Consider the following 72,089-nt stretch of genomic DNA (forward strand, 5'->3'; position numbering starts at 1 on the left):
TTGTACATCGTATGTAATATGTCATCAAAATAAAATTCCTTCAGATACAAACTACATAATATATATTACATATATGTATTTACAACTATTAAAAAACAAAAATAAAATTACAACTGAAAATGTCAATTTGACACAAATTAATTTCAATTGTAAAATAATATCATTGTGAATAATAATACATCTGTGGTGAAGAGATGAAGAAGGCCATAAAATCCTGTATTTATTAGGGGATTTTATTGTTATTACCATTGACATCAGGGGGGAGTTGCAATTGTGAATTATAATAAACAGGTAAAAAGATGAGAGCTGTTCTCTCAGCTCAATGTATCTTCATTATTCGTCATTATTTTATCAGAATAATACTTAATGATAAATGTACTATTATTTAAGATGGGAGTGTTTTTATGATATCGAGCTACTCCCTTATAGAGAAACAGTTTTACCCTCAACATCAACAACAAAATAACTCAGTGTTTTATTGTCAGCTGTCGATACTTCTGGTTTTTATTCACCCCTAATCAGTGTTTTGTAGGTTGATTTGTTGCTAGTGTAGCATGGGTCATTTTTTGAACTCAAAACCCCAGTCCCGTCTAGTTCAGCCTCGGTCCGGTCCAGTCCTTGATGACGTCACTCAACTTTATTTACTTTATTTTTTATCAGTTCTATTAGTGAGTCTTAAAGACTGACGATCTTAAGTACTGGTACTGAGACTGGACTAAACTAGACCAAATCTAAAGGGGGACCGAGAGTCACCGTCCAGCTCCGTCCAGTCCCATTTGTCAGTCCTTAAAGAAGATAAAATCGATCCCTTATGACGTAATTGAAGGGGTTTCCTTTTAGGACAAAAGAAGAAGAAACATTGATTGCTGAAAATCAAATACACTGTATATTTTTGTGTTGGCAAGGTAATTCCGTGGTACAAGAGCAGATATGTTCACAGGGGTGGGCTGAAGGGTTGTAACCTCCCCCCCCAAATATCCAAATTTCCAAAAAAAAATTCTACAGAACAAATTCCAAAAAATTCTATACTTTATATATAGCATTGAATTATTGAAATTTTTTTCCAAAAAATTAAACTGTTTGTGAACATCTGGGGATTTCGTAACTTTTTTCCAAAAATTCAATTTTTTGTGAATAGCTGTCGATTTTTGGAATTTTTTTCCACAATATTAATTTTTGAAATGTAAAATATAAAAATTTTATATTTCAATGTTTTTGCCAAAAAGTTCAATTTTTTGTGAATAACAATGGATTTTTGAAATTTGTTTCCAATAACTTGAATAATTGAAATTTAATCCTTTGATTATTTTTTTTTTTCCCAAAGTATTTAATATTTGAAACTTAATTATGAAATTTAAAAAAAAATTCAAAAAACCCTCTAAAATATTTTCCTGTGGACGCACCTGAACAGTGAAATACAACTCTTTTCGACAAACACGTGACTCAAAAATTGAGGATATTTTCATATCAAAATTATTTTTATATTTATTTGTAGAAAAAATCTTCTTTTTGTCTTGTTCTTTTTTGACAACCTCTATCCTATTCTCCTTCCCCCCCACTCAACCAGATCAGAATATGTACTCAACAATAGCTTTTATGAGGACACAAAAATGAGAAAAGGAAATAAACAACTCAATTAAGACCTTTTAAGAAGATATTTCTTCGTTCGATGTATATTTACAAATATTTTGTGTCTTGTTATTTAACACAAATGACTTACATATTATAAGACGAGATGAGGAACGATAATGTGATGTTGTATTTTTTTATGGTGATAAATATTATGATGCACATAAATGTCTCAAGAATGCATCTCGTCACTTCATTTTGAGATGAGTATAACTATGAAACTAAGTCATCCTTGTTAAATAAATAGATTGATATATAATTTTTGATAGGATCTATGAAATAGTCAATCATTTATATTTTTATTTTATATTAATTTGTCAATTTACTTTTTACGTACTTACTTATGTTGAATTTCGGTCTATAGCCACGGCCAATGAGTTCTACTCCAATCACGCAACCTTTTGTGGTCATAAACATCAATTTTTATGACAAATTCCTGTTGGTAAGCTCATTTGATCTTTGCCCAACTAGGTATAAAGAGTAATAGTTTGTCGTTGATGTAGTTTTTAACAGCATCACGTGGTATTTTATTTAACTCTTACATTTTCGGTTAACATTTTAAAATCCCCAAAAAAAATTTTGAGGCGAAAATGATGGACTCATTTCACGTTCACAGCTCAAAATGAAAGTAAATAATTTTTTAAATGTTGTTTAAAGTAAATCGTCTAAAAATAATTGAACTAATTATTCAAGCGGATAAATTTGCACTTCAAAAATAAAGTATCAACTTCAGTTCGTGTTTGTACAAGATTATTATATTTATTTAATATATATTAATCTTGTAATAATAAAATAATTCATTCATTATAGTAAACATGTGTGTTTATGTTGGGTGTCGAACTGGAGCCAAAAGGACATTTATGGCGTCGGACTACATCGATTTCCCAAATTTTAAATTGATAAAATAAAATAATTTGAAGTAATATATAATACATGAAGAAATAACCGAGCTTGGGAAGTTACCTATGAGTGAGTAGATATTTACACACAGGGTCGAATGGGTTTGGAATCACATAATACAAATGTTTGATTCAGACCCAGGATTACTAAGTAATATTTATAATTAAGAATAATTAAATTGTTATACGTTTGTAGTACAAATGAAATAGTTATTGTGAATATTTTTTATGGATTTATAACTTAAATTTGATTTCAAGATTGAAAATTTTTTTCGCATAGAAATGTTGATTTGAAGTTAGTCTCATATTTTTTTTGTATTTTTGGCTCCACAACCCAGATAATAATTATTTTTTCATATTTGTTTTTCACAATCTAATATAAAAAATAATGACAAAATTTAATAATATAAATCAATTTATTGTTTATAGATACATAAGTTTAATTCTGATAGTTTAACGAAATTTATTCATTATTAAAGTGGCCTTTTTACACCCGAATGTAAATTACTATTTTTAATTTATGAATAATTCTTCATACAGATATTAAATATTTTAAATGCTAACAAATGCTTTAACAAACTGTTTTAATAATTTTGTGCAATTTTACAAATGAATTTTTATTACTAGATTCAACTTTGAAATATGTCGATTCCCACATCTGATCTGATATATCATGGTTTTATAAACGAATTATAAGTTATTCTATACTTTTGCTCCGTTTCTAAAAGGACAAAAATACAATTTCATGTTGATCCCTTGTCGTATATATAATATATATTGGCTATTTTATTATTTAAATGAAGAAATTTGGTAATATTTTAATAGCTTATCGAATAAAATACTATTTAAGATTTTAAATTACGAAATATATACATATGAAATTTTTTTTTTAAATGGTATGACAAAGATAGTCTAGAAGTATATAAGAGATCCATAACAGTTGGTGTGACTGACTTATTTTTGCTAAATACCAGAGAATTTATGTTCAATTTTTCTGCTTCTTTTTGGGTGAAAGGTTGTGTGATACAATAAAGGTAACGAGGTGAAACAGTTATGGTTTTAAGGGAATGGAACTAATTCGACCTTTTAAAAAAGTTCTATCTGAACCGTTCTCAACGAAAAATTCGGTCTGAATCTGTCTCATTTAAAATTCAGTTTGGACCAATTCTATAAATGAATAATAGTTGATGTAAATTAAAGGATAAATTTTTTTAAGGCTTTAATTTGAAAAGAAATGATGCCTATGATTTATAACTATTCTAGCGCCAAAGTAGTTTCTTTTAAGAGTACATAATACAGTTTTATTAAAAAAAAAGAGAGTTTACTTCTTAGAAGTATTGCCCAGCTGCAATATAGATTTGTTTTCATTTTTTTTACCAAAGAAAAAATCAATGATAATTTAGAAAAAGTATATTTCTACCTATTTCTATTTGGACATATGTATATTATCCCTTCTTAATACAATAGAAATTACTATCTCGGAACATTAAAGATTCTAACACTAAACCTCGAATGTTTTTCGTTTTAAAAAAACAATTAAAATCAAATCAATATTTCTACTAAACTACACTTCTTAGAATCAAATACTCTTTTTCAAATTAAAGTTAATTAAGTATGTTTCAAATAACCTCTTTGTGTGTGTAAAAAAATAATAATAAAAAAATCGAAAAACGGATGCATTATTCTTTTTCAAAGAAGACCCTTCAAAAATTGAGATTTTTTAACATTGAAATTGAATTTCTACAGGATTGGACGAATGCTAGTGATGTAAATCGTGTATATGTTTTAGCTGGCAAGTTTTTTTGGAATTGTTTCTCTGAAGAATTAATTTTCTTTCCTTAAATATTGTCATTTTTATTTAACTCCTGAGTAATGAACTTCCTTTACTAATAAATACATTCAATTATATTCAAAACCTGATTAAATATTCGCGTGTGCTGATAAATGACAGAGAGTAACCTGGAGGATTTGTTGCGGAGGTACAATTGTAAGTCTTTGTTGGACTCCCAGTAGAATTGAAGATGGATTTCGGAGTATTTCTTGCCAATGTCCTTAATTATTTCTTTCTCCACCTACCCCTTGTCACAATTGCTTGCAGCAGACCTAATAAACCATGTTATGATAGCCTCTCTCCCACAAAATATTCTTTAAATTGTCAAGGTTACCATGTTGATTTTCAGTTGCTTTTTTTAACATGCCCAAAACACAGTTTTTATCCTGAATGATCGCATATATAATCATTGATATTAACACAAAATTTTGCAATGAATAAATTAAATTTTATTTGGAATATTTTATTTTTTTTCGTACTCAAAAATTGACTCAACCTATATAAAGGGTAAAACCATTCCAAAAATTTGAACAAAAACTCTCAAAAATCATGTTTGATTCGAAAAAAAAAAGTTACAGATTTGCAATCAGTGTGCCAAGTAATTTTAGGATTTAATATGTAAGATACAATATATTTTATTTGTTGCCTTGTGATATCTATATGAACAAGTCCTCACTCATACATTTCTTCATTTCTTAAAATCTAATTAAATCCTCCATTGTAATAATTAATAGCCTTTTAATTACCTTAATATCTGAAAAAGAAGCACCAAAAGAACAGCCTTAATGGTTTTATATGTATACTTTTCCTCTATTTGTATGATTAAGTTAATAAGTATTAAGTACATGTAAAGTATTGCAATGAATAGTAATTAGTCTTGAATTCTAGTACTTGGTGCGGAAGGAAAAATTTCCGCTCAGATAAAAAAACTTTTTGTTTATAAAAACTTAAAACTTTAAGAACTAATTTGAAAAAATAGTTACAAAAATGTCGGCAAATCCCAAGTGGCTGCATCATATTCGATATGTCCTATATTAGAAGCAATGTCAGCCTCAATACGGTGCCTGGTAGAGGCATCGTATAATTTTGTCTTCTGGTTAGTTGGCCCAGACCAGGGGGATGGACATCGACATTTCGGTGTGGATTTGCATTTGTGATTCCCTCGATGGCACCCCATCAAAAATTATCAAGAAGATTCCATTTGGGGGATTACGAAGGTCACATGTCATAGGGCCAGAAATCAGCAAAGTTTTGGGCGCATATCTCTATTTCCTGGAACTCTGTACGTCCCTTTGCCAACGTTCTTGGCATGTTGTATATGGCAGACGGTCCTCACATTGATCTTAACGATGGTAACTATGTTTTTTGGGCATTATTTGCCTAAAATAATGGGATACTTGAAGTCTGTTCATTCATTTAATAGCCGATTCAATACAAAAGCTACATCAAAACAAAGTTTATTTATGACACAATTATATGCTTAAAAAAGTTATGCAACTTCTTGCTTTAAAAAATTCATTAAAATGCGATTAAATCGACCGGAAAATTTTTCCCAAGCACCCTTTAGTACTCGACGTGAAAAAACCTCGTTTACACTACATTGACAATTTTTTCAAAATTACTTTTATAAACCACAAAAATACAATTTGCAACAGTTGACTAAATTCGATCTCTTAGGGTACAAACCCAAAATATTGTGTATACATATTAATATCATCAAAAAATCATTTTGGACATTTAAAAAAAATCGATATCCAAATGACTTTGACAATTTGAAGAAGGTTTGGCAGATGAGTAACTTAGCTTCCAGAACATTTTTATTAGATGGCGTACAACCTACTATAAGCAAAGGAAAATAAACGCAAGTTCCACTCTTTATCAAGTAAAAGCATAGGCGGAAAGAAACATTGAGTCCAAGAAGGACTTATAACTCCCCAAACAGCTACTCAATGTTACTCTCTGTCATGCAAGAGCAGTGAGGGCATGCACTTAATACTTTGTTGTTCCCTCCTAAAGAATTAAAGCAAAATAAAATAAAAACACTGTTCAAAGTTGCCAACAACAACAACATTAAAATTCACACGCAAAAAATACTTAGGGTCTACAACTCTATTAACACCTATACATAGTGAGGACACAGAACTTGCAGTAGCTTGACTAAATTAAGAAAAAAGGGTTAATTCTATTAAATCAAGAAAATACAACTCAAAATTAACTTGTAATATGCTTAAATACTATATTCAGCTATTTTTTTTTTTTTTTGGTGACATATTCTACTTAACCAAGACTGAATATTCAACTACTCGAACTCGATAGCCAGACTTCCACCTTAGCTAATAATACGTATATTACAATTAACACACATACTAAGGTTTGTATTAATGTCATAATCATAAACTATTTAATGTTTTGACTTCTAAAAAAAGCAAACTTATTCTTTTTTTGTTCCTTGCTGTCATCAAAAATGCAATTTTTTGGCAATTACTAAGATTTAATGACCAGTGCATGAGTAGTATTAATGTGTGCGTGGACACTTTGCCGGAAAAATAGTAAATATTTTTATGATAATTTTATAATTTTTATGATTCTCATTTATGTTACTTCCATTTTAAACTCCATTTTTTCCTTAACATTTTTTATCTTCCTAATATATTTCTTTTTTGCTCGGTTGTCATGATTTTTGTTTCAACGGTCCTAATAGTGATTCGAGCAAACATTTGATCTATCTTTATAATGAAAGTGCCCGTTTTCCCATTGGGACAAGTTCCTTTTAGCCAAAAAGACTTTCGGCAAAGTGTTTTAGGTCCGTTATAACGCACAGGCTATAATGTGTCTCAGCATTATTGCAGTAGGGAAAATCTACTCTCATTTCAGGATAACACTAGTCAACAAAATATCAACCTTTTTCTGCTGTTGTTTGAGATGCTATGTTTCGGACTGATACTAACTTGAGAATCATGCTAACCCCACATTTCTACTTGTTTGACCTACAGATATTTATTGACACATATAAATGATTAGTGGTATTTTTCGACATGAAGATTCGAATAAATATTAAGTATAGTTGTCATGTTTCCCAGATTCTGAAACTATTTTAATTATATGTGTATCTCTTTTTAAATTGGAGAAAATATCTTGAAGTTCCAAAAAAAAAAAAAAGAATAACCTTTTCTTCGATAGTCTAATAAATTTCCAATTTTTGAGCACTAAGAGGAAAATCATAGTTTGTCGTAATGTAAAGACTTTCAACTGTATAATACAAAAAAGTACCTCTTAATATTTTAATAGTTATTTAAGATTTGTTGCTTGCAGAATATTTTCGTATATTTATTAAACTATAAAAGTTTATTGATAAAATATGAAATGTTGCTCTTTGGTTATAAAAGTCGTTTTAAAACTTCTTTTTTTTCGAGGCAATATCAAGTAGAAACTTCTTAGCACAATCCAAACACAAAAATTGGTTGACTAGTGCAATTTATGAACATAACCTTAGTTAATGAAGAAGATACTTCATTTCTTCCTTAGAAATTAGAGACAATTTATGATTACACACAAAAAAATTGGAGCACTTTTTTCTTAGAAAATACTTAATAAACTATGTTGATAAAACAAGTAAATGGACAAGTAAAATAATTCATTTGTAGGTATACATAGGTCCTAAAAACAATGTTTAATGCATATTAGTGATAAGTGAGGTAATGTTGTGTGAACTGTAATAATGATCAAATCGGTTCGACTCGACTGAGTCAGTCATTTTTCACTCGTCTCAAATGTTGAGTCGATTTTCAAATTCGAAACAACTTTTTTTAATCGGCTTAAGTGATTTTTTATCACTAAACCTCATTCAATGTTTTGAGTTTTGTAGAGCTGTTATTTTAGGCTTTGTAATCAAATAACCAGATACTCAATAACCTTAGATAGTCGAGAACATTTATTTGATTAAGAGACTTATATACATCTCAATATGGACAAGAAAAAAAAATTAATAATATGTAATAGCATTTAACTTTTTACGCCTGAGTACTAATTGGTAAGTATATGTGGCATTTAGAGGGAGAGTTTTTATTATCTAACCACAAATTTGTACAGAAAAGTTCCATATCAATAAAAAGTGTATGAATTTGAAGCAATTTAATGCTACTAACATATTTAAAAAAAATTAAAATATGCCAAAAAATAATTTGGTTAATACAAAAACACTCTAATTGAGTGTAATCCGATACGAATGTCACTCTACTACGTCAATGTCTAATTATCCTTCCTTATACCAACATACCCCATCTTCTTTTAATCAGGAACAAAAACGTTGTGCACTTTTGCGTATTTTGTGCAATTTAAATGGTAAAATATACAATGTGTTTTTGGCTAAAGCGGTCGGGTGCACTACTCGCTTTGTCCAAAAATTCAGAAAACGTGTTGAATAGGAAAGTGAGGGATGATTTTCCGGAACTCTTGTGACCTGGAAGTAGCCAAAATCGTCCGATGTTCTGTTTTGTGAACAAAAAATAAAATTAGAAGACTCTAGGCCAATCAATTAATGCAATTACCGACAGCATCAACGAAACATCCTGTTTAACTGTACATCGTGTCATCAATAAAGACTTATGGTGCCACAGCTATGCACATTGCAAGGAGAAGCTTCTAACCCCGTCAAACAGGGAGAAAAAGGTCGTCGTAAACAAGGCATTGATCAAACTAAAACAGAAGCCTTCCGTGAAAGATCCTGCCTGTTTCTTCTCAGATGCTAACCATTTCTTTCAAATAGAGTTATAATTTATTTTTAGAAATTGACGATAATTCGCCAAAGAATACAAATGTAATCCACACTCCGTTTTTATAGAAATTGTTCTAGCTTGTTCTTGTGTTGACGGGTCACATATATATTATTGAGTATATGCCTTATTGATTGAATTGTTTGCATATGCTACACTGATCATTTTCACCTTTAGAACACTATTATTAATACAAGGTAATGTTCTCATTTTATTAGTAATTGGTTTGTAATCAAACACTTCACAGTCTTTCGCAAATATTTACTTAATGTTGGTTAAGTTGGAAGGGACGTTCAGCAAGTAGCGAACTCGAAGGCCTAAAAAAAATATTGACCTTAATTGATTTCATAGAGCTTATTCTGACATTAAACACACCATTTGTTTGGATTGGTAGAGGAAAGATGAATGATTTCGACTCTTTAAGTAAGTAACTATTCCTTAGACTTAGATTCCGTCTTTTTACATATTGCCCGGAGTGCAAAAGTCTTTTTGATAAAAAATTTATGGTTTTATGTGGGCTAATAATTTAAAGAACTCTAATAAATATTTAAGTAAAAATAAAAAATAAGATTTAAAAGTTTGTTTGCTTTTGCAAAAAGGAAACTAGAATCAAAATCAGTTCATACTTCATTCTTAAAATTATGAACTTCATTATATTATTACCCCAAAGACTGATTAGTGTCCTCGTTTTTCCTCGTGTTCTTTTTTTGTATAGATGAATTACATTACGATTGATTTGAAATGGTGAACATGGAGACAAACAGATTAAAAGAAAGTAAATCCGATTTATTGATATGCGTGCGCCTCAAAAAAATACCTATGAACATATTTCGGAGGGTTAGTCCTAGTTTTTCCTTATGGGCAAAATCGTTCCCCAAGTATCAACCAAGTAAATAAATAATAGGAGAAGATTCCGTGTTCATTAGTGAGAGTTTTTTTTTTTTTTTTTTTTTTTTTTTTTTGTGGTAGACCGGAAAGGCAAGTTCATCCTACGGAAAATACGTTCCTAGTCATTCCATATAATGTTCAAGTTCAAGCCCATTTTAAAAAGTTCATCTCATATTAATTAATCAATAAAGGATTTAGAACGAGGGAGATTACTACGTGAACTATGAAATTGAAGAAAATAGTTTATTTGTTTTTCGCAAATATGGAGGACTCCTCGTTGGGCTAATCCTTCATATGTTAACCGCATTGGTAAATATCCTTTAATTAATTACTCAATTGAATATTAATTGTCATCTCATTCTCATATGACGTGAGTTGAATTGATTTGACAATGGATTTGTCCGTTGGAAACTTGGAGGAAGATTATGTTGAAGAGGGTCTTCTTCCAAGATATCACTTGGAATGAATACTCTATGCAACTCAAAGTTTAGAACTAAAGTCAAAATGAATTCATAAAATGCTAGATGCAGAAATTCCAATAAATTTACAATATTACGATAAAATGAACCATTATCTAAATGGTTCTATAATAGTTGTTTATAGTTTTTCTGAAATTTTAACGATTGGAAAATTATGAATTAATAATAATAGTATGATTTATACAAATCATAAATTCGTTTACATAGTAAAAAACATCAAACATAACCCTTTAAAATAAAATTAAGTAAAAGTGCATAAAATTCATGCATATTGCATATAAAAAAACATCATAATAGAATAGTAATTACACAGTTATAAGAATATTATTAATCAAGAATGATAGATTTTACAATAAATGTATGTATTTTATGATGTAAAATCCATTTAATAATTATAAGGTGAATACTTTATTTAATCAATATTATTTATCAATTTATGTTATTATTTCATAATCATAATATAACTATATTATTTAATGAAATATATTTTATTACAAAATAAAAGAAATGATGATTACTATAAATAACAGCTTTCATATTATAATTTAAATCATATAAGTGGAATTGTTGTAATTTTTAGATGTTGATTAAATAAATCCAGTTTGAACTAAATCTTCTATCTTCTATATCCATTCACTTTACAACATTTTTAATCTAAATATCCTTTTATATAAAAATATATTTAATAAGTAACGAACATGACTATGGAGATAAATAGATGTAACATATGTCAAAAGTTATACAAATAAAATCTAGAAGAAAATATTAGCCTGTTCCGAAATGATTGAGACAGATTCGTTAGAAGGGAAAGGAAAAGAGTTAGTTAAAAAATTCAACCAGTATCAATTTTCTCATGAATTTTTCTGTTTGAAAAACATTCCATAGTTATTCAGAAAGCAAATACCAAATGCCTACATATCATATTTGTACATGTTTCTCACTTCGTCACTAAACATGGAGACACATAATTTTAGCTCTTACTTTTTGATAACCTACAAACTGGCCAAAACAGTGTCTGAGATCCACAGCAATCTCACTATTGTTTACCCTGAATCCTTTCCTTGTTGTGCAACCATCTTTCGGTGGGCTGGTGAGATCCAGGATGGTACTTTTAAGCACAAGAAAGGTGTCTCATCCGTACGTCCTTAAGAAACAAGGATACCCATCAACATCCCCCAAGTAAAGAATCATGATAAGGAACAAACCTTATTGGAGCTTTCTAAAGGTCTCAGTGGAGCTTTCTCTAGCAACCATAGCGGTTTTTAGAATCCTGCCTAATTAACACCGCTTCAAAAAACTTATCAATGTGCCGGTACCCCATTCTCTCTCTCAGGCCAACAAGGATGGGAGAGTGAAGTGCTGTAGGGCCCTGATTAAGCTCTTCCACATAGGCGATATATCAAATTTTTAATGAGTAATTTGGATCTATAAAGATCAATAATTTGGTGTATAGTTACCCAGTCCTTCTTTTGTTATTTTATAAAATAAAAAAATTGGTTGATTAGTCAAAAAATGATTCATTTTATTACATTTGGACGAAATTAAATGTGAGTATGCACCTTCTCTTCTCAAAAACCCTCCCTCTAAGTAGCAGTGCCAAGGGACAACTTTATTGATAAATCAAGCTTAGTAATTGAAGGGGTGGAAAACTAACCATGGAGGTATAACTATAAGTAATGTTTCTCCAAGCATAAAAAAAAAATAAAGGATATTAGAACTTTCTCTTGTAAACATACAAGTATACATATTTACATTTGAATAGAGTGTGCAAACATCAACCACTAGAAGACGTTTGCAGCTTTTCCTTCTTTGTAATGGACGTATATTATTGCTGTACATAGTGGTTTCAATAGTAAGTCTTGAGAGGTGAGTAAGAGGAGCCAAGAGACATGTCAGAGGATATAAATTCCGAGGAAATAATCAATAAACAAAGAGCAGGTATTCTTACACATCTTGATTAATTATATTTATGTTGAAGCTTTAAAAGTTGAATTAAAGTTATTTTTTGTAGTGTTGTGTAGGTTTTTATTGAGGACTGAAGACCGCTGTCCCGTCTAGTTCAGTTTATGTCTGGTCCAGTTATTCCTGAATAGCAATCACTATACTTATAAAATTCGATCCTCAATGACTCCATTCAATTTTTTTTATCACTTCCAGTACTGACAGTACCTTACTTTTTTTTCAATTCCGTCTTAAGTAATTTTTTCTAGACCAATTTGAACTGACATGTTTCGGTCCGCTCTCACTTGTTATTCAAAACAATGAATTGCCCCCGCTCAAGAATTTTGAGCTGCACTCGGAGCGCTGATCACTAAGGCTTTGATTCTAAAAAGCAAATTTTGGCTCAGAACTTCCAAAAATTGTTGACATATTTGTCGAGTAAATGGATTCTGGATCTTGAAGTATGTCAATAATGGCTATTTGTTTTAAATAATCATAAAGAATTGAGTCAATAAATATTTTTTTTAAATTCATAATTAATCATTGATATTATTGTTATTATTCAGAAAGTTTCAAAATTCAACTTACATTTAAGTTCCGAATGTTTTTTTTATATTGTCTGCAACATAGAAATATAACATATAATAATCTAATAACATATTTTTAATACATATTATTGTCAGATATATAACAAAAATAAGCAATAGAGGGGTATACAATGTATGTCTATAATTTTACCGTGAACATTTTTGCCGCCGGTAATTTTTCCGCGTACACTTTCGAAATTGGTAATTTCGCCTCTTTAAGATTTTGCCGTATTACATATTCGCTGCCTTTTTATTATTTATATATCAAATACGAATATCTGTGGTTGTGGGTATTTTTGGCCGGGAATTACGCCCAAACTAATATATAGATTTTGCTTGAAATTTTTCACGAAGCTTTTTAAAGCTCCCAAAATAGTTCTGGTAACTATTTTTTGGCTTTCAGCCTTTAAGTAGCACTTTTCACTTGTAGTCTCTTTTGTTTCATTACAAAACGGGCAAATACTCCTCTGTTCTTGCTGTATGTCACACTGTATCTTTGCACACTATTTTTTAAAGGAGATTATAAGATTAAGAGAAAAAGAAGAAGAGGAGTGAATAAGACATTAATATACAAAATACAGGAATGATGGTTCAACTTGAATATTTTTTCTTCTATAAACTTTATAATCTCCTTTTTAAAAAAGCAAATGGTGTCAGAATTAATTTTAATTTTTTTATAATGTCCGGGCAACACACGGTAAACCAACTCTATCTTCTTCTTTTTTTTTTTTAACGTTGCCAAACCAAAATATAGGTAGAATAATTTTTAAGATATTATAGTCTTTATTTTTTGTTTTATATACAGCAGTTCAGTTCTTAATTAATTTTAATTTCTTAATGTCCCGGGCAATGCCCTGTAAACCTACTCCAGTTTATACTATAGGTTCAAACTTTACCCCTAGTGTTTACTATTGTAATCAGTCGAGATATAAATCTGAAGAGGAAGAAAAATGCAATATAGTAAGAAAATAAAGAAGGAATAGTCTTTTTATAAGGACGAAGGAGTCAGAAATCCAAGATCATGAGTCTATTTCGAAAGGACTAGTTGACTATTGGTACCTTACTTGTAGTCATGATCTTATTTGATGCTTGAAAAAATGCCCGAAACTTCATGGATGGAAAGAAAGGAATGCTTCAACATTAAAGACTAAATGTGAAGTACGAACCTATAATATAAAAACATTTTAAGACGTCGAATATGTAATGTAGAAAAATCTTCAAGAGTCAAAATAACAAAACAAGGCAAAAATGTACGTAGCAAAATTACCTAGAACCATATTATTTATAGACACAGAGGTCAATGTACTTTCTATTTGTTGGTTCAACTTTGACATGTAATAGTTCACATTTTCCTTTGTTATGAATAAAACAAAGGGTTGTTATGGTTATAAGATTTGGTTGGTTAGGTCCTCCAAACGGCTTACATTAACAACAATAGGGATGGGACGATACGCTAAGCCAACGGTTCGGTACTAAATACGGTACGCGTTTTGGTACGCAACTTTGTAAAATGTTTTTTTTTGTATAGAATTAATGTAATTTTTCAATTTTTTCTTTAATAATTTATTTTCTGTACAAATAAACTTAACTTCGTTAAAAACAAACAAAGCTTTACATAAAGCATATTTCATGCGACAAATGCAATATACCCATGGTTGAATTATGTGAAAAAATATTCCAAAATGGCATATATGCAGTTAAACTTAGACTGCCGAAAATTATTTTAAAATCCCCCAACCAGTTAATGAGATATGGCACTTTTTAAAATCTTAAGCACTGGGTAACACTCACATATGAAAAAAAATTTAATCGCTGATTTTAGAGGTCATACTTATGATAGAAGTATCTTTTTTTTTTTTTAATTTGAAATTAGATGTCTTTCCGTGTAAAGAGCTATAATTATAAATAGGTATAATTAGTGTAAAACTAAGGGAAAACAATAATTTTCAATGTTTTAATGTTTCGAGAGGCGAATCTTTGGGGCACATTTTGAGGATGAAGGATTTAATGAAATTTAAAAAAAAAAAATATTTTTGATTTCTTCAAGAGTTTTTATTTTTTTTTTTGTTTATGTTAGTAACTTCCTTCAACTTTAATAAGACCATGCAAATTTAATGTAATTTTGGGTTTATAATTATTCATGAATTTATATTTTTTACAAAAAGATGAGCTTGTCTACATTTTCCGATAATAAAAAGAACGATTAGCAGTCGAATATTGCCAACTGTCAAAAAGATTATTTCGCTTGATACTGATGTATTTATAGTTGTGAGGTATCGACAAGCCTATTTGGAAACATTAAAAAAATTATTTAAATTATCCCTTCACCTGACAACTGGGTTTTTGTCAACTGGGATGTATTTTATTTAGTTTGTACGTCATTATCTCTTTTTTTATTAACAAGTACATAAATAATTATTCCTTATATAAAAAGATGCTTATGGATTAAAATCTTACCTCAGAATCTAAATCTATTAATTAAAAAAAAAGAAAATAATCAAATTTTTATCGTCAAAATATTTAATATGTGATTATATATATGTACGGTCGTACTGCAAGGAAGGTAAAAACGTACCGAACTGAACCACGGTACAATCCTGTACTGTACCAGTCCTAAACATCACTGACGTCAAAGAAAAGGCTCTATTGATAAATTTTTCAATTGAGGTATTTTATAACAAAGCTTTTCCATGGTATTCATTTTTATCGAATAATCACATTAGATATAGTTGATTTGATAGTTTTCTAATTTTTATTTTATATTTGTGATGGGACGATTAATCAGAACCGGGAATCGAAGAACTGTTTTTTTTTCTGGAATCGGCATCGAGAGAATAATGTTTCATTTGCTATTCCGATTCTTATTTATTTCTGATATTTCACTATTTATTACCTTTCTAAGTTATTAAAAAATATAGAACCCCCACGCAAAATTAAGGAATTTTTAGAAAAAAATTTTGAAAAATTTATTTTTTGAGAACAACTGCAGATTTTTGATATTTTCCAAAAAATTTAATATTGATATTTTTTGTGAGTGTGAACGCTGTAGATTTTTGAACTTTTATGAACAAAAAAATCAATTTTTTTTTGAGAAAAGTGTATCTGTATGCCGGGTTTTGAATTTTTTTATAAAAAATCTAATTTTTTATAAATAGATGGGATTTTTTTTTTTTTAAATTTAATATCAAATTGTAAATTAGAATTTTTTTTTTAAGTTTAATATTCAAAATTTTATTTGTCAAATTTCAAAAAAAAACTGTAATATCAGTAATTTAATTTTCAATTTTTTTTTTCACAAAATCTAAACGCCCCCCTTAAATATAATCCTGTGCACTTCCCTGATAGCCAAATTGTACTTTTCACAATTATTTAAATATTAAAGAATCCGAATCAGCATCGGGAATAGAGACAAGAATCGCATAGGCATTGGGATTTTTGTTTTTGAATTGTCCCATCGCTAATGTATATATTTGTTAGTATGATCATGCCCTATTAACATAACTATTCGTCATTTTATGTATGTATAGAAATCGAACGTCTTGGAACACCCCTCATAACAACAACCCAAGAATGGCATTATCTTACAGGACAATCAAATCCCGATACAAAAGTAAAGAGATTTGGCTGTCAGCGAGTCAATCTTCGTCCCTTGAAAGACAATCAAGTACTTTTAGCGGATATCTATGTCTCCTGGTATGGTCCTTGCACAGCAATCGAAGCGCATTTGAAGAGATTACGGATGTCTTCCATCGAGAAGCCAGAGGCATTGTATTTAGCTAAAGTTTGCTGTGATGACATACAAGACTTGCGTGTTTTTAAAGACGATCCAAGGCCCACTTTTCTATTTTGGGCTAGAGGTAAACCTGTTGCAATGCTTCGAGGAATAAATCGGCCTTTACTTACTAAATTAGTTCTGCAAGTATGACGTGTAGAGGGATCACTATTTTTGAAGGAAAATAGTATGCAGGTTCGAGCCCATTTACCACTCTGTTAGTGAACATTCTTTTTCTGACGTAGTTAACTTAAATATTAAGCGAATTTTATTTTTTGATACACATATGAAGTTGACTCAAAATTATGCTTATTAATCATGTCAACATTCGATTTGGGTATCAACAAGATATAATTTCTGATTATTATAGTTGTAAAATTATTATTTCAATTTCAATAAAAACCCCTATGTAATATTAATTACTTTTAACAAACTTTTGGTACTAAAAATATACTCATTAACTTTGATGTGATTGTTTGTGATATATGGGATAGCAGCTGATATTATATTTGTTGCTATGTGGATGCCTTAAATGGAAAAAAAGGAAATAGAAATAGCAAAAGAACGAATTAAAAGTGAATAAATTAATCAAATTCACTAAACCTTGATTAAAACTTTCAAAATATGCGAATAGTTGAATATATATTCTGAAAGATGTTTCGTGAGCATATTAATACTGTTTCCAGCATTAAAATCTTTTACTAACAGATTAAAAGTAATTTTATCCAAATTAGAGTGTAGAAAATATTAATTCACTAACGAAGGATTAAGGTTTGGATGGGGGTAGGTCTAAGAATTAAAGATATAGTTTTGGCTTCTCCCTAAGTCTTTTTCAAAACTCGCCACGGCCATTTTAATGTTTTGTCTAATTATCGTATGAGGTTGCGAGGATATACCTAAAGATTTTAGGTGTACCCCAAACAAATTTTCTTTACAGAACAACAATAAAAAGTTAACAAGACAAATTGATGATTCCAACATTATAAAAAATTCAATAATCAACTTTCAAGATATCTCAGGAAAAAAGCATTTTGTTTAGTTCAGATAAAAATATATTAAGATTTGCAAGCAAAACTTTCAGAAATCATTGATTATTTTGTAATTTATTCAATTATTTTGCTTAAGTTGCCTTTTGACATCAACATAGTAAAATATAATTCGTAGCACATCTAAAACCAATAGGTATATCCGTTTTGTAACCTCATACTAAAATGAGTATTAATCTTTTAAGACCATGACACGTTTTGAAAAGACTTCGAGTAAACCCAAAAATATATATTGTTCTAATTCTTGTACATTTATTACTCCATTAAATAGGTACCATGCATGACACTATTTCATTCCAAAAATAGTGATCACTTTTATGATGTGCCCTATAATTATTAAATTTGTTGTTGCATTTGAATCATCGTATTGCTTTATTATCGATAGGAAGTTGATATGGAAATTAAAGGATTGATTCGAGATTCTGACCATATAATAGACTATTCATCAGAATCGGCAATTCAGTGTCAAAGTAGTTTAGCAGAAATGGCCCAAGATGAATTTACTCATAGTATTGGTTGTGGAAAAACAGACAAACTCTCCACATTGTTTCAAGATGGATTGATCGAAATTCCAGACGAGAAGGGTAAGATTGTTTATTATATCGTATGTTTACACCTAAAGAACTTATTTTTTGGGAATTAAAACCTAAGAACACTGCATCATATATTGTTCTTCAAGCCTCCACAATTTTCTTTATAAAAAAATAAAGAGGATTGATGATTTAATAATCTTGGTAGAAGAAAATGCCACGCAGAGATAAATTTATAATTACATAAGCAATTTGAAATAAAGAAGCGAATATTTATATTCAATTATAAATATTTGTAAATAGTAAACATTCCATGATAATGTCCCATCAACAACAAAAGAGTTAATTGTAAAGGTATACGGTAAAATGATTGTAGTAAAAAGGTTGGGGAAAGAAAATCGTGGTGTGCATTATGATTGTGAGACAAAACTATTGTGGCTAATGTCATTGTGAAGAAATCATTGTAAGGCTTGATTGTGAGTAATTTCATTGCAAGACAATATTATGGTGAATAATTTGATTGCAATTACATATATTATTTTCGGATAATTAAATTGTGGAATGATGAAAAAATCCATGTACGCCGCTTCTCTGACCGGCATGGACCCCTTCTGCTATCCAAAAATACACCTTGTCCTCAGGTTGTACAGGCGAAGTGCTGAGCCCCAACCCAGTTAAAACTTAATTGCCACAATGTTTCTAAGCCTTTAGGAATCATTATCAAATGGTATGATACAACCTGGCCTGCGGGTTGTGCAGGTGAAGTACTGGGCTCCAAGGGAGGTTAAATTTATCAAGGGACACTTCTAATATACCAAAATACAGTTCGGATCACAGTTAGCGCAAGTGAACTGATGGGCTCTAAACCAGGTTAAATTTTTCCAATGCTGCTTTTCTGAGCCTCAAGAACCCCTTGTAATATATCATAATCAGAGTTGAGTAGTTTGTAATGAAAAAACTAGATCTAAAAATTAGAAAAATAAAAAAAAGGTGGATGCGTGTGCTCTTTCTCCTTTTTCGCTCAATATTTAATAGGTCGTTTGGGTGTTAGCATCTCCCTCTGAGAGAAGAATTATCGCCTATGTTTGGTGTAAATTGATTTAAAAATCAAAAATAAAGTAGTTTTATATGAATTTAAATGTAATTACAATATTTTCTCTGGACTAACGTTACTCTAAATGTAGAAAGTTCTCCTTTTCATAGAAGTAATTCCTTTTTTCCACCCAGAATCATATAATAGGCAGCTGATATTAAAAAAGGTCTTAATTCAGTAGTACCAATTGTCTCACTCCCCCCTTCTCCGCGCATTTTTACATATAATCAACCCAGGTTCACGTGTTGTGCAGGTGAACTGTAGTGCCCCTATGCAAGCTAACTTTCTCATGCACTGCTTCCATGAGCATCAAGAACCCTTCTAACTATCCAAAATACAGTTCAGTCAACGGATAGTCAAGGTGAAATTCTTCCAGCGCCACTTTTCTAAGCCTCAATGACCCCTTTTAATATCCTATAATACACTCCGGCTCAGATAATTTACATACACATCTGTGGATTGGAATGTATTTTAAGATATTACAAGGCGTCATTGATTGCTCAAGGAAGTGGCCGTAGAGAAATTTACCCTCCCTTGAGGCCCCCTAGTTCAACTGCAGAACTTTTCGATCCGGAAGGGGGGATGTTGTGGTATATTAAATTGGGTCTTTATCATACAATAGTTTTATCGGTCGAGTATAATATAAACTGCAAGGAAATTGCACACGATAATGAATTTACTCACAATCATATTCCTTACAAGGATCTTGCTTCACGATGATATTACCCTCAACAATTTTGATTTACATTGATAATGTACAGAACGATTTTTACCCCACAGCCATAAATCCCCAAAGATTTTGTCCACAACCTTTTTACCACTATCCTTTTATAGTGAAAAAATCGTAAAATCGAGAAACGAAAAACCTAAAGTCAACTAAAAAGTTAGTGTTGAAAAATTAATAACGCATTTTTTTCATTTTTCAAAGCACTTTAAAAAAAAAACGAAGATCTCATAATATACATAAAGGACAAAAATGCTTTATTTTTCATTTTTTTCATGTTAAATAATCATCTGAGGGGATAATCAAAATAAAACTATCAAAAGATTGTTAACTCTTATCAAATTGTTGTTACTTATAATTTACTTTATTTTGACTATAATTGATATTTTTCAAGAAAAAAGTGGTAACTATAGACATTTTAAGGGCTATTTGTAGCCTCTTAACTATCATCAATATAGCTTAAACCTTATATGTATTCATTTTTGGATAACATTTTGAGAAGACAAAAAATAAGAATAACTGTAGATTGGCACAAGGGAGCCAAATTACTTTTGTTAACATGATCAGAATATAATAAACGTATTAGATCGGGGAGCGATGGGAAAACTCCTAAACTCTGCCCATACTCTTGTGTATACGTTAAAGATAGGATGGATCCACATTTTTGGAGATCCAGGTCGGTTCAGATCTTTTGACGTACATATTTCAATAAATTTTGGGTACACGAACATTCAGATAGAGATCCGAAATAAAAATTAGTCTGATTCTTGTCCTGAATTTTATGAACATTTTACCCAAAGTTTGGACCTAAATAGAATAGGATCTGAATGAAGGTTACATTTGTACTGATGCCGAAACAATGAACAACTCCAAGTTAATATTATTTGAACATAATCATTGGTTAATATAGGAATCATTGTTTTAATACTATTGAACACGTCTTTACTTTATTGTATCTCGCAACCTATCCTTCATTAAGAAGGAGAAAAAAAAGGCCCAAAATCAGTTGGTCGTAAGCCAATTCTACTAACTTTAAAATTATTATTGTTCACAGCTTAATAAGAACTCAATCAAATCTAACCAATTAAAATTAAGAACACTGATTAGAGGATAAAGAAGAATAAATATTTTATTTTTGTCCTAATGAGTTAACGCCGTGTGGAATAACATCACGATTAGTATTGGATCGCACTAGAAAACTAGAAGGATTCCAGTCCTATCAGTCCGGTCCTAACAAAATTTGTCAGTTCTAGGACCTGTCTTTATCGTTCTTTCGTAGAAACTACAACAGCTGAAATGACATAGTTACAACTAACTACGTCATTTGAGTCGCTGTAGTTACACCATAATTCATAACCGCTTTATAAGAGACTAGAACCTGTAGGAGATGTCTGACTAGAACGTATCATTTTATGTTCTGACTAGCATTCATTATTTTCTTATTTCTTATATACTTCAATCCAAGTGAAGAAAACAAATAGATAGCTAGGACCGTAGGACTGAAAGACCGATGTATCAGTCCTTAGGACCATTGAATGGTAATAAAGATCGGACTAGAAAAAAGACTGAAGGGGGAGGGAGAGAGACTGATCCAGCACGATGCAATTGGTCATGTAGATGTGACTCTAAGCAATAATTAAAATAAATAGAGATGCTACATTCGATGAATATAATATCTTATTTTTTATAACTCTAATTAAATTATTTCGTAATACCTAAAGCTTTTTAAGATCTGGATCCTTAAATCTTTTTTTATGATCCGTAAAAGTTCGAGTACCGAATACCGGTTTGGATCTGGGATTCCGAATCTTTTCCGAAAAATTCAACTTTGCTAATACCGTACCTGTGCACTTCGAATCCTGATCCAAAACTCATCCCATCTCTAGTACATGTACGATAGATGTTGGAATATACCTTTATCTCCTTTGAGTTCTAATTTATTGTCAATTACTAACTTTAATTAATTAATGTATCTTTTCAGATAACTCTTTGAACAAAAAAATAGAATATACACCAGAGGTTGAAGAGGAACAAATGGATCCTAATAGAGAAAGTAAGCCGCATCAAGAGGACTCTATTGAAGGATGTGATAAACTTTCAGAAGACGAGGACGAGAGGATAGTTATAAATGAGAATGATGACCAAATTAAGAAGGAACAGGACGACACCCAAGATAGAGAAAATGAAGATGAGTCACTTGAGTCCAATAACAACAATATATCTACAAATGAGGACATAGAGAATGTGAAAAAAATGATGAATCTGAAGAAAAGCAAATTTAAAAATAAAGTTCGGAAGAAAATTCTTAGAAACAAAAATGGATCTAATAAGTTCTTCTCCGGACTTGAGTCAGATATCATTGAGGAGGAGGGCGAAGAAGAAGAAGAGAACGAAGACTTATCTAAAAATAAAGATGGGACACTGGATATTCAATCAGAGCATGGGTTTCAAAAAGTTCGCAAGAAAAAAAAGAAAATGGAGACTGCGCTTTTAAAAGAGATCCTTGATACCAAAGTCCTAAACAAAAGACATTAACTATTCATGACTATAATGTGTGTGTATATAAAACAAGTTTAGCTAATAAATAGATCCATAAAACATAAATTCCACATAAAGAATCAAACTTTAATATTTAAATAATAACCATTTTGTTCTTCATCTTTAAATATGTTGACGGAAGATTTATAAAATTTGTAGCACCAAACCTTTCATTAAACGCTTCAAAATTGGATTTTTTTTTCTTTTTAAAAATCATATAAAATTGCAATCTTACTATTGGGTCTTTATCAAAATAAATCAAGTTTTTAAAAGCTAGTTTAGGTCAAAAATTAAATCGATCATTTGTGCATCATTGACAATTTTTTTTTCTTTCTTTAATTACTATGTTACATAATATAATAAATCATAAAACTAAGTAACAGAATAATATATTCGTATTATAATGAAAATAAGAAAATATACTGCAAGGTCAGTACATTAATCTTAATACATATTTCATATGCCTTATTTGGCTTATTAAACGATCAACATAGTTAGGAAAATTCCAATGAATGACAGATAAAAACCGGTTCCAAGGATCGACAGCCTTAAGAGCCGGTCCTAAGTACTTATAGAGCCGTTTCTAAGACTGGACCGGTCCGAACAAAAAAGAACCCACACAACAGTAATAAAATACAAAGCAATACGTGCAGACTAAAAAAATAACAAACAAATAACTAAACAGTCTACTAACACAAAAACATACAGCGGATTTTGTAGTCAGCCGTCAATTAATCATCTTTTTCCCCAAATGAGTGTTCTGAACGTTGATTGGTTGAATTCGAATTAGCTATGAACCATTTAATGGTTGAGGAGAATGTAGGTTTTTTTTTTTTTTTTTATATAACGTTAAGGAAACGGGAGGAGATACAATGAAGGTTAATGAACAAAAACAACTCATGTTCAGGTGGGGTTCCACTAGTTATCCTCTACCAGGATCTCAGCATTTCTCCGTGGCTTGAGCGCACAAAATATATATATTATCTACAAGGTGGTGTGAGTTTCTATACCCTGGGATAATATAAGTATAGATTGCCAGAGGGTGGAGGTGTCTCCTCTGTGTTAACATCATAACCATCATTCAGGAAGCTGTATTATTGGGTTACAAGACGGTGCCACTCTCTGTCGTCTTATTTATAAACAACCATTAGTACATAACGGCCTTTTTGACGCTACGTTAGCTTTATTGTATCTCTCAGCCTTTCCTCTAAAAAGAACGAGAAAAAGTGGCACATTTTCGGCAGATTTACTTGAAAATTTGGCTTAAATTGTCCATATGAATGTAGAAAAAGCACTTATTTGATATATCTGCCTTGATTGTGTCCCAAAAGGAGGATCAGTCATTGACGAGGTAGCTCCTTGACATGCTGGTCATTGTCTCGGATGAAGACAATAAGAGAGTCATAGAGAGAGAGATGATGTGTTCGATTTGTTTTAGATTCAACGTAGCCTCAGACAAAATTATCAATCGGATTAATATGCTGCGGGCCAATATTTTCTTCCCAATGAAGTTATAGCAACAAAAGTTGGTTGATATAACAATGTAACTGTTGACCAAAAAATAAAAAAAAATAGACGCCATAAGACAGATGCATCATAACAAAACACAAGAACACAAGCGTCGATTGGATCATCTTAACTCCAAATTTAGTCTCTTTATATATAAATATATATGACAAGCGTGCTTGATTGAATTGTTATATCTTAGATCAAGTATATATACTCAAAAATAACTTATACATAGCATAGGTCCAGATATAAATACAGGAAAACTTTGTTTTATTGATATGTATATGTTATATATCAGGGTGCACTATATACAGCAAACCCTTAATACACGTTTCATACAAAACACCTTCAAGATTTTATTAATATAACTACAATGTTATTTTTTCGATCAAAAATGACTTTGTCCAGACAAAGTCATTCATACAGACAGAAAAATAAAGTTTGATCTATTATTAAAGATTTCTAAAGTCTGTATCGGTCTCTGTTTTTAAAAATAATACGTTTTTATCATTGTTTGTCTAAGCGGGACGAATATCAAACAAACACGTAAATTATTTTAATACTATGTAGGATTATCATTCAGAAAACTGTATTATTTTGCTATTCTCGTATGTTTTATAAAAAAAAATTACTATAAGTAAACAAATTCTTAAAAAACAATTATTTTTTTTGTACTGAGCATACCCTTGACACGGTGTTACGTCGCCAACACAAAAATTCCATATGTTTTTTCTTGTCAGCTGATGATTATGTCATATGACGTCATTGCTATTTTATAAATTATTATTTTTGATAAATAAACGAAGTAATAAGTTATTCCACACTTAGGCTCCGTTTCCAAAAGGACAGGAATACAATTTCTTGTTGATCCCCACTCCTATATATATATTGGCCATTTAATTATTTCTATGAATAAGTATTGGCTATCATGTCGACATATAAATATATAGCTACGATTATAATAAAATATTACTTAACAATGTTATTATATAATATTGAATAAAATAATATGTTGGATTTTAATATCATGAAATACTAGAACGTACCCGTATTGTTTATTTAATAACAAGTTATGATGCACATACAAAGAGTACTAAGACCAACTTGCTAATCCTCTTCTTTCCCCTCTATTACGAATTATTTTATTATGCACATACTAAGACAAACTTACTAATCTGCAGACGGACAGACACGCACTGTAATATTACATTATACATTATGGGAGTCTAGGATATACCCTTATTGTAGATTTTATTTGGAATTATCTTATTAATAGATACTAAGACCTACTCGCGTATCCCTTTCCTAATTCCGTTTTTCTATTCATATTCAAAATATAAGTTCTTTCTTTTTCTGCTTGTACAATAATTTAGTTTCTTGGATTTCTATTTTTTTTTTTTTTTTTGTGCATTTGGAATCTACAAATCATACCTTAAAAAATGTTTGAGACACGGGAAATAAATCTTGTTAACAAATCAACTTATTAGCGAAAAAAAAACTTGCCAGGGATCTGTTCTGGCCAGAATAAAACATACTAACGTAACTTAGAATTCTGAACAATTTTTATTTTATATCTAAGGGTTGGATGTATCTCCGTATGTGAAATAAATACCCTGATTATTATATGTTTTTATGAGCGGACAGACAGATATCTACTCTAATTTTATGTTATTGTAGATATATACATATATAACTCATCTTCAAATTGTTGATAAATAATACAGAATGATAGTCTGGTACAACTTAAGATAGGAATGGTAATTGGTATGATTGACTTTTTTTACAACCAGATAATTTTGGGCATTTTTTTCTGTTTATGTCTGGACGAAAGGTAGTTTGACACACTAACAGTAACGATATAATGCCAAAGGGAAAACATAAATTCTAAATTTCACAGAGAAAGGAAGTCATTGTAGGAAGATTTACAATATATAATGGGATCGAAGAAGAGAAATAGAGGATCCCAAGTTTTGACGAGTTCCAAGTTTTTGAGGGGTTACGAGCTTTTGACGAGTTCCAAGTAACACTTGGCTTTATATGCCTACTATCCGAGTTTTTTTGTACCGTTTTTTATTTACTTCATAAAACTCGAATAGTAATTTACGAGTTTTGGTCATAGTACATCACTAATAAGAATAAATATGTCACTCATCAAATAGATAATCCTCCTTCCAAGTTCGAAACCCGATCTACATACACAAACTCCACCACAAAAAGATAAGTACAGTAAAATTTCTGTACCAACTTTGTTTTTGTAATTGTATTTAACTGAAATTAATCATCATAATTGTTCTACTCAATATTCTTGTAGAATAATTTTTCTGTTAGTATTGAAATGTTTTGATAATAATTGGGAAAAAGTCAATGTGGTTTGATACTTCTCAAAATTGGAAAATAATTACTTTTTCTCAAATAATTATTTTACTAATAAATTAATATCCTTGATCCTTCCCATGTTCATATGAATTGATATAATGCTTCTTAATAGGTCATTTTAATTTGATAAGCATTCACTATTTACCAAAGGTCGAAAAAAGTCCTTATACTGCAAGTCCACGTCAAAGCACAGAATTCTAAATCATTGAATATTTTCATCTTTAACAGAAATAAAAAATACTTTGAAAAGTACTTAATATTCCCTAAAAAAAATTGAAATGACTTACAAGCTGAGTCACGAGTCTTTGTTGTTAGATCTAGTCCATTTACAAGTCCTTACCTTTCTAATGACAAAGCTATTATGGTAAGTTTCCTGGCCTTATCTTTCTGGTGGAGTTTACATATTATATAGCTGATAATTAGATTAATTACACATGAACATGCAGTTTGTAAAATAATTATTATTCCGTAGTCATTAATTATGTAAGACTCGCATTAATTTATTTCACGTATGTAATTACTTATAAAAGTGTATTTTAATTGCTCATAAAATTCATTATTTCAAATCAAATTGATTATTGAGCCTGTTTTTTTTTTTTTTTAAATCTAAATATGATATTTCCTTTGTATAATGACATAATGAATAAATAAGAGTCAATAAAAATGAATTGCTATTTTTTATGAAACTGCATGAACCCCTCTTGAAAGTGGATTTCATGCACATTTAAAAAATAGCATGAATGAATTTGAACATGATAGTAAATGATAAAATAAAATAAATTAAGATTTCTTTAAAAATCCCGCACAAGATTTTCTTTGGGTACACAGAATATGCTCAAAGTACAGCATCCATCCTTATCCTTGATTGTTTTACAGGTTTGTCCCTCGGGGACATTAAATTTTTTTGAGAGGCAAGCTCGCTCGGAGCAAGGTTTGACGATATCATTACAATCATATCCAATTTGACAGCATCCATCCTCATCAAATTTGGGAGTACATCCTTCAGTGTTGACGGGTGTGATGATCAATGGGCACTTTTGAGTGCTACAGCTCAAATTTGGAGGTGATGAGCAAGTGCAAGATGTACAAGAGTCCTCGTTCAATTTGAGACTATCTCCTAGATTGAATGTTTGGTTTCCAAAATGACAAAATTCTCCTTCATGGATCTTGGCATCAACTTTGTGCTTGAGGTCAGTTTGAGAATGAACGAGATTTGGGAGACAGGTGTCATAGCACTCTTCCTCTGACAAAAAGTTATTTTCATTTCCTAAACATCCTCCATAAATGAATTTTTCGCATAGTCCAGATGCAGCATTGAAATGATGACGGATCTTAGATCCACGGCAAACACCCACATCGACTGGGCTGAAGCAATTTGGTGAAAAGGCCACTTCATCACCTTCTTCTGTTGTTATTGTCTTGGGGGGTTCATTACTCGTTACTGGAACTTGTATGTGTCTAGAGCAAACTTGTTTGCAAATATCTTCGGATGGAAAGTTGTTTCCGTTACCATTGCAACCTATCAAAGGATTTTAGATGAATAAAGTTGTATAATTATGTCAGCTACTAGGATAAAAAAGGGAAAGGGAATTCAATACCTCCATATTTGAAAAGTTTACATTCTTTGGATTCTTTGTCAAAATAAAATTTATTAAGAGCTGCACGGCAGTCTCCAATTGTTTTGTCCAATAAGCAGGGATCTACCATTCCAGTGCTCAAAATGGAGTCGTCTATAACTGGATTTGGAATGTTCTAGAAAATATAGGGAATGAAGGATTACGTGTGTGATGAAATACATGAAATACTATGATGTACCTTATCTTTAATTCTTCCCTGTGGAATGTCAAAGTCTGACGAGCAGGTCAATTCACACTCTTGCTTACTATCAAACTTGTTGCCGTTTCCAGCACATCCTCCATAGAAAAATAATTTACAGTCATTTTCTTTTGGATCATAATACCACTTTCTTATGATTGCAAAGCATGGTCCTGGCTCTGGGGCCTTCTTGCAATAATTGCCCTCTGATTGTTTCTCAATCGTCACTTCACAAGTGAGTGAGCACTCCTTAAGTGTAAAGAATCTATTGGCATTTCCCATGCAGCCACCATAAAGGAAAAAACTTACAAACACCTTCATCCTTGTCAAAGTAATATGATGGTTTCATTGCCTTGCAGAGTCCAGAGTTCTTGGGTTGATCACAAGGATTTTTGATCTCTTCAACTATTTCGTTTGGTTCGGTTGCAACCTGGAATGAGGATCGGACTTCTGTGCTTGGCACACAAGCTTTTTCACACTTTTCAGCCGTTAAGAAGTTGTTTTCATTTCCTTGACATCCAGTATAATAGAAGAATCTGCATCCTCCGTGAGCTGGGCTATAAAAGTAACGCTTGATGCGACTTCTACAGTTTCCGGGTATAACGTTTAAATTACATTTTGGTAAAAGCCCAGGAATATTGTCCTTGGTGAGATCAATTCTTGGTGGAGATTGAACACATTTAAGCTCACATTCCTGTTGTGTTGAAAAGCGGTTGGGGCCTGGCTTACAAAGCCCTGTAGTGTAAGGTTCACATCGATCCTTGCTTAAATCATATCTATAACGGCGGGCTAAGGGCAAGCATAATTGACCAGAAGTTATTCCATGATGAAGAGGTGTGACACACTCTGAATCAACTTGCTGTTGTTGTAATACTGGTTTTGGTGTTTCCTTAGTTGGCAAGAGTCTTTCACAAACCTTTTCACATTCCCCTTTTGATTTGAAAACATTAAAACCTTGAGCATCCTCATCAAATCCTCCATACTTAAATGCGGTACATTTTCTGTTATCAATGTTGAAGAAAAATTTGTCTCTAAAGCCCTTGCATGGTCCAACCGCAGGTGGAAGTAGGCAATCATCATGAGACTTTCCCTGAGCACCAACAGAAACTGGTGAATGTTTTTGAAATGAGGAACTAAAAGGTAATGAAATTGAAGATAAAGTCTCTGGAGAAACAACTAAGGGGTTTGAAACATAGGATGGCTCAATTTCTACTCCAGGGGGGCATTTTTCATCATGTTTTGTAGGTACTTGGGAATTCTCATTTGAACCCCCGAAAAGAAATGGAGGATCTATTTGAATTTGACTTGGATCATTTGGGCCAAGAGGAGTTATTAGAATATGAGGATTAATAGTTGGTTGAACTGTGGGACAAATCCAATCAATGGGACAACAAGAGTCTGGTCTATGAACTGGTAAGCAGTTTTTGATCAATTTGTCACTCTCCGTCAAATATCTGCACTTGATCTCTGTGCAAAATTCTTCCAAGTGTGCTTCATTAAAGTTTGAAGTACACAGACAGGTAAGGCAGGGATTGTGTTCAGAATACATCTTCTCTCCATCGTGATATTTTTTTCCTATGATATAAAGACAAATTATAATTAACCAACAGAAATGAGGACCATGTTTTACCTTCAAATGAACATGTTTGTAGTCTATGCTTGTCAGCCCCACATGCGTGTCGCTCGGAACAGCATTGATGAGTAGAGTTGTACTGTTGAATGCAGTCTTCGGTAGGAGAAAATTGGGGTCTTCCGCACATTCCAACTGACACAGTCGGTAATGCACTCCCATCCTCTTCTCTGGCACAATAGCTACCTCCAAAGCAATGCCCTTCTCCTAAATCCTTGATTTGTTCTCCAATTTGATAAAATTTCCCATGAGGATAATTGGGACTGACATGAAAACATTCATCCAGACGCTTAAGTCTTTCATTTTCCCAAAAGGAGCAGTCCCAGCCAGATGGACAACATTCTCCTTTCTTAGTAAGAGGAATGCATGCCTTGGCAGTGTGAAAATCAATGTCATTTTTGTCGCATTTAATTTTAGAGCAAAATGCATTTTGCTCTGGCTCTGCTCCTCCACATGTGTCAAAACATTCCTCTACGCTATCAAATCGATTCCCATTTCCCTCGCAACCTTTAATGTAATGTGCACAATAAAAATTGATTAATTATTATAAAGAAAGTGACCCAAGTGTATTTTTGTGTGTATGGTAAATTGAATTAGCCCTTCGTTAGTGAACTGGGATTTTCTGCACCCATGCTAGAAACAGCATTAAAATGCTCCTGAGACATCTTTAAGAAAAAATAAAGCTTCTGGTTATTGCAAAATATACTTTCGTGGAACTATTTATAAACTTTGAAATCAAGGTTTGGTAAATTTGATTAATTTGTTAACTTTTAAGTCGTACATTTTTTTTTTTTTTTAAATTTAATGTATACGCATTGCTACAAATGTAATAACAGCTGTTATCCTATCTATCACACTCAGTCTCATCAAAGTTAATGACTAGGTTGTTAGTACCAAAGGGTCATTAAAAGTAATTAATATTTTACAGGAGTTTTTATCGAAAATGAAATTATATATTTCAACTATAATAATCAGAAATTATATATATATGATACCCAATTCTAATGTTGTTTTGATTAATACGCGTAATTTTGAGTCAATCTCAACTGTAATACAATTGTCTTAATATTTGGGTTAATGCTTAACCCAAGTTAACAAACTATATCAAAAAAAAAGGAAAAAGAATGTTCACTAGTGGAGAGTTCATTTGTTTGAGCTTGAAAATGCCCTGTTTGTTGTTATTTTTGCAGAAAAAAGTTATCCTATTTATAGGACAAAGTCAAAAGTCAAATTTATTTGCAGTTTCAATAGATCTCAAAACATGTTTATACTGTAATTATCTCAATAAAAATTAACTGGGGTGAGTATCTATGTACTCGTAGATTCATAGAAAAAAGACCAGATGACAATGATATCATCTATAGACATCTGTCAAATGAAACATTATTTATAAAAACATTTAAAAAATACATACCAGTATAGAAAAACTTTTCACATCTTTGAGTTTCATGATTGAATGTATATTTTGGTTTTCTAGCTCTGCATTTCCCGGCCTCAGTTGGTAAAGTACAAACATCAATGAATTTTTGAGATCCATTTCCTTCTCCTTCACATGCAGATTTGCATTTCTGCAAGGAACTAAAATAGTTAGCTGTGGCTCCACAACCTCCATACACTATTTGTTCACAAGATCCCTTGGCACCATTGAATGTGTAGCCATAGCTAAGAGCTAAACACTGAATTCCACCCTCGTTATCGATAGCTGGAAGCGAGCAAAAATCTGGGCGAATGAATTGAGGAGGTTTTGTAGATCTAGAAGGCCTAGGATAATATCAGAATGAAACTTTGAGTTTGTCTATTTTTAAAGAGAGAAATATACTTACGTCTTGGGACATGAGTTTTCACAGTCAGCCTTGCTAGCAAAATTATTCTTTGTACCAAAACAACCTCCATGAATGAATTGCACACACTTCCCTCTTTTTTTGTCATAGGTCCATTTTTCAATATAAGCTGCACACATGATTGGGCCTTTATGTACAGGAGGTAAATCACAAATGTCCTCCTCTTCTTTCCATTGAGGAAATATGATGGCGTCCTTGTCTTGTCGTGATTCCACAGGAGCTGCTCCGGTGGGAAGAGATCTAAAAAAACTGACTGGTATGGTTTTTTCCGTAACAGATGCACCAACTTGCCCATGGACACAAGAGCTCATACATTCCTGTAGAGTATCATATAAATTGGCAGTAGCTCCACAGCCTCCATAGACATAAGGCTCACACGTCAATGTATCATAGTTGAAAGTAAATTTGTGAAAATACCCAGCACAGAATATCTGACCAGCAACAGGCTCAGATTGACAATGTTCAGACTTCACAGATGGATTCAGCTCTGAGGAGGAAGGATTATAGGTAGAGGAATGGCATTCCTTTTGACAGTCTGCCAGGGACTTGAAGTTATTGTCATTTCCACGACAGCCTCCAAAATAAAAGCTTTCGCAGCGATCAGTATTTGTGTTGTAATAAAAGGAAATGAAACTCATACGACATGGCCCTGTTTCCTTTGGTTGAGAACATTTGTTTCCAGGTCGTGCAGTCACAACATTAAAACAAAGAAGGATTTGTAGTAATGCGCAGAAGCGCATGCTCAGAGAATATAACTTGTTCATGGATCACTTTTCAAGTATGAATTGATTTAACTTATTCCTTTGCCAATTGAATTTATAATGTATTATTTCACGAGTGAATTTTTTTGCCTTTGCGTCATAAATAAATGTGCGCGCCCATATGTGTTTTTGAATCTCTCTTCCGTTTTCCCCAAAAACACAAATTGTAATTTTTATATACATAATAACAAAAAAAAATACGAGGGTCAAATTACTAGTAATGCGAAATTCCCAGACAGAAAGAAAATAACTCTTTAATGATTTTTTTTTTACTTTTTTCTTCAAAACTACTATTGATGAACATTTTTTTTTTAACTTTGGACTTATAATAAAGATTGTAAAATAAAATAGAACCTTGTTGTGAAAAAAATAGTTAATTACCTAAATAAACATTCAAATAATTAATATGATGATTCATCATCATTTTTTTTTAAAGCTCTGTTTCCTTCAACTTCAATTCGAGAAACTCTCAAACTTATAAGACCTCTATTACTTCCTTTAAAAAGATTTGAAGTCAAGTAATTGTGTTTATAGTTATACGGATCAGTTAAAGAAAAGAACTAAGAAATAGATGGGGGAAGACTAAAAAGGAAAGAGGAGTCAAGATGGTTGAAATCAAAAGTACACAAAAAAACTATATTTTTGAATAGTGTTCAGGACTCACAGAACCTCATCAAAAATCATTTTTTAGAGCATAATTATGACTCAAATACTATGACCTATCGTTTAAATTAATAGTTTATGTTTCTGGTTTATTCTAAAGAAAAATACATAAACCTGTCCGAAACGTTGACTTGTATTAAATTGCATTAGATGAATCTTGGTCAAAAAACGTTATAACAATTAAATATGCAAGAGATGAAAATAGAATGTATAAACGGAATATTCAACAAATCAGAATTAGAGATAAGAAAAAACAATATTGATTCATATATATGACACCTCTTTCCATTATATTCCCTTTAAGAGAGACTAGAGATTTTATCAACGCAGTACGGTTGCAACAGTCCTTTTTTCTCAAACATCAAAAAATTTATAAGACAGTAAAAAAATATACATAGTGTAGATATTTGTGGGAAAAATGTATAATCTTTTTTTTTTTTTTGAGATAATATTGATTAGGTTAACAACTGTCTTTGGGAAATAAAAGTAATTATTTCAGGAACATTAGTCCTGAAATAATGAAGTTATTTTTACAATTTTTTCTTTGCAACGGATATCGTTAGAGTTATTGAATATTTTGCTATCAATTGATATAATCTTATCGAAATTCAAAACTCTCTCAGAGCCGAGATATTTGAGACATTTGAATGCTCAGTCGAAAGGGTTCAGTTGCAAAAAGTGCAACAATTTTTTGTTGAGGTAATTCCTTTATACATCTTACAAATAAGGAAACTGTATCGTTCATAAAGATAGTATCGGAATTGGCTTAAATTTCGGTATTGGTACATCTCTAGTCAAAACTGAAACGGTATTGCACGTTTTTTTATAATATAAAAAGTTAAATCATGAGGCTCACCCTAAACACCTCACCCTCGAGTCACATTTTATGAGTCAAGATGCAAGACTTTTAGATCACTTTGAGTCTAAAGTTATAGTTAAATGGGGCTTCAGAGCATTTGAACTGGACTGAAATAAGATAAAATCGTCTTCAAGAATTGGTAGTCTATTAAATTCAAAAATAAAAAATCATTATGGATTAATGTAACAATTCTGTAATATGTTATTTATAATTGACTATTTTATGACCATTTGATATAAACAACGTATTAAAGTGTAGATTTATTTGTCAAAAAAATATTTGGATATTTTTAGAAGGATCAGAAGTGATACCTTACTATGTAATTCTGTATCTAATGAGGTGCTATAAAAAAGGTTATAAATTGTGGATTTATTACTTTTCTTGGAAGTTAAGATTATTTTCTTTATATATATATTGTATTTTTTGCAAACTTTATTCGTCATGATAATACCCCATAATTAAATGATTTTTAAATTAAAATAAGCAAATAGTCTTAAGCTAACATTGCAATTGTTGACACAATCATAAAAATTCCCTGGATGAGATGTCATGTGCAATTTTAAATACAAATATTCAATTAAGACTGTAATTACAAAATATAACTCAACGCACTAAAATACGAGTATATACAAGGGTAGTCAGAAAAGTTTTTGAGCTCAGATTGAAGATGGCGGTATTCCTAACTAAAAGCTAATCACGTCTATCTAGCATCTGTTGAAAGTTACTCACGAAAGTTTCATCCCCATTGGATGCGCAATTGTTATGTAACAGTCGTTTAAGTATGCGGGTATGACTGCTTTTGTGGAAATGGACAAAATCGAGTATCGAGCCGTCATTATTATTATAATTTTTTAAGTGTAACCTTTAAATAGATCCAAACAATCGAAAAATTGTTTCGGCTTGTTGTGTTAAAACTTGACAACTTTAAGTCAATCCAACAAAAAAAAAAGCGTGTCTTGCACAATTATTTTGTAGATAAAAACGTAGAGTACTATTTGGAAGGGCAACAAAGATGGGAACATCACTGGGAGAAGGGTTTTTAATTACAAGCAGACAATGTTAAAAATAAAATAAAATATTCAGAAAAAAGGTTGTGTATCTTTTTTAGATAGGAAACTTTTGTCACCACCATTGTAGAATTAAAGTACATTGGACCTTAGGAGACACAATATTTTTTAGTTGCTAGTTGCAACCTGAACATTGTTATTTACATAAGCTATTATCAATATTATTTCATCCTTGAGGAGGGAATATCTAAGAATAAAGTGAAGGGTGAGTGACGAAGAGCGATACGAACCCCTTGTTATTTGTTATTTGCTGGACTCGGAATAGGAATGAGGATTGACATCAGGATAAATCCTACTTATACATATTGGGATTTGCAGCTAATTTAATACAGCATCATGACAGCTAAACTTATCTCTTCCCAAACATTCTTCAAATTGTCAGGGTTACCATGTGGATTTTCACTTTTATAAGGTTTATAGAAACTCGTGGCCGGTTATTTCATTCCTAGTAAATTCATTCCTTGTCTTTTCGTTCATGGTGATTTAATTCCTAGTAAATTCATTCTCTTTAGAATTCATCCCGGGATATTCCAACTTTCCAACTTTAAAGAGGCATATTTAGTGACGTCATACGGGTTATGTTACAAAAGGGTTGTAGAGGGAGACCTGAGGAGTCGGCACTGGAGATGAGTGATGACTAGTGATAGATAGAAAATGGATATGAATGATATATGTTGTTGATGGATTAGAAATGATATCATGATAAATCTGAATAGAGAGTAGTTATGGAATCCTGAACCATATATACTACTAGTGACTACTATTGATGACACACCATTCATCTCCAGTGCCGACTGTCCAGGCCTCCCTTTACAATCATACACAAAAACTACTAAGTAGTTTAGAAACATAAACCGTATGACCTCCCTAAATATCCTCTTAAAAGTGGGAATGAAATTACCAGGAATGACAAGACAGGGAATGAATTTACATAGCACCATAGACACTGTATCAGTTAGTAATTTTCCACAAATTACATATGAATACTCCTTGTCAAATGTTGCAACTGTCCCTATGACCATGGACGGACGTAGCTCAATGGACAAGGTGCTCTAGAACTCAATTTGTGTGAGTTCTAGAGAAGGACATATATACGAAGTTAGGCATCAACATTTGTTATGGTCGATTATGCATGTTTTAAGTTCTTTGTTGCCTTAATCTTCGGCCATGACCTCTGAAAATTGTATTGCCTCTTACTGTGACCATATATATTCATTGAAAATCAAGTTGTAATCCTGGTGACGAACAAACAAACAGAGGGAAAAACGTCATCTCCGTTCAACTTTGTAAAAATTGAATTTGAGTTAGAGATTCAGAAAATTATAGTAAATAACATTTTTAAGGAATAAATGACATTTTTTTAGGTAATTATTATTTTACTCCTGAGTAGTGAACTTCCTTTCCTGCTACATTCAATTATATTCAAAACCTGATTGAGTATTTGTGTGTGCTCATAAAAGACAGAGAGATACCTTGAGAATTTGTTGCAAAGTTATACTTGGAAGTCCTTTTTAGACTCAGGCTAGAATTGGACATCGACATTGGAGTAATTTCTTGCCAATATCTTTTTTTATTTCCTTCTCCCCTTCCTCCCTCGTCACAGCTGATTGTAGCTGATTCAATTAAACATTGTGATAACTAAGCTGCTCTCCTTCAAAATATATATTTCAATGTTGAATTTTGGCATGTTTTTTCTTCACATGCCCAAAATATACACGATTTTCATCACTATACATATTATATAGTTCGTCATTGTTAGAGAACGGAATAAAACTTGATTGACTCTTGGAAACTCCACTCTTAAGGGACTATAAAGATATGTGTATTTGCAAGAAAAAAAACATTGAAACCTGATACTTGAGAAAATTCAAAAACGTTCTCTGGTGATGCATCGTGTAGAGTTTGTTCGCCTTGAACCCTTATCATTTTACTCAGAAACAAAAAATCCCTTGTTATATAAAATCGTAATAAAATAACTTGCTTTTTTTAGAGGTTTTTCTTTAAAAAAATGAAATCTATTTTCCTTTCAATTCGATATGGGTATATAATATCAGTAATAAAAAGTCGGGTATAATAAATTGTAATTTGTGCAATTCACTTTTCTTTTCTTTTTTTGCAGAAGGAGGGGGGGAAACTTTTATTTATATTTGAATGTTTTTTGTGGGTTTTTTTTTTTGCTAAAGCTTTGACGTGGTAATTATTTCATTATTTGTATATAGTAAATGAATTATGACAGGAAATTATATTTACAAAGTTTTAAATGAGGGCAGTAAAGCATACACTACTCTGAGTTTCATTATTTTATTAATTAGTAAATGATTTGCATGTTGTATTGTGGTATATTAGGGAATTTTGTGTGCGTTGCATATTCTTCTTTGTTCAGCCAAAAATATGCAAGAAACATATTCTATGATGGAAACGGGGGAAGAGTTATAAAGCTTATTTGAAGGGTATGTCAGTAGAAGTGGGGACATGTACTCAAGACTTGCGACTCAACTTGATTAACTAATGAAAGATTCTTTACTTGACTTGGACTCGATAGCTAAGATTCACAATCAGGGCTGAGGACTCCCAGAAAGTTCAAAGCGAATCCTAGACCACTTGAACTTCAAGACCGAGACTAAAATCCGACTAAAAATTTAATATCAAGTCTTGAGTCTAACGGGAACTTCAAGTCCAAGTCCCGAATCCGACAAAAACTCCCTTGTTATTTAAAAACGTAATAAAATAACTTGCTTTTTTTTTTTACTTTGAGAGGTTTTTCTTTATAAAATGAGACCTGTTTCCCTATCAATTAGATATGGGTACATAATATCTGTAATAAAAAGTCGGGTATAATAAATCAATATTTGTTAAAGTACTTCTTTTTTTTTTTGCATAAGCAGGAAGGAAAACTTTTATTATTATTCAAATGCTTCTTCTTTTGTTTTTCGCAAAAGTTTTGACGTCGCAATTATTTTATTATTTGTATATAGTAAATGGAGCATAATAGGAAATTATATTCACAAAGTTTTGATAGAGGAGAGTAAAGCAAATGCTACTCTGAGTTTCATTAATTATTTAATTTTTTGCATGTTGTATTTCCTCCTTTCTACAGCCAAAAATATGCAAGCAAAATGGAGTATAAAAGTAACACTATGATGGTTGGGAAAAAAGTTATAAAACTTATTTGATTGGTATATGAGTAGAAGTGGGGACTTGTACTCAAGACTTGATCAACCAATCCCTGACTCAAGACTAGACTTGGGCTCGAAAGCTAACAATTACGAACAAGGCTGTGGACTTGCTGAAATTTCAGGACGAGTCCAAGTCTCGAGTCCGAATTGAACTTCGGACTGAGTTCCGAGTAAGAATTGAAATTCAAGATTAAGTAGTCATGTGTAGGATCGGATCCTAATTTAGGAAAGATGATTACAGTCTCGATCCGGCCTAGTTCGGTGCTTGAATATGTCATTCAACTTTATTTCTTCTTTTTTTAAATCAGTTCTAGTACTGACAGTCTGAAGGACTGGTTAAGGACTGAAACTGGTTCTAAAACTGGACTGGCCGAATAAACTAGGACTAACACAACACTAAGTATACGTATATTATAATCTGTTGACCAAACTTCATGAACACAGCAACAATGAAAGATCAAAAACACTTTCAAACTCTTCAAAGTGGTCCACATACACACGTCTATGAGTAATAGACACATAAAAGTAATATTGTTTTGATTTTCATTAATAGGGATGATAATAATTATCTTCAAAACTATGTAGACACATTTATTTTGATTATGAACATATATCTACAAATACTATATTGGAAAAAAAAAACAGCAAGTCTCTTTTTGCTCTTAAGAAATGTATTGCATTAAGATGATCATAGTTCACAGGCCACGCAACTACGTTTTAAATTGCGAGAAAAAAAACGCAGCCTTAATACATTTGATGAATAATACAAAGCGGAAAGAAGGACTCGGGAATAACTCTAAGTTTAAACGAGTCCTAAGAAAACATTGCAAGCTCACGACTAGTATGGGATCGGTCTAAAAAAACAAAAAAGACAACAGTAATATCAGTTTAGTCCAAATTATTATTATTTTTCACTCCTAGACCCGTTCCTTATCAACCTTCTATTGTAACAACAATAGCTTACAGACCATATTTATAAAATATGTACATCATTTTAACCATTGATATTGTACCATAATCTGATTGAATGAGTCAAAATATCTGAGGTTTAAATAAGGAAGGGTATAGGTAGAACGTATAAGACTGAAGTATTATTTTATATTGTAGCTATCATTATTCTTTTCTTCGTTTTAATTTTAGCTATAAATGAAGAATATATTACGATAATTAGAAACTTACGACTGAAGGACCGTCTAAAGGGTCCTTACAATGGATGAATTAGATAAATACCTGAAAAGGTGGGGGGGGGATATCAGTGAAGCAGTCCGACGACCAACACAGCACTATTCAGGATTCAGCACTTGGATTCGAAAGTCATTTCAATTTTTTCACTGGATACAAAGTACATTAAATAAAATATATATATTTTATTTACTAAAACTGAACCCGATGAAAACATTCAAGGACTGGCCATCAACAATGACTTTTGAGGAAATATTTTATAATCAACTTGAACTTGCATATAAGGACTTTTGACCCACTTTGTAGCTAGTTGTCATTCTCATAATATTTAATACAGTCATTTCTGAGATTTTTTCCTAAAAATATTGATGGTTAATAATTATTTGAAGTTTTTTTTTTTTTTCTAAATTTAATATTTGATTTTTTTTTTCCAAAAAATTCAAATTCAAATTGAAAAAAAAATCCGAAAAGCAAGCTTCTTCCAAAATATAATCCGGCGGATGTCCCTGCTATTTGGCTTATAAAATTTCGAAAATTACAATTATTCATGAAAAAAAAAAAGTTCTGAAAAAAATTCAAATATTTAATTTTTAAGAAAAATTTCAAATAGCTATAGCTATTTACACAAAATTAAATATTTTGGAAAACAAATTTGAAAAATTAAATTAAATTTCAAAATATTATATTTTCAATTAAAAAGGGAAAATTCCTTAATTTGAGGTGGGGGCTACACCCTCTTAAGCACACACCCTGCAGACAACTCTGAATGATGTTTATTAAAGATATATTTAGAACATTCTAAATGTCCAGTTTTCATTATAAAACAATAAAAACAAGCATACTATATTTTATAAAACAGTGGTTCGAACTTTTTTTTCTGCTTAAGTATTTCCTCTACTGGGAAAACTTATTACTATGAACTTGGATTCTCGTTGGTAACAAGTTATCGAACAGAACGGGAGAGATTTGGCTTAAATCGGATTATTTCAAAATGTCTTATCAAACTTTAAAACAAAGCAAAAAATATATAATTACTTTTTCACCTACATAATATATAAAAGTTGTATTAAGAATTTTGTACATATCCTGTTCTTATAGGGAAAATTTCTTATATATTCTTTTATATAACAGAATCATTATAAAAAAAGAAAAAATCCACTTCAATGACGTCACAACAGATCAGTTTTACCTTCTTAAAGGACGAAGAAGTTTGGGATTGGACTTTGCTGAATTGGACTGAAACGTGGTTCTTAGTCCTAGATTAGGACCGATACTACACTGACTCTAACTATAATTATCTGTAACTATGTAGATCTACTATTAAATAAAGAATTGTCTAACAGTCTTGAAACATAGCCTTTAATTGGCTAACTACCCAACAAATCCTTACTATTAGAAAAAAAAAAAAGTTATGTGACTCTCATTTTTGTACTCTAATGGCCACAAAGACCTTTTTGTTCATTTGTAGCCTCAACTTTTGGAGAAATCCCAAAAAATTAAAAAATAACTAATTATAGCTGTTTTAACATGCTAAGATATGGTTGGGCAAACACATAATTGCAATAGTTTCATTTTTGTACACGTTAAAAGTACTATTGGTTAAAGGGTAATTAAATTTATACCATGACCATTTTTGATTAAATAAGAATTTCAGCAAAAATGACCATGTTATGTGCTAAAAATTTCTAAAAGTACTAGCTTATAATCTGCATTATATTAAACAACTGTCACCGTCAAACAGATATTCTTTTTAAAAAATGAAAGACAAATGAAAAGAAACCACCTAAAGGAGTAAGGATACACTTCAAGATTAATTTTCCTTTTTACAGGAAAAAAATGTGAGTTTGAAAGAATATATAAAGTGTCATACATGTTTTCTATGAAAAAATTCCTTTTTATATCAAAAGAGGCAAAATATCTCCTTCTAAAACTTGTTTTCACTCTTTTTCAATCCTAAGAAATACTAAAGGAATGAACCATAGAATTACTAAATATATAGAGACCATGTAAAGAAGAAATTTTTATTTTTAGATATGATGGATATATTATATTTTATTAGGCATACAATTATTTATTTTTTTATAAAAATTTTACAAACTATATTGACATTTGAAACCGACAAAAAGGCATGTTAAAAAAAAATTGAATATTTTAAGAGTTCTGTAGAATATCATTAAAAATTATACTATGGCCAGCAGTGTGCTCTCAGCTCAGAAGGACCCCCATGATTTCGATCAAGGTGGTCACGTAGCTTTGGATTCCGGGTAGAATGATCCTGTTCGCGTGCTGGACCTTGGAAATAATATTATCTATTTTGGGACACTCGCCATATGAAGGTGACGTGCTGACCAGCCATTCCAGTTGGGTGAGTTTCACTTCGAATTGGCACCATACCATGTCCTCCAGCACCCTCAACATGTGTATAACCATTTGGCGAAAGGAAAAAACATGAAATGATGTATCCGTCTCCTTCTTACAGAATAAACACTTAAGCCACTAAGAAGAAGTGTGGACAATGACGTAGTTCATCAAAACATTCAAATTATAAAAAATAAATTGGCTTAAATCAATAAGTCAATTTTCCAATTTTTTTTTTTTTTTTTTTTTTAATTGCAGCGTTTTTTAATGACTTTTTTTACGTCGCCAGGGTGATAAAGGTGTATATGAGTTTCAAATGGATAAGGGCTTCTTATGGATCTGTAAAAGTGGTTTTAGGTACCAGACGGTAAAATAATAAGGGAAGAGGTGGTGTATATTATTGATCCAGGACCACTACTAAGCTTGACGGGCCCTATAATATTTCTTACTTTAGGATTTACCAAACTTTACTATCCTACCCCCTCTTGAAATACATTTTTAGCTGAGGCTCCCTTTATATAAAATAGAACGTGTTTACTATGTAGGAGTAAACTGAAAGCAATCCTCAATTCTCCATCTTCCCTCCGCCCCCTCCCCTCACGGTCCACTTTGACAACCATTGTCTTAAGCAATTGTAGTTTTCGGAGCTCCTGCGGGAACTTGGGCTACAATGCACTCTGCGTATAAGGTAGCTACGGCCCTTTTTATATCTAATATCATTTCCTGGGCCCAAATTTTCTAGCGAGTCCCGTTTTTATAAGTATATATTACCAAACTTAGACTGTATACAAAATAACCAAGGCCAATAAAGCTGAACCGATACTGTTGAAATAAAAGAAGCGAGACCGGAACCGATAGAAGCACTGAACCTGAACCGGGCACAACCTTAATTTTTACTATTTCAGCTATATAATATGTTTAGTTTGTTTGTGAGAGGCATAACAGTTAGAAGCATTTTGGGTATTCGGGGATTTTGTGCTATTAATTTTATTAATTAATATCAAATCGTCATATGAAGTTCACTTCATAATTATATTCATGTAATCATTTGCTATAATACTCTTATATTTCAGTATATTTTCTAAACACCATCTATTTGTTTAAGCAGTTGAATTGTAATATTGATGATGACTGAATCAAAGCTAAGGACTAAAAATAGCAGGGTTGTTAGATTTTCATATTGGCTTGTCATGATTCCACAGGAGCTTCCTCAGTGGGAGCAGATCTAAACAAACTGACTGTTATAGGTTTTTGAAGTAATAGATGCGCACACTTACCCATGGACACAAGAGCTCATACATTCTGTAGAGTATCATATAAATTGGCAGTAGCTCCACAGCCTCCATAAATATAGGGCTCACAAGACATTGTATCATATTTGAAAGTAAATTTAGGAAAATATCCAGCACAGAATATCTCTCCAGTAACGGGCTCAGACTTACAATGTTCAGACTTCACAGATGAATCTCCAGGTCGTGCCGTGACAGCATTGAAACAAAAAAGGATTTGTAGTAATGCGCAGAAGGGTAGGATCAAAGAAAATAACTTGTTCATGGTTCACTTTTCAAGTATGGATTGATTTAACTTATTCCTTTGCAAATGGTATTTATAATGTATTATTTTCTTTGCCTTGGCGTTATAAAGAAGTGTGCGCGCGCGTCCATATGTGTTTTTAAATCTCTCTTCCCTTCCCCCCTCCCCCACACCACCTTCAAAGAAAGAACAAAATTTTAATTTTGATATAGCTACAAATAGCAAATAAATAATACGAGTGTCAAATTACTAGTTATGCGAAAATCACAGACAGAAAGAAAAAAAATTCTTGTATTTTTTTTACTTCTTCTTTTTTTTACCAATACTTTTGATTGTTATTATTTTTTTTTTTTTCAACTTTGGACCAGTAATAAAGATTGCAAAATAAAATAGAACCTTGTTCTGGAAAAAGAATAAATTACAAGAACAAAAATTCGAATGATTAATATGATGATTCATAAATGATTTCAACTGCAATTCGAGAAACTTTCAAACCTATAAGGTCCATAATATTTCCTTTAAAAAGGATTGAATTCAACTTTTCTAGTTTGTAGTATAACAAAATTAGGCAGATTGTTCTACGGGTCATTAAATAAATGAAAGACAGGGACAACACAGGATGGGTGTAATAGTCTTTTCTTTTCTTTTTCTCGAACATCAAAAATTTAAAGTCTTAAAATTTACAAAAGAGTTAAAAAAAATAATGCAGATATTTGTCCTTTTTTAGTTAACAACTGTTTTTGGAGAATAAAAATAATTTTTTCAGGAACATTATGCTTGAAATAATGAAGTTATTTTTAGATTATTTTCTTTGCAACGAATATTGTAACAGTTATTGATTATTTGGTTATCAATTGATATAATTTCATCATAATTCCTTTTATAACTTTTTATAAGCATACCTAATTCTCCTCTAAATGTGTTGGGTCCTGTTGACCTTCCATGATAAAATTCAAATAGTTTTTTGAAGGGTAATTCATTAAAATGGAGCATACAAATAATCCATTGTAAAGGAGTGTCTAATTTTGGTTCAAAAAGCCTAACGATGCCACCTTTGGGCCCTGTATTTACTGCAGTTCCATCGCATCCAATGGCTCTGATAGAATGAAGACTTCCAGATTCAGATTCCATGATAAGTGCAAATAAATAATAGTTGTTTTTAGTTCGATAATTTATAGAATGAAGAAATTGATTTTATAAACAAAGGATATAATCGTAACTACCCAATGCGTTGTTATGTTCTTTGTTCTTCGAGGTACTCAGTAATTAATAATGACACTGGTAAGACTAAATAACCCTACGGGTAATAATGTTACTTTCTTTAAAAGTAAAATTGCATTGATTTTATAAGCAATAAACATTTTACACCAATGCCCATTTCGAGTGCCTAAGAAACGCAAATTCTGTTGTGTCTTGACCAATGTCAAGGTCTCAACTACAAACTCAATTTGATATTTGTTAAAAAAACCAATAGTTTCTAAATTTTCATAAATCAAACTCCCAAATACCACACTTTGTTTTATTTATTTTCATTTTTTTGCTATATAAAAATAGTTTAATTTACTATGAAGAAGTAAAAAATTTATTTTACAAATGTTCATATATGTGTATTGTACATAATTCAGTTTACTATAATTTGTTGAAAAAAATTAAACGGTTGAAGAAAAATTGCAATGTGCCTTATGTTACTCTACACTATATTTCTTTGATAAAGTCCACAAGTGCAGTAAAAAAACTCGTTTTTTAATAAACAAAGAGATTTTTTTATAAAATAAAAAATGTTTTTTACACTCATACTACATTACAAAAAAAAATTATTGTGTATGTAACATCATTTTTGGAGAAATTTTTGAACTAACCGTAAGGTTGACTGGAAGTAGCCCTTCGAATTTTTGCTGCGGGACATTCTTACGCATACTAAACCTCAACTCATGGTGGAAACAGATTTTGGATTAGTAAAAATTGGTTTCATAAGACACACTCTACTGTATATCATACTCCCGGTTTTTTTTTAATACTGAATTAGTATATGATATGCATCATAGAACTTTATATACAGTGCATCCGGTGACTTATTTTCATTCATACAGACATTCAGACATAAGTAAATTATTTTTTACTTGCTAAATGGTTATTAGTTGAATCAGTGTTACTTTTGCTAGACTTTTTCATGACAATTAGACAAGTGTTGTGCAAAAAAAAGGTTATGTTCCACTCAATTCAGTAGAATTGTATCAACTCACTGAATACTTAAATCGTATATCATGTTCACATAATAAAATGTCCTAATTTCCTTAATGAAACATTATTTCAGATTGTAATTAAGTAAGAGTTGATGTTTTTACATATACCCATTACCAAAAAATGAATCTTTGTTTTATTAAAAAAGAAGATATATTCACACTTCACATCAAGTATGTTTTTCAACTTAAACAAGGTCCGGAAGAGGTGATTGACAGAAAATTCATTCGACCTGTAATACTATTTAGTGATGGATAAAATTAATGTAATTATTTCTTAATCTACAATAATACAAATTTATTCAATCATTCAATTTAAAGAAAAGTCTAGTTATTTATTCAGTTAAAAATATTATTTAATTTTTTTAACTCAAATTTAATATTTTTTAGCTGTTGCAACCGTTCTTTGCTCCGAAAAAAGTTCTAAATAGATTATATAAAATAGATTCGTAGACACAGTATTTTTATAAAAAGTATAAGCAATTGAGTCCTATACAATGTGTATTACAACTGTTCCGGGCTCTCCTACGATAAAATAGACTATTCAATTATTATGAACAAATGTCCAGTTTGAAGAGTTCCAATTTTGTATGCGTAGATCCGGAAACTTTTGTTATATAAAGTTGGGGGGGAGGGGAAACTATGTCCAAAACAACTAGGTTGGTATTAGTTCCGTGGGCTGTCAGATGAGCAGCCTTGAAAGCTGTGGCCCCGGAATCATGGGATTCTTTAGACGCCCACGTTTTTAGATGAAGTGTAATAGTACCGTACTAAACTTATAAGGTTGTATGACTATGACGTAGACCATATATAACTGCACACTTCACAACTTTTAAATAAGTTCTGGCACCACTACTTGGAATAAACCCTTTCCTTTAATACATTTCAAAATACCTTCATTAATGGATTATTAGATGCCATGTCATATCAGGGAAAGGAAAGCTGATAGCTTTGTACTTATTTATGGGTGTAATTATGGATGATAAAGCAGACCTGAGGATTGATTGAGTAGTAAAGTATTAATTAATCTTTTCATACGAAAACCTTGCCCAGAGCTTGGGACATGAACTAGAGACTTGGCTTAGACTCAGCAACTAAGATTTCTGACTCGATTTGATCTAAAAGCCAGTGTAGACCTACTTAACTCAAGGAAAACCACAACAGTATGGACCTTGTATTATAATTATGGACTAGAAATGAACTGAAAAGAAATCTGAGGACTCAAACTCTACTCAGTAAAAATATTCAAGGACTGAAATTGGACTCGATAAAAATAGTACAGCAGTATAAATAATTTTTTCAATATTCCAATCTTAACTACTGATTGTTAACTCTTAAGTCAATATGCAACATGAAATGATAAAAATAGCACATGTACAACAAAGTTAATTTATCATTAAAGCAACGTTGACAAAGGTCAATGATAAGTTGTAATTTATACAACTGTATAGTATCTAATCAAACTTCTTTATCAATTGAACACTGCGAGTTAAATGATGTTATTTAGACGTACCTCATATAAATCAATAACATGAATTATCTCAAAAGTACATTCCCGGCCATACTGGAAAGTAATGAAGTTTTATACGAATGTTGACTAATTTACATTAGGTAAATTAGGTAAAGTCCTAGTAATGTGTTAAATAAGAAAAGTCATAAAATTACTATTCAATAATAAAAGTAATTATTTATTAACATAATTGGTCTATATGACACAATTAAAGTTATTTTGACATCTGTAACTATTTTAGTACGTATTATATACATAGTATATATTTAGTATAGACTAAAGAATTAATAACCTAGATTTAAGAATTGTGCCTGGGATTAAAATTATTTTAAATTGCAATTTTTATTGCAAGGTATACAAAATGCAAGGTCCATCCATTGAAAATCAAAGTCTATTCAGTGGTGTAGTATATATATCAGATCCCTATAAGATGAGTTACGTCACGAGATTTCAGCGCCATCTTGTGACAGATATCAAATGGTTCAAAAAGAGCTTAATACAATAAATGAATACTGAAAAAATAATTAAAATATTAGACTCCACTCCTCGTGAAATGGACGTAAAATAAAACAAGAAAAAACATGAGAGAGTATTTTGAAGGGAAAAAGAGATATCAAAACCTCTTAAGAAGAAAATGTTAATACATTTAATTCACCCGATCAATAATTATCTTGAGCTTAATTATTATAAAAAAATGAAATAATTACTTTACTAATAATTTCTTTAACTTACTTAATTTCGTATATACATTCTTCGTCTTCCGAAAGTAGAAGAATCTATTCAATTTTCTTTGATAATCGCAGTTTGCATTTGTAAATGCTTGTGCATTCTTATACTAACATACTTAGACATAGTAAAAATAAAATTATATGACACCTTGCGACATTTATAGACAACTTAATTAATGGAACCGCTACTTCAGTTATTGAGAGTACAATTTATTTTATTTGTTTGAACTGATTTACATAAGATTTGAATAAATCCTCTATTTTTGTAAATTGATCCAAACAGTTCTTGGTGCAATAGATTAATTACACAACATATAGTTCACCATCGAATCTTTATTGAGTTTAATTCTTAATGGTTTTATATGACCAAAGGCGAATTTTGGAATCTGAAGACTTGCAACTTAAAACTTTGATATGCCTTGAATTAAATACCGAAGAGAGGCGCATTTTTAAAGATTTAAACATTGATTATGGGTCCCAAATTTGGACATCTTTCTCCTTCAACTTCTTCTTTAATTCCTTTATTTCTACGTCATATACTCCAAGTTGGATTTGAATGTTGCTATTTAGAAGTTTTACCTCAGGAGAAATATCTGTAATAATACAATTATTATTTTCTAAGGATAAAGTAACTAATGCAATATATATATATATATATATCATTATAAGAAGTTTCATCTTCTATTGTTGATGTAATTAGATTCATGACCACTAAGTCTATTTCTTTATTTTCGGAAGTAGGAGGTTCCAAATAAGGAGTAAAGTTCATACATACGATCCTGAAATTGTGGATATCTTTTTTTTTACCTGAAATTCCAAATAAATAGTTGCTTGAGATATCCTTAATTATTAAATTTTATTATTTGCATCAACATTATTTTCCCGAATGAAAAAGGGTTTTTTGGAGTTTTTGGTGAGCCTTGGAACTTTAGATTTTAGATGTTTAAACAACGTTGGAATGGCTTTAGAGTTGGAATTCCTTATTTGTTCAAATTAGAGCACAATCAAGAATTATATTATTGTTACCAAAGATTTCATTTCATTTTTAGAACCCATTGCCTTCCAAGGAATTTGTCCCTTGGAAAGGAAAAAAGTGTCATCCCCTCAGCTCAAGGACGATTCCTGTAATCCATGGCGCAAAACAAGAGGGCATACCTGGGGTTATAATTTTATTTTTACTTTTGTAGAGTTCTTCACCTAAAATATAGTATTAAATTTTGAATGTGTTGAGCCGTGACTAAAACACATAAGTCAGTCAGCTATCGTCAAAGCGGATACCCTGGTTGTCGTAACTCTACTTTTAGGGCTCTGGTATATGTATATGAGCCAACCAGGAAAAAATTGACTCCTGAAAATGGAAAGGAACTAATTTTGTAAGTACTTTTTATTTTAAATTATTTACAACTAATTATAATCATAATTATGATTGATATATTTATGTCTTTTCTTACAAATCCCAATTAATAAAAAGTTAAACATTAGAAAAATTAAATCATTTTGTTGTTTGTTAATGTAATTCTTTATTACAATATATTATAAATCATTCTTAAAGATGGTATTGGAATCTGAATAGACTGAAATTTTGATATCGGTACATCTTTGTTAAAAGGGGCACATATTCCACGTTTTCTACAATTTAAAAAGTCAAACAATGAGGCTGACTCTAAACACTCTCTCCCCTAAAGACAAAATACTATGCTATACCGTGTAAAACACGGGACTTGATACTCACAAAATCCTGAATTTCTAATTATTATAGATTTAAGTACCATTTATTTTTATCAAATTAATGAATTTGGGTATTGACTACATTTGAATTTCAGATTTGTACTCATCACTTGAGCTTGAGTTGCACATAGTGCCACTTTTATGGGGGATCATAGGGCACCCGCCTTTTATTTTGTATCGAAAAGAGGATTCAATATTTCCTATCCAAAAAAAGTATTCTAAAAGGGTCGTCCTATATCTTATAAAATAATAGATTCTATTCGAAATAAAATTCCTAATGGCCTCTTAATTTGTTTCATATGAGTATGAGATTCTAAATTCATCTTCTAAACAAAAACAAATTACGAAATTAAATTCTAATTTAAACAAATAATGTATGAAAAACACTTCCCAAATTTATTTTTGCCTCAGGACCACCTATACTAGAACCGGCCCTATTTGCAAATAAGTCTAATTTAACTCCGACTTATGATTGGGATTGAACTCAAGTTAAAAGACTCGTAAACAGTTGTAATTGAACTCTTTTGTCGACAAAATATTTATATTATGGACTAACCATCCATTAATTTTATTTGAAGCTTTTGCAAATGATTGTTTAATCAAATAAATCAAAGTAGCAAATGAAACATATATGTGATAGAAAATAGATAATAATAAATTATTCCTCACTGACTTCATAATAAAGCCATGTAGCCATGATGATTAAATAATAAATTACAAGTAGGTATTTAGATATCCAAATTTTAAGATAATAGTTTTGATAACATTTTTTCCCTTTCGACCTCATTTCAACATAATATTATATATTATTCGCAAGGCTTAGTAATGTCATTATATGTAAATTAAAAAAATACTCTAATTTAAAAACTAAATCTTCCTACTTCTTTTATAAAAAGTTTAATTGTATCTGAGAAAGGCTATAAAATTCATAAAAAGGATAATTAGTTTCGGCCCTTATGCACTCCAGAGGAGTGTTGTCTCCGTATTAATTAAAGACTGCAATTCTGTCAAGTTCAGTCTCGGTCCGGTCCAGTTCAGTCCTTCATATCAGCTCTAAAACTTATAAAATTTAGTGACTTAACTTTATTTCTTCTTTTTTGTTTATTGTTTTTGTATTTTTATCCTGGGTGTAATCTATAATTAGATAAAGTGATGATCCGCCTTGGAACCATACTTATTTCTACCCCCAATCTGGGGGTGTAATGTAAATAAATTCAAAAGGTATTCCTTTTTAATTTATATTTTTCTTGCCCCAAAATTCAATTTTAAATTTGAATTTTCATAGAATAAACCTATTCAATAATATTATCATTCATCGTTTTATAAACAAACTAATTTAAGTAAACAACTAATTGTGATGACTAATTGATCATTCACTTTGAAGCTCCTACAAAAACAACTAACATAGGAAATGCAAACTTTTGTTTATTTTTAGATTATATTTAGGAAAAGGCTATAGCTACGTATTCAGGACTCACGTACAAATTAAGGTGTGTGTTATGGTGTAACAGAAAACAGCATGTTTCACAAATATGAAGGTAAAATGAAGGAAATACTCATAGCAAGGATTTATGCATGTATGCACGTTACTTAATAATGTATACAGCTGTAGAGTTGTAAACAAACCTATGGTTGGGCTTGGTATATGAATGACTTTTTAAAAATTCTTCAAAAACCTGGACTTGCATTGTCAAATAAGTCAAAAAGCTTGATCATATAACTTCAAAATATAGACTTGTTTTTCAAACATGCTTTCAATATGTTTTTAGAGGTGTGTCCCCGGCAGTACGTTTAAAGTTAAGTGGTTCTATCAGTCTCGGTCTCTGTTCTATTATTTCAACCGTCTTGGTTCAGCATTACTATCATCAATTCCGGTCCTCGGTCTCTGTTCTTTTTATGCAGCATCATTTTGGTAACAGGCATTTAAACATGAATGCAAATAGCTAGAAAATTCAGCCGTAGGAAATGATATTCGATAAAAACAGGACCGCAGCTACCTTATACGTACAGTGCGTAGTATCCCAAGTTCGAGCAGGGCCTGCAAAAACTCGTATAAAAGGTACATCAGTTTAAAATGTATTAGTGTAGGGGTATTTCAAACATGTTTGGATATATGGTTTTTTATAATATATTACCATAATATAAGAAACCCGATATGAAGGGAAATATACCGTACTAAATGTAGAGTCAGAATATTTCCTAACACCACGTTATGCGAACTATATTGTCCGGTTACTCAACTTGTAGCTTCATGTTATTTAATTATATTTTCTTCTCCTGAATCTCGGAGTCCAACTAAAACATTCAGAAAGTTGTGACTCAAATACTGTATCTCAAGTTGAATGCTTAAAATCTAAGATATATTTAGTTAATAGATCGATTTGTTTTTTAGGTAAGATACTGTCAAAAATATTTAATATTTTCATTGAACTGCCAATTGTTAGAGTTAAGAAATAAAGACTCACTTAATGTCTAATAATATTTTCTATGCTTTCCATAACTATTCAATAGATGGCGAGGATGCACTAAGCATAAATAATAAACAACCTTCTAGCTATTGATCAATAATAAAGAATCTACTATTGACTAATAATAAACACAAACTGGAAACATAATGCTTAGGTACGTACACAAACTACCAATAGGTAAAAAACGCTCTAACATGGGATTGGGCAAAAGGCAGAGAAAAATAATAGTTTTAAATTAGAAAAGAAGAAAGGGTTAGTGCTGTTGTTAATTTTTTCATATATTGTCCTGGTCTGAACGATGAATACCCATCTACTTTTCTTATAATATTTTTTTTTATACATACTCGTATATAGATTTTTAGATATAACTTATAATTATTTTTTATCTTTGTAAGGAAACAAAAATCCAGAGGAGAAGGCGGGAGCAAGACATATGGTATTACAGAATTAAGACCCTTGTTAATATCAGCTGCCAGTGTTATGATTTTGGAGGGAGAAAATGAATTACTGCTATATAGATGAAACCCTTCTACATTTAAAATAGCATTAGTACAGAGAAATATTGTAATTATATTTCAAAACATAAATATTTACTTTATTAAGAATTTTAAAACAATTTACACCAAAGATAGGTGAGAATCCTTACATCCGAGAGAAAGAAGTTTACACAACCACTACCTATTAATAATGAACAAAAAAGAAGTAAGGCACACGCTCAATCGTTTTCCCTTTCTAATCTCCATACTTAGTTTTTTCTTTACACACATCTCATCTTTACTAATCCGTCTTTTCCTGCACTATGTAGAAGGTACTCATCCTTACAGTGGTAATTCATTTTCTTCCCTCGAAATCAGATAACAGGCGGTTGATGCAAACAATAGTTATAATTCAGATGCACCATATGTCTCATTCCGCCCTCTCCTTAAAAATATTTAAGACCTTATCAAGAATGATAACTTATGGTGATCGCACCTATTTATGGAATTTCAAAAGTTAAATATACATAAACTGGACTTACAAAATTAATTAGGACTGAAGTGAGAAGACTGCAGTCTTTTTAGTTTTTTAGACTGATCCAACACTAGATTCGAGTGTATATGAAGCAATTCTGTGTGTTGCAAGCAATCGGAAATCAGTTTATTATAATTATTATTTAATTCTGAAATCGTATGTTGTGATGTGCATTGTTATAACTTTAATAATTTAGATAATTAATAATAAAAAGTAATTGTTCACAAATAGTGACGCAAATCTAATTATTTTATTATTATTTTGAGTAATGATTAATGATTATTTGTTAATTTTATTTATTCATCACAATGAAAACACATTATAATTTGATATAGTACAATCCAACATAACAATAGAGTCATTATCATAATTATTTTGAATAATTACAATGTTTAAATGATGCATGTACTAATTTTCACACATAGTTGAAGAAGACCAATTATGGAAAGATTAAAACATCCGGTCCTTAAATGAAACAGGAAAGTATCAATCTAAACAACTTTGTAGGATTTCAATCAAGTCGTAAATACAACAACTCAATCTTTAGTAATAGAACTATTTTTATGGGTTACAATGAAGGGATCCTTATGGTAAATAAAACTTTTAGCATTTTCTCAATAAAAAGTTAAAATAAATATGAAAGTTGTGAAGATAGGTATGAGAGGTTGTTTTGTTTCTTGTTGTGAAATGTTCCGTTGATTAAATCCAGATAGCAATATAATACTTTACTATTATATGTAAAATAAATTATTTTGACTGGTCAATTGTATCTAAAAAAGATTTTTGTATAACTAATCAATCATAGCTCAAAAAAGGACAAATAAATCTACTTAAAGGTTTATTCAATATGATGATATACAATTTCAAAAAAGTTATATTGGAAATAATTAAAAATTACTTGGCCATATGAAAAAAATTTGAAATGTTATTTATCCTAAAAAAAAAGGTGGTTTGGAAAAAATTATTTCCTCATAATTTTTCCCTTGAAAACAAAAAAAAACAAGTGCTTAAATATTTTTATTGAGACCAGTTCAAGTCCTCAGAAAATATAAGACACTTTCAAGAGTAGTATATCTACTCAAAAAATGCAAATGACTTTTGAATTTAAGTCAAGTATCGAATCTTTAATTGTGAGATCAAGTTGAGTTACAAGTCTTCAAAATATGGATATAATTTTAAGTCGAATGGCAAGTCTCGAATGCCAGCCTCTGGTTTTCTCTAACCTATTGACAATTAAGGCTTTAATGCAGCTATAATCACTGCAAACCATGATCAAAATTAAAATAAACTTTGATTACTCAGTCCCACTCATAGCATTTTTATTGAACCCTTTTGACAAAACTTTAGCCATTTCAGCTGTAAGTTTTTTTTTTAAACTATATTTTTGACTCTTTATTTAGAAAAGATAATATTTTAACAAAACATTGAAAACAATTAATATAATTAATTTCAAATTTTGACTACAAAAGTTATATTTCCAACAAATTGACAATAATATTTTAGTGTGTAAATACCTATAATTAAAAAATTGACGTTGGACTATCGCAAGATATTTTGTGGTTGGAACCTGAACTATGTTTTCTTTTCCAAAGCTATTATCCTGATTTTGTTAATCGAGTATTTGAAATCCCTCAAACATATTGCCTTAGGGAATAAAAAACAGCCACACAATTTATTTTATCACCATTCCGATCCATAATCAACATGATTATAGAATTGACCTGTTTTTTTTTTGTTTTGTTTTTAGCTAGCAAATTAAACGGTGCTTTATATTTTTAAAGCTTTTGGTATTATAATGTTATTCTTTAAGAGTCAACATCAAAGTATATAGTAATCAATAGTTCATCAAAGACAAAAGTAAAACTGAGGATTTTTTGATAGGGTATGAATTTCCTTGTTGGACTCGTAGTAGAATTATGCGTCAATATCGTAGTCAACTCTGCCAACAGCATTACTAGATAGGGAGTGGGATGTGTGCATATTTACTATCTTTTATCTATATACCAGCAAAGGACTACCCGGTGTTGATCAAGCCAAGGAGGGAGCGAGAAATCACATTGACAGTGGTCAATATTATGCCTTCTTAATGTTTAGACCCAAGATTGTACCCTTATTAGTCTAGCGGTTCCGTTTCTTAAACTGCTAGAACCAGAACCGACAAAGTTGAACCAAGACTGCAATATATTGCTTATCGGTCTAAGTTCTTGTGCATATTTTCGTTTGTTGTATTTTTTGGTAAATCTAATAACCTTATAATATTTCATGATCTATATAATTTTATGTAAATGAAACATGTCGTTACTTTTATTGAATGACGCAACCTTTTATCAAAAAAAGAAGAAGAAAACAGAAAAAATCCTTGTCCGCTACTAAGCTTGACGTATCCTATAGACTGTTAAAACTTTCAATGTGCGTTTGTTTATTCCCCTGGTGGTGAAAAATAGCTATATACGATGAATTGTATCAACTTGATTCTGATTTGATGATAATGAAAAACCTTTATTCCCTAGCCACAGAAATCTGAGCCAAAAACGTTGTTACGACTTTTGACTTTTCTATTTTCAGCCTTCTTAACATCATTCGAATTCATTAAATAAGGGCAATTTTTACAATGACCATATAGAGGACCAATCAATACTCCAGTCATTGATCGTAGTTTTGTCTAAGGCAAGTAGATGATCATTTACTTCTTATTCTTTCTGAAAACTTTAACAAGGAATTGTTAATTAGAAGCATCAAGACATGATTTAATTATATTTTTTAATAAAGTTTGAAGTAATTATTGTGAATACGATTTTTTTATGCTGTTGAAATCCCAAAACCACAAAAGGCACATGGAAAAAATCCGTAAATCCTTGTCATAAATCTAGACTTTTTCTCCTTCATTATCCACAAAAAAGGAATTAAAATTTATATTTAACAATTATATAATAAAATTAAATGTTATTTAATGTTATAAAATTTAATATAATTGTGACATTTATTTGTTCATGCTACATGCATGATATTTTGTTTAAAACATGTTCAAATTCTTCATAAGAAAAGTAAGTAATATTGGAATGGGATGTGAGATGTAAACAACATGATCCAAAATAATCCAAGAGATGACACGTCATACTCAGACCCTAGAAAACTGAATACATATATCATAAATATAATATATTTATCAAGAAAGTGTAAATACTATTTTGTTAATTATTGCTATACAGTAGAATTGTAATAAATTTAATTAAATATTTAATTTGTTAATAGCCGTTACTTTTTAAAAGTTGTTCCTGGGTATAAAAATGTGCTCTGCAAAGTTTTGGTACCATAGAAAAAATATTCGAATAGTTTCAGAATTGTGAATATTCATATTAATGTTCTTCTTAGTAGTATGATTTTTAACAGTAAGAATTGGAATACAGATTTTTAATATCGAATTTATTTAGGAAATGTTTTGAAAAGTGGAGCCTCTAAAAATAAATCTTTAGTTAAGAAACGTAATTAAAATAATTTTTTTATACAGAAACTAGATATATCATTAATATCCGTATCGATAAAATGTCATCATTGTTTATTTCGAAGCAAATCACAATTTAATGTAAAAATTAATTGTTTTTTGAGAATATTTGAGCCTTATAATATTTTAATTTTCTAAAGTTTGATATATATGTCTTGTCATTAATCACGTATGAAGTGTTATGTGTCATTCTTATTTTTAACTACTTTTATTAAGTAGACGTAGGGAATCTTTTGAATAATTAATGTACCTTTAATTGATAATTCTTACTTGTAGTGATCTTTTATTATTCTATGCGTACGTACCTATTTGACCTTTTAGACCGTCATAAATATATTTGGATATTTTATGTGTATACTTCCAATGAAGTAATGATTATTGAAAACTCTTTCTCCGGTCTCTTTTAAGAACATTACATCAAGTATTCTTATCAAGCCAATATTTCTTTTCAACGTATTTCAAAAACACCGGCATAAATGAGCAACTCTACTATTCAACCTAGAGGATAAGTAATTAGTAATCACATAAATAAGTATTACTATTAGAAATAAAACAGAAGTTATCCATAATTTAATATATTATGGATCAAAATTATTCTGATTGGACAATAATGTAACTCAAGCGAGAAATCATAAAAAGAGGTGCTAGGACTCATGGTAGAAAATTAATTCTGTTTTGCGCGTCTCGAATCATATGATAGAAATGATGATTTGGCGACTTTTCTTCCTATTTGGCCTTTTAATAATTAAATAAAAATTGATCTTATAAGATCAATTCAAAAATGAGCTGTATTCTTGAAAAATTACACAAATAGAAGGTTTTCTGAAGGGACGATTTGTTAAATAATAGTTCAGACTTTCAGCTATCAAATAAGATATTTTTACACTTTCTGGATTTATCTTTTTTGTAGCTATGAGTCTTACTTTAAGCAAGGATAACTTAAGTTCTAAAGATAATAAATACATTTTAAAAATTGTTTTAGAATTGTTTAGCATTAGACTTTCAAATATATGAATATTATTTATCCATATTTGCAACAGGACGCGCTTAAAAAAACTTTGAATCTTAAAAATAGCCAAAAATAAAAAGAACTTATAGCCTTTTTCTGAAGTATCTGAAGATGATAGAGTAAAACTAAGACCATATTTGGAATCAGGGGATGCAACTCTACTATTTTAATGTCGTTACATTTTTGCTGTTGCGCAGCATTAGTAATTACCCCTATGAAAATGCCATTCGCCGTAGTTTTTCTTTCTTTTCAATTATATGAACACGGCCCAAGTATGACGCGTCATCTAGCGGTATCATTTTTTCTATTAGTTTGCTCGCACCCCAATGGGGTACAATAAGTCATAGAATGAATACATTTTTTGCACTAACTTTGCAAAAAAAAAAGAGAAAATAAAATTTTTTTATAATAGTAAAGAAGAACACAAACATAAGAATATTGGTGTCGTACTGCCAAAAACAAAAAGGTATGGAAAATAATCTAGGCCAAAAAATAGCCCTACATAACAGGACTATTTGTGCAAATATTGCAAAAAATTATGTGATAAAGGGATCCGTAAATTGAAAATACAAAATCACAGATTTAGAGCTTTTCTTTTCATGAATATTTTTTCTTCTTGTAACCTTCTAATCTCCTTAAAAAAACAGAATAGTTCAAAATTAATTTTAATGTGAAACGCCGGGAAAACCCATTATATTTTTTTTCTTTTAATTGTGCAAAGATATATACCAACACCAAAATGTAGCGAGAATAATTCTTAAAATTTTACGGTAATTATTTTTGTTTTATATTAAACAGAAAAATTCCTAATAATTTTATTTCTTAATGTCCCGTGCAACGCCGGACAAACTTATTCGAGTAGCTTTAATGAAATCTCATAACAGCTTCCCAACTCTCTTAACCAAACATTTTTTAAATTGTCAGGATGACCATATTAATTTTTGGTTTCGTTTTGTAACATACTTTCAGGTAATATGTATTTTATACAACTATAGGCTATCGTCACGGGCCTGTCAATACTCATAATAAGTTAATTTACAAATATAATGAAATTGACAAATTGAGAAGCTTATGATAATATCATTAAATTATAATCCATTTTTACATAGATAAACTCTTTTGTTAATTTGAAATATTGTTACGGAAATACTTTGAAAAAAAATTATTTTGAAAACATCATCTTTATATGATATTCATTCAACTAAGACTTTAATAGATATTTATAGAATGTATGATGACAGAGTCATTGAACAAATTAAATCAATAGATAGAGATTGAGATTTTATTGAGTCAGATTAAAGTAAAATATGTTCCTAATCATGAATATTGTATACAGTATATATATAGCAGCAACATTTCAAGGAATGAAAGATTCGCAATGATGCATTTACAAGAGTTAAAGCTCTTTGTATTTATTTCCTTTGTTCGTAACTTAATAGCTACTTTTTGGGTGTTAAAGTTCGGTCCAATAATGTTTTTTGGGTTCAATATTAAACAACTTTTTCATAGGTCAATCTGGACTGATATTTCGTTGTTCCAGACTGCAGTCTACAACCGTAAAGCAAAACTTCAAAACTTCATAGAGTAAATGCTCAATTATCATGATTTATCAAAAACTATCATAATATTAGACTTAGAAAATTAGCGCCGTTCATACTTTTGTTTCTTGATGGAACGCCTAAGAGACTGAATGGAAAAAATCTTTGAAGAACGTTCATCAAATACTCTTTGTTTAGTGTTCTACCGAGACATATTTTATACCAAGAACAAAATTAAAATCAAACATCAACCACGTGATCATTTTTGTCTATATTTAGTTAGTTACGTGAATACTTTTTGTCCGCAGGGGTGTGTGATCTTAAATTACTGGATATTTAAAAAAGCAACCTACTTGAATTCATCTATGTAGCTTAGAAAAATAATAAAAAATCAAAGATCCTTTGATATTCACAAAAATTAAAATGCTTCGGAAAAAAAATTGAAAAATTATATTTTTTGTCAAAAATTTCAAGAAATTTAAACATTGAAGTGTTCAAAAATCCACGGATATGCCCAAAAATCTATTTTTTGAAAAATAATACAAAAATTCATAGTTATTCACAAAAAATTTAAATTGTTAGTAAAAAAAAAAAAAATCCTTAATCCCACTGCGGATTCCCCTGATTTTGCATACTTTCTCCTTTTTTATTATTGCACTCCCTTGATAAATTATTTCTGAAATAAAAAAGTTCCACCATAACCAAGATTAATAGAATTACATGGTTATACCCTAACGGGTCTACGACTGATGTTTGACTTCCACACCCTTTTTAATATTGACGACGTAATAGTGTATTAGTGGTTGTTTGTTTTCTCACAAGCTGTTTTTCTTGCCGAGTAGTCGGAAAATTCTAGCAAACCCGATTACATGATGGCCTAACCTTGTATTTCTATTAACCTTACTACATAACGATAATAAAAGGAAGAAAAAATGCGTGCTAAATTGTGCGTAAGCACTTCAATAAACCCAATTTAACTCTGTCATTCATGACCACACGCACATGTGATTACTCTATACTAAAAGTTTATCTTACTCAAGAATACTAATGACAGCTTTAAAATGAATAAAACACTGTTCAAGCTACCAACTAAAAAAAACAACTCACAGTCTAATAAATGCTTAGTATTTACAATAGGAAAATGGATTAATAAAGAAGAAGAAATGGTTGGAGAAGAATGATTCGATTTTTTTTTATAATTATTATTTTTATTTGCAAATGTGAACGTGAATATCTTCTCAAACACCACACACAAAGCGCCCTTTTCCAGATGATGTTTAAGAAACATTATCAACTAAATCTTAAACTTAATATATAACCATTGATAAATTGTTATTGCATGCATCCAATTTTTAAATCCAAGAAATTGTGATATGTTAATAATAATTAAGCAATATAATATATAGATGTTAGTGATATTTAGTGGAGGACTCGAGTCCAAAAATTTTGAGTTTCAGTAATAGGGTATAAGCAAACTAAAAAAAAGAGATGTAATATCTCCAAGGTGGTTTGATAGTCTGTAGCTTGGGGAGAAAACATAAATGTTGTTTCACAGCGTCCCTATGTTAATACAATCACTACTATATATTTATATATTACTGGCAATGTATGCAAATCCGGCATAGTATATAATACATCCGTAATGTATATAGTTTGCCTGATGGTATGAGGCAAACTATATAATAACCGACATTTATTACATTAAAAGGGTATTCCATATTATGCCGGGGTCACATGTTGGCAATGTATATAATGCATATAAGTTACAGGCTGTAAATAACAATACATTGGCAAGCATTGTGCATAGGCCCTTATGCATTGTGCGCGTTAACTTATTTCCTCTAATCAACAATCTATTTCGATTACATACTCATTGAGCTGGCATGAACTAAAGCATTGGAATTGGACAAAAGGGGGAGTACTTTTAATAATAATAATAATTGAGCCAAGCCCTTAAGATCTAAATATATTCGAAGATGCAAGAATTGAATTTTTATTTAACAAATCTAGGTAATACAGGCTTGAACAACTTTTAAGGATAACTTTTCATGACAGTTTATTGCCAGATCATGAGCCACTCAGGGCTGACATGCAACAACGCTTCCACTAAATACGGGCCAAGGTTGCTAAAAATAGTATTTCTCTTTCTCAAACTAGATACCAAATGTGAATAATTGAGTAATCTGAGTTATTTGGATAAGACCCATATGGCTATCGGTCATGGTGGAAGGGACAGAATGTTGAAAGAACTTGCTCAAAAATACAAGAATAATACACGTTATGAGTGTAGAATTTTCTGTTTTCTGAATATCCATCAAGCAGTGATGCAACAGGCTCAAAACCAAAAGGTGATGTTGCTTCTACAACTTGGTAGAATAATTTTCTCGGAATTTTATAATCCAATTTTGCAATGGTTTCTTCATATTTGTTAGTTAAGCTCTTGATCATCAAACAGAGCAAAGTCTTGGTCTGTATATCCCCTCCATGTTCAATGCTCTAAAATTTCCCTCTTGTATACTCACAAACTTATGCACTGAATTGAAGAAGATGTAAATTTCGTATAAAAGTAAATTTAATTTATTGCAGTTTACCCGTATACTTCACCCATAATAATGGTAACAATTATTTCTCTGTCCTTGAGATTATTTACTCTTTTTTCCAAACATTTTAGGGGTTGATGATTCAGTCCTATATCGGCTGTAAAGCAGCTTGAAAGCATTTTTAATCACTGAATAGATTGGTATTCCTTCGCTCAATATAAGTTTGTACAAAGATCTCCATCCTCTTTTTCAAATAAGATCCATAGCTGAAAATCAAAATTGTGACTTTAAATTTACATTAAATTAATAACAATATTTGTCAAGCGTGGTTTGGAAGTATTTCCTTGGTCCTCTTGGATTTACAAAATTTGAAGTCAATTCAATTCTAAATGACGAAGTCTGAATTTGATATAACTCTTTTAGAACACAGTAATTTAGTCTTGTAGATCAAATTGCGTAACTGGCTCGTTGATATAATGATAGCCCGTTGAGCCAACTCAGGAAAATGTCTCATGGTCATAGGACTTCCATTAAAATGCACTTTAAGGTCATAAGTGATTTAACTAAGAGACTGAATTTCAAATGAGGACAAGGGGCAATTGCAAAGGCATAGAATCTGACGGATTATTCTTTCCATTGAATTAATATATCAAAAGGTAAAGACATTACATCAATATGATTTTTTTTAGCTCTGAAATGGGTTCGACTCGCTCTGCTTCAAAAAAATCAGATATGTGATTTTCTAGCCCCATGATCGTCAGTTTTATATCGGGCTTTACAACTCGTCCTATTTGATTTCTCTTTGGGAACAAATATCGAATAATGTTTGTTTAAAATTAAGGAAGTGAAAAAAAAATATGAAATGGTAGAACCGAACTTTCATCCTTATTTTATGTGTATGTCCCCTCAATTCCATAGATGAAGCAATATACATGTTTCTAGTGTTCCATATAGATGTTGCGTAATTCCTTAGATATAGTCCGATGGCAATATATATGATAAATTCAAACCAGGAAAATTGGATGGTATCGCATCGGGTTTCAGTCTTTCTTAGAGTCGAGTTAGAAAGAAGTTTTCCCACCTCGTATTGCTGTCCTGAGAAGTAATTCCATAGTTGGAAGGATGGAAATGAATAGAGGAAACTCTATCATATTAACTTGGCTTTCAATTAGATTGTGGGATGGCTTGAATCCATTTATTACGAAGGTCTTCTTTCTTCGGGAATAAATCAGGAATAACACCTGGGTCCTTCTCTTCATTCTTATATCCTGTTCGACATCTAGGCACACAACATATTTTAGGCATTGTATTACATCAGCAGTGGAACTCAAAAGGAGACGGGACTACATATTATTTCCGTGAAGAGGGTACTAAAAGAATAGCATTCGAAATACTACTGAGTACTGAGAAAGTAGTTGCGTTTTTATTATCTCCTCCGATTTACATTTCTCCTAAGCACGTTGTTCATTGAGCTACATCATTCCATTACTAAGGTATCATTCTGTTATGATAATGATCCATTTTGGCAAATTGTCTTTTTCTTATGATCGTCAATTTCTATCAATAAATTATTCTTATTAACCCTTTGAATGCGCCGGACAAATGTTGAAATTTGTCATAGTCTAATCGTCTCCTCTTTTTCTATTTCTTTTAAAATATGTCTTTTGACATTTGTGCTACACATTAATAAATGAATTGCTGTCTCAGAACAAAAGGATTACACTGATTCCCTATTTATGGAGAGGTTCGTAAGGTCTTTTGTGTTTTAGCCTAAAGTTTTGTGCTGAATACGGTTCAAGCAGTATAATACTCTCAGACAAATGGCTGTTCATAGAGTTAGTGTCAGCATGGACTTCACTAGCTACAAAACTCAGCAGCCAAGATATAGAGTATATACAGGGTAGTCAAAAAGTAATAAACTTCTAAGATTTGACGAGCAATATTTTGACGGCAAAGTATCCCATCCTTGATTTGATTATGTTTAACGCAATCTGGGTCCACTCCTTCTCTTCTGCTATAAAACGAATGCGATTAAATTTGATTTTTTTAGTCGAGATGCATCATCTAAGAAAAAGAGTAGAAAATCTCTATCGTGCTGGTAAATTACTGCATCAAATGTTTAGGACTTTGAGGCATTCAATTAGTATCAGTTCGTTAAAATATAATGTCAAGATGACTCGAGAGACTGAAAATATCAATGAATCCCAAGAAGTGGACTCCCACAGTCAGCTACCAATCTGGGAAACCTGCTGAAAGTTACAGCAAATATTTACAAGAACCACTACAGATCGTTGCGTAAATGGCAAGGAAGATCAATGTGTCAAGGATTTCGACGAGTCAAATCATCCATAAGGAACTACGGATGGTTTACTTCAAGTATTGTTACAGTCAGAATGTCAGTAATAAAGGAATCAAAGTTTATCAGAATTTGCAGACGGAGAGGGCCTATTGTCTTTTGAGATAGTAAGAAAGGGGAGCTGGATCAAAAATTCAACCAACAAAACGACCAAATCTTGACCTCATCATCTAAATGTGTATCCTTAGACCCCTGAACTCTTCCAAAGCGGTTTAATAGTCTATCTTGTATGGTTTAGGCAGGGGTTTCAAGAAAAGAAAGAAAAATCCTCTTTTTTTATCGCAGAGGATTTCTGTATGAAGCCGGGTTATTACAATTCATATGTTTTAGAAGCTGTGGTCCTTTCATGGTTTGAGAGAAGCCATCCAAAACAAAAAAGGTAACCTTCCAGCCCTTTGGAACACCTTAGAGCTCCAATACATATCAGCATTCAATGCCAGGAGTGTCTCTTTAAAGTATAAATTCATTTTTGGGACTAGTATATCTGGACACATTCGAGTCTATATCTTAACCCACTCGAGTACTTTTTGTAAGGTTATCTCAAAATTTGCAAGATGTTTGCTGGGCCAAACTACCTAACGATAAAGAGCATACAGCGTGTGAGACATTTGAATTTCGTCTAAGGGAAGTAGTTGATAAAGAAGGCGGATATATCGAATAAATTATAAATATAGATTAAAGATTAATCCATTTGTTGAAATATTAACTTTTAGTGTTTTACTCAACTATCAATCTATTACTGATTAACAAAATGAAAGGGGTTTAAAACATATTGTCTACTTGTATGTTGCACATATAATCTTTATTGTATAACTACTGAGACTTTAGAGTGTGTGTATTTTTGAGCTAACTACCTACAGAAGTAGCGGAAATGACGCTTTAAGAATTTGAATATAATGGAATAATGGAGTTCACACAGAAATGATGTGAAGATCTGAAATAGTAGGTAGGTACAAAAAGGAATATAATAATAATAGTAACTAGCGTGATGGAATGTCACAGCCCTTAGATAAATGTTTTCCCTTCCACGTACATATATATTTTCAGTAAGTCTTCAGATAGCGAGACAGTTGACATATGTATATGAGAGTCATATTAAAGGTGCAAATAGATAATATTCTCATTTTACATACTGTCTTGAGTTAATAGCCAAAAAAGCAAAGAACTCGCATATTAGACTAGAACTATGGATGTAAATATTGGTTCTAGGAAAGTTGGCCGAACGGAAATTTCGCTAAAAAGGAAAATTTGCCGAATGAACATTTGGCCGAATGACTCTTTGGGACATTTGGAAGAAAAATGAAACATACATAATTTATTAATATATATTTTAATTCAAATGAAAATGATAGTAGGATAAATCAGGGGCGACCGCAGGCTTATATTGGGAGTAGAGCTTGGTTTTAGGATTTTATTAAACAAAGAAACCCAATTTAAATTAAAAATTTTAAGTAAAAAAAATTTCAAATTAAATTATATGGAAAAAAAAATTTCAAATATTAAACTTTTTCAAAAATCCAAAAAACCATCGACAAAAAAAAGAATTTTTGGAAAAAAAATCAAAAATCCACAGCTATTGACAAAAAAATCCTTTTTTAGAAAAAAAATTCCCACTTCTTTACAAAAAATTCCAAACATTTATACCTGCTCTCAAAAAGTTAAATATTTGGAAAAAAATCAAATATTAAATTTATTGGAGATAAATTTAAAAAACCCATATTCTATTTTTATTTCGACAGCTGAAAGATACTCTGTTTTTGCCATGAAAATTCCGGATTATTTTAATACAACGTGGAATTACAGCGGGGACTCGATACACGACTACCCATATGGTTCGAAAGATAAATTGACGTTTCTTCGCCGTCTAATACATATCTACAGACAGTTTAAAAAAATTTGTGCATCCAATGCTTAAATATTGTGATTATTGTCTCCATTCTACTTTTTTTAGTCGTATAACTTTGATAATTTTTATTCCTTTGTTTTCTACCAGATCATTTTATTAAAGATTTTCATGAAGTGTGATAAACTACTACAGAATAATTTTATTATCTTTTGACTCATCGTGCTAATGAAAATTAAATTTTATGGAAAAAATTGAAAAATTAAATTTCAACTATTAAATTTTCTAGTAAAAAGCAAAAATTCCTTAACACAACACCTACTAAGGACATCCCCGTCAATAGATTTAACGACTAAATCCATCTTCCACAAAATGTATTCCACACATCATGTAATCATATAATTTGGTTAATTGCATTACGAATTTTTGGGGCCACCTCTATGAGAAGGTCAATTTTCTTCCAAGAAAATTATACTTGTTCGCCAATCCAATATGAATGATTCAACATGTCGAATGATAATTAATTGATAACGGAGAAGTAATTATAACTTCTACCATTAGTATCGTGTGATGATGGTTTACTATTTAATTTATTTAAATTACTACAATGGTAAAGTCATTAATTTACCTATATGACGTATATAGTAGTATATTAACAATAACAATTTATCATAATGCCATTTTAAATTGAATTAAAATATACAATCTTATAAATAAAAAATTATTTTTCGACCAAATGTCCCATATGGTCTGTCTTTCGGCGAAATATAAAATCGACAAATTGAAGTTCGACAAAATATTTGTTTGACAAATTATTCTTTAGGGAAAATGTTTTCAGCCAAAAGGCCGCTCACGGTACGTATCAACTAAATTGCAATGAGCGTAAATTAAAAAAAAAAAAGATTATTTTTTTAATCATTATTCCTTGTTATTTTGAAAATTCTAACATATCAACAAACAAGGAACACTGTAGTTTGTAGTGATCTCTGTTAGCAGATTTGTAGTCTTTCAAAGTTACAATTATTTTTTTTTTACATTCTCTCATTAGTGGTTTTTACAGTCACCGTCATTTAGAATATATTCTTATCCCCTTACTTGGACTCTGATGGAAAAAACATGTAACAGAGCATGGCATTTTACCGAGTTTGAGTCAAGTCTCAAGTGTTTTAGTTTGTGTACCGGGCTTTAAACGTAGATGGCACTTTTTCTAATATACCTATTTCTCAGTTAGTACCAACCTTCAAAAGACAGATGTCAATATTTCATTGCAATCAGTTGTTTAGCTTGTGAGTTATTGTGCTAAGTGACACGTTACTTTTGTTATTTCCAAAACAATGCATTAAAAAACTTTCTTTTAATTTTACACTGATTCTTGATGTGAAAAAATACTGCTCAAGCTAAGCAATGGCTTGAAAAGTGTTATAGGGACTCTTTTCCAAGAAAAAAATAAATAAAATAAAAATAATAATTTAAAAAAACAATTTTGAACGAAAAAAAAAACGCATTTTCTCGGTTAAAGACTTGCACCATAGACTAAGATGTGAATATTGGCTATATTGCTGTGAGCGTAAATTTTAGTTTCAGTCAATTCCTAAATCTTTCCACTTAAAGTTTGAGACATATTTACTGTCTTTTAAGTTGATTAGCTTAGAATTGTCAATATGGAAGTTACATTTTTTTTTTTTTTTTAGCAGATATTTTCAATGACTTTTTGTTGTAATATAAAATTTGACATTTTTAAATTTTTTTTTCTCATAAACTACATATTATTTATTTATATATTTTGTCTGACAAAAACATTAAAATTATAGCTTTATCGCAAAATTATAGTTGTACATGTACTAGAGGTGTATAAAATATGCCCTAAAAGGGGAACGGCTTTTTGTAAATGGCAATTTGAACAGGTTTTTTTCTTATCCTTCTAAAAGAGTTAACCTCATTATTTAGTTTTTGAAGACTAAACATCTAAGTATACAGTAATAACTAGTGCGCATGCTCATATTAGACCAAAGTATCCCAAAGTGAGGATACCGTCTCCTGGACGTTGCTTTGATCTAGGGAACAGTAATGCGAAAAGGGCGATTGGGGGTGGTAGAGCAAAGAAACAGTGATTACAAATTATTATACAGAACAAACAAATTGAACTAAAAAATCAATAAAATGAGACTGCAGGGTAGTAGCAATAGATATGGTGAATATTTTCCGGTGTGATAGGATAAAAGTACGTTATATCGAGATTTTCTTATTGTACTTCATTAGTGGTGCCTAAATATTTTATCATATACTCTGTATACCATTACTCTCAAATACTAGTAAACTACTTAGATTAAACACTTATACTTCCGTTAAAAGCTCAACTAAAACCCAAATTCTGTTCCCTAAAACGTCAAGCAAGTACTTAAAGGATGTCCAGTAATTATAAAACTGAATTAAATTTTTTTTGCATCAATAACCTTTTTTTTATTAAACTATTCAAAGCCAAATGTCCTTGAAAGTCATGAAACCTATTTATCCACAATTTTTAGAAAAGTTTAAAGGCCGAAAAACTATTGGAAATATGGTTTTGATCACTTCACAACAATCTAAAAACGGTTATTGTCTTTCAACAATAATATTTTCTGATTGTTAGATCTGGTAAGGCTTATATTATTCAGAAGTAAGAAAGATTATACACACAGTAGTACATAAGTCACCAGACCAAATTGTGAATTATATACCCCTCAGTAATAGCTCAGTTCAAGGAAGTATAGGTGAAATGCCTAAAAACATAAAAGATAAATTGTGCAACATTCTTGCTCCAATATAGTTTAGCTTGCAGTTATATAAGTCCATTTTACTATGAAATAAATATGTGCTTCTCGCTTATATTTGTTTTTGCCAAAGATCGAAAGTTGGTTCAACAATTGATATTTAAAAGAAATCTTATAATAAATACTAAAAGGGAGTCGGTATTCGAAAAACATCCCACTTGCTAACATTGTTGCGGTGCAATAGATCATTTGCCATTCATGATAGATCTTCATCGTTGCTTCATCAGTTTCTTAAAAAGGTGTCTCGCTCTCCCGATCCAAATCCCCGAATGGAAGGGCCAAGGGGAAAAAACATCAGAAAATAAACTAAACAAGCCAAAAATTAATTATGGAGCTCACTTCCTTTACTCAAAAAAGTAGAATAAGGGAAGGCCAGTAAAAAATAATTTGAATTGAATTTGAGTCCTTGAAGAAGAAAAAAGTCTTGAGTAGTGCACCCTCAAGTCAAAAGAATAGAGATCCAAAGAGCTCGATAGCCTCTTAACGACTAGCGATTTAATATAATTTTTGAAATTAATACACATCCTCCCTCTTATCCCTATCTCGTATAAAAACCACACCTGAAATGTGTTCCTTTTTATCAAAGATGAAATTCTAGTGTAGAACGGGCATGTTTAAAAAAAGAAACCAAAAATTAACATGGTAACATGTTTTGGAGGAGAGGGAGAATCATGCTCATGGCGTTTCATTAGATCAGCTGTGATAATAGAGGAAGGAGAAAAGGATATAAACAAGAACACTTGCTGGAATTACTCCGATCCCCAATTCTACTCTGTGTCCAACAAGGACTTACAATTATAACTCCACAACAAATTTTAAAGGTTACTCTCCATCTTTTATGAGCACACACGAACGTTCAAACAGGTTTTGAATATAATTGAATCTATTTAGGAAAGGATGTTCACTACTACGGAATTAAATAATAATGACAAATGTTAAAGAAAAGATAATTCATTCTTTAAACAACCAATTACAAATTAACAGGCCAGCTATAATAATGACAAATGTTAAGGAAAAGAAAATTCATAAGAAAAGATTGGTGGTCACCATCAAGGAGCACTTCACATCCATCCCCAGTTACTTCAACACCAAGGTCTACTCCCGCTTGGGATTGAGGCTGTTATCGAGGCTGAGGGAAATTTTATAGAGTAAGCCTCAAAACATATGACCTACAATGACTTTGTCTCTTAAATTATTTAAAATAAAAATATTATAAAATACGGATTTTATGTGTTGTTTTTTTGTTTTGTTTTTTTGTAAATACAGAAAGGGCGCAGATTTCACCTTTGAGATAATTTAATAAAACGTCACTACAACTAAGCTTCTCTAGTCTAAAAATTCTTTCAATTGTCAAGATTATTACATTCATTGTCAGTTTCTTTTATTTTCACACACTGAAAATGCATACAATTTACAACCCCACATATGACCATAGTCATTATGTATATATAATAAAAGCCAATATCATTTAATTATTCTGTGGACTGTATTTACATTCAGTAACTACTACAATTAAACTTGAGGTATAAAAAACAGAAAGGTCCGTTACATTGAATTTATAGGTTATACAAGTAATTGCTTGCAAGAAAAAAACAACTTTGATTTAGCAAACATATTCCCAAAAAGCAAATAGTAACATGAAATTTATTTTAATAGTAATGATTCATGATAAATGCATATTTCCCGTACTTAATAGTGGATGAATGGTCACTCAATCCCGGAATAATAAACTATTTAATTACTAAAAGTGGACTTACCTACATGCAGGTGTGCGTGTCAAAAACTGAATCCTCCTTTAAATTTTACACCATGCACATATCCGTTATTTTATTGAGTTGGAACCGGTTTATACTTCGAGGCAAGGGTCTTGACTAGTTATAAACAAAACTCCAGCAAAATCTAAATAGCAACAGTGAAACAACAGCCAATAATATGGAAAGACGTTGAGTCGCAATTTTGGAACTTTCTGCACGGGGAAAAACTCCCATTAAAATTGCTAAGGTTCTGAACAGCAGCCGCACCACCGTTTACAGTGTGGTAGCCAAAGGGACTCCTGAGGGGACTACAAGATCTAAGTCAAGGCTTCTAAGGTCGGACGAAATGGTTGCTGCCGTGAAAAAGTATGTCGAGGACAAGAGAGGCAAGGTCGCCGTCAGTGGCCTCTCCAGGGTGTTCAACGTCAGCAGAAGGACCATGGGCCGGCTAGTTAAGAAAGATCTTGGTGTTAAGGTCTACAAGAGAACCCCTCGTCAAGTCTTCAAGCTTGTAGACAAGGAAAAACGCCTAAAATTAAAAGGAGTGGTCGGTTTTAGACGTGCACACCTGTATATTGTACTGTTTTTAGAGCCTTATGCTTAGAGTAATATAAAATATGACCACCCGGTATGTAAAATACAAAAAAATCCCATGTTAACCCAAACAATGAAGAATGTTTTAAAGGAGAGCAGCTAAGATGTTATGACGTTTCGTTGTTTTAGCTACAAGCAGCTATGAGAGGAAGAAAATAACCACAAGTCCTACTCTGTATCAAGGAGGAACATAGGAAAAAACTACACTGTTTTCAATTCTCAATGTTTCTCCGAGTCCAACAAGGACTTAGACTTATTACTTCATAGCACATACTCAGTGTTGCCATCCGTCATTCGTGAGCACATACACTTTATACTTAGATGTTCCCTCCTCAAGAATAAAAGAACAATAATAATAGCTGGTGAAAATAAAAATAACACTGTTTAGATTCTCAACTACAAAATAACTAGCTAACTAAAAAATGTTTAGGATTTACAACATCAGGTGCCTGTTATATGACTTTTTAGGGAGAAAATATATAATTTATCTAGAGAAAGAACAGCATTAGTAGAAGGAAAATATTGTAAAATTATTTTTTAAATATATAAGTGGTTTTTTCAAACAGTATGACAACTTTTTTAAATTTCGCGGGCAATGTACATTTGATATGCTCAATTTTTTTATGTTTGTACACTCGCCACGATGATATATTTACCAAGGTTGTGCCTTTATCGGTCTAACAGTTCTTTCGGTTCTGGTTCTTGAACTGCTTGAACTGGAACCAACAGAGTCGAACCGAGACCGTAATATATTTCTTATCGGCCTCGGTTCTTGTGCTTATTTTCGTTAGTAAATATATAAGCTTTTAATATTCCATCTGCATAATTTTATGAAAATGAAACACATAATTACCTTTTTTGTATCACGCAACCTTTCCTCCAAGAAGAAGCTGAATAAAGGACCGAAATTATCTGATGGTTAGCCAAATAAGTCAACCATCTTCCTGCGCCGCTAACAA

General features: G+C 31.0%; 3 protein-coding genes across 3 annotated transcripts; 1 reads left to right on the forward strand and 2 right to left on the reverse strand.

Annotated features, from left to right (window-relative positions):
• The first annotated feature begins 12,302 nt into the window (after positions 1-12,302).
• Positions 12,303-22,810, forward strand: LOC121125570 (uncharacterized). The gene is made up of 4 exons (XM_040720766.2): positions 12,303-12,436; positions 16,554-16,945; positions 18,230-18,428; positions 22,173-22,810. Exons 1-4 carry the CDS (start codon positions 12,388-12,390, stop codon positions 22,724-22,726), a joined length of 1,194 nt encoding a protein of 397 aa, XP_040576700.1. The 5' UTR covers positions 12,303-12,387; the 3' UTR covers positions 22,727-22,810.
• A 4,283-nt stretch (positions 22,811-27,093) lies between these two features.
• On the reverse strand, positions 27,094-32,794 carry LOC121125707 (papilin-like). Its single transcript, XM_040720910.2, is given in 7 exon segments — positions 27,094-28,133; positions 28,213-28,366; positions 28,430-28,699; positions 28,701-30,004; positions 30,060-30,566; positions 31,474-31,820; positions 31,883-32,794. Coding segments are annotated over 7 exon segments (4,068 nt in total). The 5' UTR covers positions 32,641-32,794; the 3' UTR covers positions 27,094-27,405.
• A 10,216-nt stretch (positions 32,795-43,010) lies between these two features.
• On the reverse strand, positions 43,011-43,566 carry LOC121125370 (PI-actitoxin-Aeq3b). The gene is given in 3 exon segments (XM_040720522.2): positions 43,011-43,191; positions 43,244-43,271; positions 43,274-43,566. Coding segments are annotated over 3 exon segments (312 nt in total). The 5' UTR covers positions 43,521-43,566; the 3' UTR covers positions 43,011-43,154.
• Positions 43,567-72,089: the final 28,523 nt, after the last annotated feature.

The sequence above is a fragment of the Lepeophtheirus salmonis genome, chromosome 10 (assembly GCF_016086655.4).
Source record: "Lepeophtheirus salmonis chromosome 10, UVic_Lsal_1.4, whole genome shotgun sequence".
NCBI classification, from domain to species: Eukaryota; Metazoa; Arthropoda; class Copepoda; order Siphonostomatoida; family Caligidae; genus Lepeophtheirus; species Lepeophtheirus salmonis.

Excerpts from the sequence above, each read along its gene's own strand:
- LOC121125570 (XM_040720766.2), top strand. The coding sequence starts at position 12,388 with ATGTCAGAGGATATAAATTCCGAGGAAATAATCAATAAACAAAGAGCA. Across the intron at positions 12,437-16,553 it reads AATCAATAAACAAAGAGCAG|AAATCGAACGTCTTGGAACA; the intron begins GTATTCTTACAC and ends ATGTATGTATAG. Across the intron at positions 16,946-18,229 it reads TTACTAAATTAGTTCTGCAA|GAAGTTGATATGGAAATTAA; the intron begins GTATGACGTGTA and ends TATTATCGATAG.